A 72,089-nucleotide genomic window follows, 5' to 3' on the forward strand; every position below is an offset into this window, starting at 1 on the left:
ATATGAACAAGATGATTCTCTAATGGTGACATTAAGTTTCATAATGAGTTAAGTCTGATATTGACACCATGATTTATGATTCAAAGGTAAGCCTTGTGGTTTTCTGGTTATTGTACTGGTTTTCTGTACTCCTCACTTTAGTATGATCCTGTTTATTGTATTTATGCTTTACATGCTCAGTACATATTCCGTACTGACCCCCTTTCTTCGGGGGGCTGCGTTCATGCCCGCAGGTACAGATGCTCACGTTGGTAATCCACCAGCTTAGGAGTCCTATTTATCTATCTTGGAGTGCTCCCTTGTCCTGGAGCCTAGCTTTTTGGTACAGATTCTCCTGTTGTATATATGTGTCTATTCAGGGGTACGGCGGGGCCCTGTCCCGTCATATGTTACTGTTGATACTCTTAGAGGTCTGTAGACATGTATGTGGGTTGTATTCCGATGTGGTCAGTTGTGTATATGATCATTATGCGTGTTCTATCGCTGTAGCAGCCTTGCCGGCTTGCATACATTGTCATATTGTTGTAGCAGCTTTGTCGTCTTGCTTGTGCTATTGTTTCGTAGTGGCAGCCTTGTCGGCTTGTGTAATGTTTTGATATGTAATGGCAGCCTTGTCGACTTGCATAGTATAGCAACATGTATAGTGGCAGCCTCATCGGCTTGCATATGTAAATATGATGCGATGTAATTAGTCGATGGCCTATAGCATCGGCCAAATAATGTTGACAGGTACGTATGAGTGTCCAGCTCGGACACTAGTCATGGCCCACGAGGCTGGGTCGTGACAGTCATGGTATTTCTTCAGCATCGAAACATAGAAAATCGGGTGAACTCCCGCCAAGCCTGGCGGCAATGCTAACTCATAAGTTACATCACCGATACAATCCACAATCTCAAATGGGCCAATGTATTTAGGGCTCAACTTGCCCCTCTTACCAAACCTCATAATACCCTTCATGGGTGAAACTTTCAATAGAACCTGATCACCAATAGCAAACTTCAAATCCCGAACCTTCCGGTCCGCATACATCTTCTACCGGCTCTGAGATGCCACGAGTCGGGCCTGAATAACTCTCACTCTATCAAGGGACTCTCTCAATAGATCTGTGCTCCCAGGTCGAGCCTCGAAACCATCGAACCAACCGATCGGAGATCTACACCTCCTGCCATATAAGGCCTCAAAAGGCGCCATACCAATACTCGAATGATAACTGTTGTTGTATGCAAACTCCACCAAGGGCAGGTGCTGATCCCAATGACCACCAAAGTCAATAAAGTTAATACCACACGCTCTCAACATGTCCTGGAGCACCTGAATGGTCCACTCGGACTAGCTATCGGTCTGGGGATAGAAAGTTGTACTAAAGTCCAATCGAGTACCCAACTCATCATGAAATCCTCTCCAGAATCAAAAAGTGAAGATAGTACCCCGATCAGATACAACAGAAATAGGGATCCCATGTAATCTCACAATATCCCGAATATACATTTTGGCTAACTTCTCCGCGGTATAAGAAACCTGTAGTCAATCGATCCACTATCACCCAAATAGAATCAAACTTGCCAAGGGTCTTCGGCAGACCCGTGAAAAAAATCCATGGTAATCCTTTCCCACTTCCAATTGGGAATGGGCCTCCTCTGAAACACCCCACCGGGTCGCTGGTGTTCATACTATACATGTTGACAATTTCCACACTTAGCCACAAAATCAACTATATCCCTTTTCATACGGCGCCACCAATAGTGCTGTCTCAAGTCACGGTACATCTTAGTCACTCCACGAATTCGCTCACAATAGGAATAGACTCAAGGGATGGAGATGCAACAGTCGTATCACGAACATGCGCCAAATACGCTAAACACCCCTTACTTACTAACTTTTTCGCCCGAAGGAAGGAAATAATCTTCTTCGGAGCAGGACTAGGAGTACCTCTCCACTCAAGCTTAGGGATGCCCGGCATGGCTAAAGTAACTGTCTTGGCGTGACAGTCCAAGATCGCATGATAAGGAGAAAGCCAGGACATAGCCAATATAATATCAAAGTGCACTATATCTAGAATCATCAAATCTACCCAGGTGTCATACCCCATAAAAGTAACTAAACAAGACCAGTAGACTCGATTAACAACCACAGAATCTCCGACTGGAGTAGACACATGAACAGGTATATCTATGCTATCACAGGGTAAATCCCAACCAATGGCATGCAATGCAGATACATACGAATAAGTGGAACCAGGATCAAATAACACAGATGCTGCTCTATGACGGACAGAAATGGTACCTGAGATCACATCATCAGAGGCCTCTGCCTCGGGCCTACCAGGAAATAAGTAACAATGGGCTCCACCACGCCCAGTCTGGGATCCTCCTCTCGCACTCGAAGTACCACCTCTAGAACCATGGGAAGTACCACAGCCTGATTGAGCACCGCCTCGATGAGAAGTCCCTCCTCGGCCAACGATGATACAGGAGTCCTCGGCGGCTGATAATCCTGCCTAGGCCGAGGACATCTCCTGGCAACATGCCCAACCTCTCCACAAGAGAAACAAGTAAGAGGAGTCGAATGCTGAAACACGGAAATTGAAGACACGAATGAAGCAGCAAGGTCCACTAGTCTAGAGAACGAACTCTTAAGAGCTCTCTATCTAGGCGGCTCACTGGAGGAAGCCGGTAATGCTGAATGCACGGGATGACCGGAATAGGGCCGAGGTGGCCTCGAAAACTGATCGGCGCCCCTCGCACCAGAACCCCCAAAACTGCCAGTCTGACGTGGCCTCTTGTCATCACCACTAAAAGTACGAGCCTTGGCGCCCTCAACCATAGAAGTATGCTCAATAATGGACTGGAAGGAAGCCCCCGTACACTCCATCTGAAGACAAGGAATCTGTAGAGAGCCCACTAGTCCTCCCACAAAACGTCTAATCCTATTGGCCTCAGTAGGGATCAACGAAGTAGAATATCAGGCCAAGTAGAGGAAACGGGTCACATAAAACTCCAAGGACATGCCCCTCTGCTCAAGGTGTAAAAACTGCTCCCTACGAGCCTCTCTCAAGGACCAGGGCACATACTTCTCAAGGAAGGCCCGGTAGAACTGAGTCCAAGTCAAAGGGGGAGAACCCTCAAGTCTGCACGCCACGAAATACCTCCACCACGTCTTCGCGTCGCCGCGAAACTGGTAGGACACATAATCAACGCTGTGGGTCTCCACTATCCCCATACGGTGCAGCAGCTAATGCATATCCAGAATAAACTCATAGGCATCCTCAGATGAAGTACCATCGAACCTCGGTGACTCTAACTTCCTGAACCTCCCCACCAGGTCCTGATCTGCAACAGTCATAACAGCGCCATCCATGGGCCTAATATCCTCCCCAGGGGCGGGTATAGCATCAATGTGGGGAGCCATAGCTGCGGCGGGATGTGCTACCCGTGTGGGTCGCTGCTCAGGGGTCTGCGCCCCAACCCCAGTCTGTGAACCCCTGCCGGGAGTAGTAACACCAGCGGCCGCCTGCTGGGCATCAAGGTGAAGTAGGATCCTGGCCATAGTGTCATGCACAGCCTAGTCAGAAGTAACCTCAAGCTGTGTCCATGCTGGGGCCATGCCATCCTCTACGGTCTGGTTTCTACCCGACTAATACTCGGGCTCGAGAGATGGAGACCTCTCTCGTCGCTCGCCCACCGTCGGAGCTCTACCCCTGGCTAGGGCAGCTCCGCGGCTTCTCACTCTGCCACACCCTCTAGCTGTCGCTCGCCCTTGGGTGCCAGCCGTAGCTGCGGGCTCTGGCACCTGACCTCGGGCCATAGTAGCTCGAGTCCTCACCATCTGTGAGAGAAGAGATAAGAGGCAGATACCAATTTGGTCTTTCCAGATACCAATTTGAATAAAGTAGCACGATGGAAAGAAATAAGGTGAGATTTCCTAAATGTCCCGTAGCCTCCCGCAGATAAGTACGGAGCTCATCGTACCGATCCACGAGACTCTACTAGATACGCTCTTGTATTAAAGACCGGGTAACCTAGGGCTCTGATACCAACTTGTCACGACTCATTTCAGCCTAGGTCATGCGAGCACCTACCTTTCCCACCTCAATAGGCGAACCCTTAACTCAACATTCACAATAATAGAAAATAGTGGAAGAAAGTAAAATAACGTAAGTCTCACAATATAATATAATGTTAACAAGTGCGGAAGTAAATGAAATCCACCCCAGTATCTAGTTTGGTCATACAAGAGCATCTAAATCTGAATACTAAAGGTCTGAATAATAATACATAAGTAGTCTCAAATCATGTCTCTGAATGGAAAGTCAGACATAAGTAATAGAAGAGTCCCCGAGGTCAGTGGACGCCATGCTCACCCTGGAAAACTCAAGTGGAAGCTGAAGAGTCGATCAGCCACGAGTCAGAGAAGTAGATCCAACCTGATATTCTGCATTCATAAAAGAATGCAGCAAGTGCAGGTCAGTACAAACAACAGTACCAGTAGGCATCATCGGCCGACCAAGCATAGATAACACAATTTAGAAAATAAGTAGATAGCAAGGAATCCAACAAGTATAAGATAATAAGATCACAACCAAGTGTTCGTCATCGCCTACGTAAAGCCTCTAAACCCAAGCACACCAAGTCCGAAATATATATATCCAATCCAATCATCACAATCAATCACTACAAATCAAAATCAAGCCAATGCAATGCAATGCTATAATGGAATGGATGAGATATAATGTCATGCAAATGAGGTGTACACATGTACTCCGGACGAAAATATCGACGTTTCGGTAGCACAACCCAGTACGACTCGCGAAGTCTAAGTGCCGCCCGTCCCGGAGCTTTGCCCAACAGACAAACGGGACCCTGGCTAATTGCTCATAGGGGGAGTCTCACCGGCACCACTCTGGGACCCGCGGAGCCCATGCACTAACAATGATTCCGTAATAACATCTGAATCGGCCATGTAACAACGATGCCGGAATAGATCGTCGGTCATCGACCTCTCACAATCACTCAAGTAAAAGAGTCGCTCAATCAACGATACTGGATAATTACCGGCTATCGGCCATGCATCATGAATATGAGGAATGTATGCAATGCACTTATCAACGATTCCGGAATTGAACCTCAGACATCGGCCTTCTCACAATCACTCAAGTAAAAGAATTTAGCAAACATCAGTTTCATACAATCAACTATTCCGGAATGGATCTTTGGACATCGGCCTTTGCAATTACTCAAATAAGGAGTTTATCAAATATCAATTTACTCAATCAACGATACCGGATCATCACCGGGTATCGGCCATGCATCATGAATGTATGAGAATGAGTGCAATGTGTACATCAAGTATCAACAATCAAGTTCAATATCACAAGTACCACGAAGGGGTACGCCATCTATGTATCATATCACAATACCATCCAGGGTATGCCAAAAATATATCAATATTACTAGTACCAACAACAAGTACGTCAACCATACCTCAGTTAAGATAGTAACACAGATTCTGATATTTACCACTACTCGTAGCATCAACCATTAAAATGGAACAATAAACACACATAACGGGTGGCTAGTCCCAACACATATCAGGGCCCAACCTAAGGAAATATCCAACCCAACTTCATACCCGAAGGTTCGCATGCTGTCTCCGTCATTGTTTCTAAATATGTGATTCGCTATGTATAGTCTCACTAGAGGTAAGCCATAACCTACCTGGACTGCCGAACCGCAACACCAACAAGTCACTCTATCGCCTTGCCCTTCCTCTAAAGCTCAGAACCGAAGTAGTCTAAGCATAATCGAATTCCAAATTAGAAATCATGGAGAATGATACTAATATTGCTATGATATCAATTAGGTCCATTTTAACCCTAGAAATTGGGGAAATAGGCCTACAAGGGCGAAAAGGGAAATTGGTGGGTAAAATACCAAATTAAGTACTAGGGAATCATAACTCAATCATTAATTGTTGATTTAATTCAAGAATTATCCCAAATCTGATTTCAAGTAAAAAAACCCCAAATTGGGTATGAACCCTAATTCTCCAAATCCGAAATTCAATGTTAAAAGTGGAAGATATGGGCTTACTAAGCTCAGATACATCATAATTTAACATTAACATCATCAATTTATCATGTATAATCTTAGGGAAAAATCTCCCAAAACCCTTCAAATTCCATTTCTAAGGGATTGAAAAGGGAAGGGGAAAATCTAAAATGATTGTGATTAAAGAGGAGTAAAGGATTAGACAAAGTTTTACCTCCAAAAATTCCTTCAATTTGTCTCCAAGAACAGCTTTCCCAAGCTCCAATATCAAGATATGAAATAATGAAGGTCTAAGACTCATTTAAGACTCATTTAATGGGTTTAACTGCTCGTCACCGGCTACAGCGGTACTGTAACCGCCCCAGCGGCCACCTGACCGCTTTAGCGGTCAACCCTAAATGCCTCGTACCGTTTTAGCGGCAGGTTCACCACCCCAGCGATGCCTCCGTTGCGGTGCTGGTGCCGCTAAAGCGGGCACCAGACACCAGAAACTTTAGCCTAATATTTTCCTTCGATCCGATTTTTCGACTAACTCCCGAGACCATCTGATCTCATACCAGATACTTATTCCCACATAAAAACGCGCTACAAATGCACCTGTGGCCTCAAAATTTCCAACAGAGTTCTCTTTGACCGAGTCAACCACCGATGCCTTAATTCCTATTTCCCATCCAACGTCCCGAAATGCATCTGAATGCATTGGGAACCGAACCAAACGCACACACAAGTTCTAAATGACTATCCGGACCTCTCGAAATTGACAGAATTTCAAAAAAGGTTCGTTTGTCCAAAAGTCAACTTCGGGTCAACCCTTTTTCACTTCAAGTCTATATTTTTTCCAAAGTTGCCCGAATCCAATCTAGATACCTCGGGAAGCGTGTCAACGGTCCCCTCGGGTCAAAAGGGAGCTAATCAATGCTCGGGAGCGGGCGAAAGTGTCAAAAGAACTATAACGATCAAACAGGTCATTACATAGAGCAAGAAAGGGACGACCTGCATATATCCTCTGGAGAAATGAAGAAACAAATCCATGAGACAAACCAACAAATCATTTTGTTGGAAAGCCAAGTGAAAGAAGGGGTGAAAATGTCGTTCAAGGGAAAAGGTGAAGCAAATGAAACGTGCCTGAAAAGAAGTTAAATATAGCAAAACTAAGCCTCATTGCTGAGATTGAGAAGAATGAGTTACTAGAAAAGGATTTGAATAGGGTCAAGTTTGATCTCGACAAAGCTCTCAATTGGACCTGGTGCTCAGATGTGACTGCCTCCATGTACAGGAGTAAAGGAGATGAAAAAGAAGGGATTGGTTTTAACATAAAGAAAATGACCTATAATCCACACAACAAGTATGTCTCCACAACTAAAAATTGGTTGTGCACTCACTGTGGGAAACTAGGACACTACATGGAGGGATGTAAAGCAGGGATAGAGGTTTTTCAAAGGAACAAAGACTTTGTCAAAAAGGGAGTCAAAATAGGAGGAACTGGTCCTCAGAAAAAATGTTCTAAAAAATGAACGAAAGGAATAGGTCCTCAAAAGAGAGGATCTCGAGAAGGGAGAAAAGAAGTGCTACCCACATGGGCTAAAAGGAGCTTGATTCATCCCTTCTATAACTACAAGGGACCTAAGCTGGTTTGGATTCTCAAATCCAATCACTGACATCGTGTGCAGGCTGAAGAGAGATAGAAGAAAGGAAGCTGTCAATTATGTTGACAAACAGGGACAGGAAAAATCTCATGGGTTAGTCAAAGAGGTCTCTCTTCAAGGCCTTCACAACAAGATGTGTGCCCTTGGTATCTAAAGGAAAGGACACATCTCAATGTCAGATGCTACAGTTCAGAATTCAAAGTTACTCCAGGCAAAAGTAAGAAAGGAAGATGAATAGAATGATGAAGCAGAACATGCAAATACTGGATTAAAAGGTGAATGTGACAGGAGAAGGGGTATATACACGGTACAGGACAGCATGTGAACAAGTTTTCAGAATTGTTGCTCAACACCATCAAAATTGTCCAGACACCCAGTCTCTTTATGACTCAGGTTAGTAGTCCTTTCAGTATTTTTATATGTTCTGAGCTACTTAAGTGCCAAGTCAGTCAAGCGTCTCCTAATTCAAAATTCAAACCTTAAACCTTCCAATTGACGCTTCACTTCTGAACCAATCTGTCCCTCCTATTACACATGTCCTAAAACGCCATCTCAGATACCGTAAAAGGTTGTCTGAACCAACTCAAGTACAAGCATCACAAAACCCTTTTCAAACCAAATCAAAATGGTCTCCAAACCATCATCCTCAGAGCACTCAATCTCCTCTAACCAAAGTACCACTGAACCAATTCCAAAATCCCCCATACTCGTCCCTCCAGAAACTAGTAGACTTAGTTTTGAGAAAATCTACATCCCTATCTAGTTTCCTTGACCAAAGAAAACTTTTCAACCTCATGAGAAGTGATGCAGATGTATACCTGCTATCGCCAGACTCTTCTTCGAGAGAATCAGATGACAGAAGTGAAAAGGTTAAAGTGAAAACAGCCAACATCGACAGCCCTGCAGGACAACAGATCGAAGATCTTAACAGGGAAGAAAAACCTGCTGATGTCTTACCCGTCTCCCACCTTGAGAAGAAAACCTGGTGCCCCATCTGTGCTGAAGCACCAGGTGCCTCAAGATAAAACAAGAAAAGGAAATCAAAGAGAAAGACAGGAGGAGAGAAGGAGATCGGAGGAGAGTCTGCTTCTCAAAAGAAGAGGAGGATAAGTACAAGTAAAGTACCAAGTGCCTCTAAGAGACATGGAAGTGGACTGAGAGAGGGACATCTCCAAACACAAAAGATTCTCTTTGGAATAATGATTGATGTAAACCTAGGAGAGGAGAATGGGATGAAAGAACTGTTGGAGATAGTGGAATTTCAAGATTCGACTCATCTTCTTACTCCGTCGGCTCCATGTATGTTTGAAGCTGAAGTGATTGAACTGTTTACAAATCTACGTCATCTTGATGACAATACTCTGATTCTAACAATGAACATGACAGAGTTTGTTTTGACCGAATTAGTAATATCCGAAATCTTAGGAGTAAAAGCTGAAGGGGCTGAGGGATGTGACTGAAAAGATGTCCACCTCCTTCAAAAATGCGATCATCAAGGATGGAATGTCAGTCTTCCCAGGAAAACTCTCCAAAAAAGAGCTTGCGCCTACCTACCAACTGATTTTTTTAATTTGTGGACAAGGTACTCATACCGAGAGTTGGAGCGAATGGCAGTGTCACTACGAAACATCTGGTGCTCATGGAAGCACTATCAACCTTTGAACCAATCAATCTGCCAGCTATCATGATCAAACATATGATCAATGCAGTGAGCACGGGGGAAGATGAGCCTAGTCTTCCTTATGGCTTTCTCTTGACAAAGGTGTTTGGGCATTTCAATGTAAGAACCAGAAAAGCTACCTTAGGAACCAAAGAGAATTTGCTCTCCAAAGCTACTTTGAAAAACTGTGAATGTGTGGCTGAAGGAGCGGATTCCACCATTCCTATTCTAACTGAAATACTAAAGTCAGCCAATGCAGAAATCCAGCAGCTGAAGGCTGAGAACACTCTTCTGAAGGATCAGTTGAAAGTTAAGGTGGAAGATATTAGGAACCAACTGCTCAAGGATCAGGGGTGCACACATTGAGAAAATTGACAAAATTCTTCACGATCTGGATCATCCCCAGTAATCAGTCCCTAGCATTTCCCTCCAGTCCCTGTCCTCCCCTCCCATGTCTGACTTTTCTCTTTCTGACTAGCACAATACTAGTTTATTTAACATATGTTTGCAGTGTTTGAACTACTATCTATTTTTGGGCTATTACTTTTTTTTTCTCGTGCACTATTGCGCGTACCTCTTATTGGTTGTGGTCTATCCCCTTTTTTTTATTGTTAAAGGGGGAAGATATGTGTTGATGTGTTGCCGTGACTGTGATTCAAAGAGGGAAGAAATGCTAAAATCAAAGGGGAAAGATTGATATGTGATGTTTATATTCACAGAGGAAATGGTATTATGTTGCTAACATATTGCAGGTGCCTTGACAATGATGGCCTGCTTCGCGGGGGGAACAAGTGGGAAGCTGGTCCTCAGGGGGAACATAGTCTATAAGTTTGTCATCATCAAAAAGGAAAAATTGATATGTCCAAGTGCTTTTTGTTTTGATGATTGTCAAACTAATTCAGAACCAGATATAGACCTGGTCTGTGAGCTCTCTGTGCATCTTGCACGGCAAGCAGAGACAACTGTAAAGCCGAGCTACTCACTGCACACAAGTACAGTAGTCGAGCTGGCTAATATTGAATGAGTGGTCTCTATTCACCTCACATGCTCCCACTATATATACAACATGCTGACAACATATTTGATAGACTTGAAAACCTAATCTAAATCGTGCAAAGCTGCCGACACAAGTTCTCAAGATCTCTCATTAACAAAGTCACCAACAAGTTGAAGAACCTGATCCATACACAAGTTTTAGTCTAAGTTCTTTACACTGTTGTGAGTCTCTATTCGTCTGTGCTTAAACTGTAAACCTACTCTTCTTGTTTAGAAGTTATTTTTAGGTGATTTAAATTCTCAAAGTGTGTTTGTTGGAAGTGTCTCCACAAGCTTTTGAGCGGTACACTCGGCTAGATTTAGTCTAGGTGTATTAGCTTCCTTGACTAGAGTTAGTCAAGTGGAGGTGCTTACAATCGGTGTATTGTAAGAGTGGAGGGACTATGAGAGTTAGTTCCTAGGTTGCAACTATTGTAAGGGTTGGGGATTATGAGAGTTAATTCCTAGTTTGCAATAGGTTGTAATTGGAAGTTGATCGTGTAGTAGAGTTAAAATCCTACTGGGTTAGGTTGTGATTTTTAATCCCTTGAGCAAGGAGTTTTCCACAGTAACATCCTCTGTCATTTACATACTACACTGCATAAGGGAACTAGTACACAACCAGGTCCCTCCATATACTCTTTGGTGGACGCACAACCTCTAACAACTATATTTATCAAATTGAATGTGGAAACCTAAGTAATAAAGGAATAAAGTAGGTCTAAATATATGACAGAGAAAAAAGTTATGGTACATTCAAAAGTTTGAACTAAGGGCTATGTATTACCAAAAAAGGTTTGGAAATTTTTTGTTTCATTGGAAACATACTTGGTATATGTTACAATAAATATCAAATATAAGGCTAGTTTTGTAGAAGCAAATCCTCTTGGTTAACAAACTCCACAACCAAATAGTTCAAAGGGAACCAAGGACGACAAAAAATTTTCATTGCCACTTATTACATATAGTAATATCATGATAACTTTATACTTCAATTGAGGACTTGGTTACACGGGATCCTTTGGGATAACTTATACAGAAACTAGGTTCATCAAAGACACCTCTAAAAGACCAAAATAAACTCAATTCATTTCCGCTTTTCTTATTTACCTAAGACGTAAAAATGTAAACAACACTCGATCAAATCTAAAAACCAAACACATGTTCCATACATCTCATTTTTAATGCAATGAACCAAATATCCGGCTAAAAAAGCATATGCACCAAGTAATCCGATGATTATTAATCTCAGTAGCACAATCTTTATATCCTCGCACAACTTCGTGCGAGAACCAAACGACACTAACTGGAATATTTAAGTATAAAGTATGTCGAACAGAAAGAAAGGGGAGAGGGTGGATGAAGACAACAGTTGATAGATCCAATTATATCTCCCTTTTGTTAATGAGTTTTCACTTCAAGGACCTAGGATTGGCCGCAAATATAGATAAACTGGATCAGCTAATCTAATATGAGAGCTAGTGGAGAATATTATAGCAATCTGGCATCATGACATGTAACCTGTATAAAGCCTAGGCTGCTCACAGAGTCAGTTGAATAGCAATGTAATTGAAAATGCAAACCGACACACTCGATGAAGTAACCAGTACAGCAGACAAGAAGGGAAGATCTTCTATCTAATCACACACACAAGATATCAATAAAAGAACTAGAGTACACGGATTTATTGCTGGACTTAAAGTAAATTTCATATTCCTGCTTGTCATAAATGTTAGCTTGACATTGATATAAAAGAATCTAAATAGAAAGCAATCGTTACGAAAAAGGATCTAGTTAACATTACCCTATAGTTTGCCTCCCAGACTTCTAAGTTCCCCCATTGCAGTAATGTACACCATTACTAACTGTGCCGTTGTGTTTCATGTTTACTTGATTCAAGCCCCATATGCGAATAGTATGATCATCACTTGCAGATGCCAACATATGAGGATCTGATGGGTTCCAGCTAACACAGTTGACTGTTCCAGAATGTCCAGCCAACGTCTCAACAAGTTCTCCTGAGCTTTTGTGCCATATATAAACCTGAAAATATGGTAGGGGTATACATGCAAGAGCAAATCTAAATATGATAAATGCATTGCAGCACATTTAGATAGATAGAAGTCAAAAGCAGGAATTATTTAGGGGCCACAAGTCCCTCTGCTGATGACGGAATGGAAAGATACAATGGGAAATAGAGACTTGGATTTTAGAATTGATGCAGAATTTGCGTTTGAAAGTGAGCAATGAAACCTTTTTAGTTTTTTTCTTTTTTGACCTTGGAAGTTGGAACCTTTTTATATTTTATTTTATTTTTAAGTAAGAGTTAGAATAAATGGAACCCTATTGCTAATAGATTGAGCCCAAAATAGCATACCTTCCTCTCATGTATTATTGCCAACTACTTTTTTTTTTTTTTTTTGGGTGATCAGGTAAATCTGTAGTTTTCATTCATTCAGCACACAGGATGCAAATGAATACTATTGACAATTACCACTCTAATGTGCAAACTAGAAATTTGATATTTAGAACATGAGGCATGTCATGGCGAGTAAATTTATAAATATGTCACAAGTATATCACAAGATGTTAGATTATACTGGCAATGATTGTGTTTCTTGATCAACAAGAGGAGTACCTGTGAGTCCTCACTTCCACTGGCAATGAATGCTTGATCCTGTCCGCCAAAGCAAGACCTTACAACGAAGCGTGAACGTTTATGCCCATTATATTTGGATACGAGTTTGACAGTTCCCTCTATATCCCACAGATGGATTTCTTGATTCAAAAGGCTAACCAATAAATACTTATTGTCAGTGGACAATACAAATGAAGTTATTGTTTGATCCTCCTGAATTACTTTCTCTGCTTTTGATTCCCATCCAAATAATAATATCATATTATCTTTACAAACAGATACTATATGCTTCCCATCACTAGTTATCCCCAAGTCCGATATTCTAATAGTCCGACGGCCTTTCCAACACTCCAACTCTTTCCCTTCCAGATCCCACATGCTAATGCTTTTGTCTGTAACACCGCATAATATCCTGTTGCCATCAGGAGCCCATCCACACGAGATCAAACCAAGATCATTTTTCTCATAAACATGTAAACATTCACCTGATTCAACATCCCACCGTCTGACAACTTCCTCTACTCCACAGGTGAGAAGTTGATGGTCATCAGGGCTCCAAGACATATAGGAGACAGGTTTCTGGTGACCAGAAAACCGATGCTTCACGCAGAACAAACCATCCAATTTCACCTACAAAAACAGAAAGCCGAGAGATGAAAAAGATCACTAAACTTATGTTTATCACAATACTCTCCTAATGAGTTCTGATTATAAATAATACTATCACATTTCCAGACAGCTTTGTATTCTCTTATTCCCAGTGCTTCCTGTCTGAACCCAAAAGCAGCTCCCGCACGAAAAATAAAATCAGTTCTTTCAAACTTTTCCCAAATATGAAACAACAAAAGGAGGAGAATGATCCTTGCACATCGTACATGTCAAAAACTAACTCCATTATATCCATAAAAGCACCAACAAGAACGCATGAATGCACCACATGACTAACCAAAAAAAGCCAATACAAGTACCAACTACAAGAGAGCTGGTGGAATGTTGGAATAACACTGCTGGAAAAGTTAGACAGAAAAAATGGTGGCAAACAATACCTGCCCACGTGTGGCAGGCTGTGTGGAAGGAAAGAATCAAAGAAACACAAGATACTTTGAAGAAACCTATAACCCCCTTTTTTTTTTTTTTTGGGAACCTGCAACTCAACAACAACAAGCCCAGTATAATCCCACCATGTGGGTTTAGGAACCTGCAACTCAATAAAGAAAATTAAGATCAACTGTCTGCTCTTCTTTTATTTTTGGTGTGGGAAGAACACTCCTAGATAATGCTGAATCTTTATAGAAATTATAGAATCCTTGTAAGGAGAGCAAGGAGCTCTTTTTTGTGTTCTTTCGGAGTGTAAAATGATCTGCATATCCTTTGTACAACTGATATATAATATATGTCACCTTTCTCAACCAAAAAAAAATAAAAAAAATACCAACTCTTTTTACGAGTACATAGATTAGTACTGATCTCCACGTACAAAGCTGGATATCTTTAAACAGCAACAGTATTATAACTTGACCAATGATGAGATTTTATAACTGTATATCAAAATGGAAAATAGATAAAAATCGAAAATTGATACTACTTAGGTTTCTTCTTTTTTTCTCTTTTTTATTTTTTTGATACAATTAAGTTGCACTAACATTAATCTACGTTTCAAGAAAGAATAAAACACAATGAAATAATCTGTCACTTCACCAGAACAAGATTAAGCCCAGGATACACTTGTAGGTTTCTCTTTTCAAATGATTAAATAGTAGACACCCTTACAATCTGCGGGAGTCTCGGATTGACGAATAATCAAGCACGAGATAATTTACTAGATTATTTCCTCAAGCATAGGATTCTCTTAACTGTGACTTAGATCAGGAAGAAGTTATTCACACTAGTGAGAAGACTGACTGTAAATACGTCCATTTCCATAATTAGGGTATTTGTGAACTATATTTTAATTTTTATCCCCATAGCTTGAGCAAATAAGCAGGTCAAAAATATTTCGTAAAACTTCTACTGCACTTCTATTTCACCATCCACCAATACTAATTCTGCACTTAGAAACGTAAAAGCCTATAGCAAACCAGGATGGTAATAGATACAAAATGAAATTCAGCTGAAACCAATGTGATTAATGATCTAATAATGATATATCAATAGAGGATATGACAAGTAATCTTCAAGAGGACATAAATTTACCTCCCATAGAATCACCAAACAATCAGCAGCTGACGAGGCTAAGTATTTTCCGTCATGGGAAAACTGTAAGAACCATACTTCATTACTGTGATCTTGTAATATCTGGTGCATTACAATCAATGAAGAAACAATTAGGCATCCAAGTGTTAACAGAAATATATCTGCAGAAATTAAACTCAAGTTACTCCACATATCAGTGAAAGTTAAGAAATGATCATAAACATGGAAAACGACGAAACTGTTTTTTAATGGAGAACGAATAAAGTTGGTTATCGGAAAAGCAAATATTGATGCATATAGCTAGTAAATGGGAACAAAGGAAAATCCAGAAGTTCAATGTTAATGAGAACGTAAAATTTTCTTGACTTTGCATCCACCTCCCCCTCTCTCCTAGCAGTTCAATAACCGTGCGGTTGGTCACATTGGCTGGTTTAATACCCACCAATTCGGTTCTTTGCCTGTAGGGCTCTCCTTGGAACCATCTGCTACTTCTATTTACCTTAGAAAAGGATTTAGAGATCACCTTTGGTTGAACTACCACCGTATTAACCAGGCTCTTACTAGTAAATTTTTCAATCTCCGTTGCAACATCCTTCCACCCTGAGTTCGCAAAGATCTGTGGGAGAATAATCACTCTTCCTTGTTCCTCGTGTATTGCCACAATGGTGATGAATCTCCCAAAGTCATTGTATTTTTAAGAACAAAAGTAGTCATAGGAGTGTTCGATTGATTTTCATTTTCTGTACAATTTTCTCTGTATAGATGCAAAGTGTAATAGATTACATATCCTGAAAAGAACTATTCTGTTGATGGTCATTCTCCTTACTAAATGCTTCCTTCTTCCAACCCAGTCATCCCAAACATCATTGTCTGAAATACTTTCTTCTATATCATCTGACTTGTTTCAATTGACCAAATAAATTTTTCTATCCATGGAAGAGGCCAAGTCTTTTATCGAGCACCTCGCGGGTGGTTGAGAAAAACGTCATAAGTTCTAGTTGAAAACGACAGAAAGAAACTTACTAGAATCCTATAGAGAAGTCCAACCTTCTATCTCTTGTGCAATACAGATTTTTCTTTCAAATATTTGGAGACTATTTCAAATAAGCGTGTGTTTATCAAACCAGTTCATTATTTCAACTTCAAACTTGAAATATGGAATTTGGAGCTTGGAAAAATAGTTTTTAGGAGTTTTTTAAAGTTTTCACTCACAAAATTTTAACTGTATTTTCATGTCCAATCACAACTTCAACTTCCAAATGCTCTTTTTCAACTTAACTTCAAATACTACTTGTTTTCAAACGCCTACTAAGCTGCTAAACAAATACCTAGGCACTTAATTAAACAGCTAACACATTACATACACATCACCATGTTCTCATTGTCAAAAAGTGAAGTTCTAACTGCTTGTTATTTAATCAAATGTCATCTTCTTATTTGCAACAAGTGTCCTTGATTTAGCTCTTTACTGAGATCAAAATCAATTTTCCTAGTTCGGTATTCAACATCGATAAAGACAACTTACACCAAAATCTATCAAATGCATTTTTTGTGTACTCTTCCTCGAGAAAATTTTATTTCAGTACATATCAATTTCTTACTTCATGAGAATTGACATGTTCCGAGATTTCTCCATATTTCTCTATAAGTAAACTTGATCAAACTGTCATATCCACCTCTCTTCCTACTCCTACTATTTTTGTTTGGAAGACTACTCCTTTTGCATTTGCTAAAAGGCAACATCTATCAAATCCCCTTTTTGTGATCTCTAGAGCTATTACTACATGTCAAAAAAGAGTCTTTATTTGTACCCAAATCATTATTCCTTTCTATTCATTATTAGAGGTATATCGAAAAGCAGAGAACCTAAATCAAAACATGATTCTCTACGAAAACCACCCAATCATCTATACAAATAGGGACCTTGTGGGTGCACCAAAAGAAACTAAAAACACGAGGTTATACCTCAAGTTTGCAATCTTTACCCCTTCAAACTCTCTCTTATTCCTTCCTTTCAAAATCACCCACACAAGGGCTAAAGGGGCAACACCACATCCCATTCCCTAGGTTTTCTCTTTCTTTTTTTTTTTCTTTTTTTGTGAGACTTGTAACAATTAATCTATATATTCATAGGTGTACTACATCAAAATATGTAGTCCCCCTCCAAAAGGTTACATTTACAGCATTGATCTCTACTGTTTTCTATTCTTACAAGAGATCTAATACATCAAAAATATCTTCTCTCTGACCTAAAATTTCCTGTTTGCACCAAAAATAAAAAAGAGCTAGACAATTCATCCTAAACTTCTGTAAATTGTTCTGCTTGTTCTCAAAACATCTCTGATTCTCAAAATCGAACTCATAGGACTCGGGAAAAAGTCAACGGATGAAAATGAGTCAAAAACACTATAACGACCAAACAGGTCGTTACATCAGATACCAATTAAATAATCGTTCGTCCTCGAATGAAAGAAGAGAGTATGAAAGCGGACGGTAACCAGGGAATTATTACGACAACAACACGGAAGCCCCCACGGCACGAGGTACGCCACAATCACTGCCCTCTCACCTTATCAGTCAAACTTCCTCTAACATAGCTAAATGACCCAATTCCCATACTTCCATACTTAAGTTCCTCTCACAACTGATCCCCAAATAAAAGAGTTGCTTTCACCGAAACTCTCTGATTCGATATAACCATACCCCTGAAGCGACCAATAGATCCCACAAATAATCCTCGAAACAGCACAAACTTTTATCCATATACACTAACATCGCCCACTCTGAACCGATAAAATATCCTGATTTCCGCTAACCTTTCTTTCACCCCTCTAAAGCTGTTCTTCTCACCACGATTTCTTAAAAACACATAAGCACACGCCAGAAACCATGACTTACTCTCGCCAGAAAAGAATTCTTGCTTTATCCGAGAACTAGACGCAATTCATCAAAACTGATCTTACTCATAGCCGACTTTGCTAGTTCCAAGTCTTTCTAAACCTTCCAACCACAAACACGAAGCATACCACTAAATACCTTGCCGAGCAAAGTCCGCAGGAAACTATCTGATCACACTAAAGACCACTCGCAACTATAGTACCTCCTCAAATCATTACCAAGTATCGACGAAACCATTATATCTGTCTGAATTGCTATCCCTGGTAAAATAAAATCAAGTCCACTCACAAACCCTAATAAAGCTCGGTATACCTGTCATACCTCAAATCTGAACTGAAACCTATTGAATCCGTGAAGGTGATTTACTGGGAACCCATAAGTCCTCCTGGAGATATGAACACAGTCCATCAAGTTCTAATCAAACAATACTGACCCGAATGAATGCACATCCCCCGAATACCATCAATAGCCACTTGAACTGACTCCAAATTTCCGTAACCAATCACACTCCCACCACGCATCTGTGGCAACCAATTCTAATATATTCCTCACGCATAATCAATCATGTCTGTCACCCTTGACTCCAAAAGCTAAGTCATATCCAAGCTGTCAACTAAGTACCGAAGAACTCTACCTTATGAATGCAGCCTTCGAGTTTCTCAACCCTTACCCGATAGAAAATCTGATACACTCTGAACTTTTTGACACAAAAACCTGTAGCCTTAATAATAACCCTTTAACCATCGAACCTCCCATTGTAATACCTCGATATGCCCATAACATTTCTGAAAGCATCAAATCTCGCAACCTCTTGTGCCAACCTAGCAAAACTATTTCCGAGTCCTTAATATCCAAAAGTATTCACCCAAGATATCCAGTCAATATTACTCATAACATAAAACACTTACCACGAATATGGTCCCATCTCAAGAATATAACTCTAGCCTTCGGATAATAGGAATTTTCACAAAATCCTTTCTCTTAAAACAACACTAACTTATCCAATGTAGAGTGTTACGAAACTCTCCAACAGTGTACCACTCAAGCCACTTCCTATAAACCTTAACATGTCAGTTACCTGAAATTCTTCTCACTAGTCGCCGATCACGAAACCTCACGAAATTTCACCATATCACTTAGTCCTTTTCTTTAGGCGTACTCACGGTCAGACTTCATCTAAAATATGCAAAACATCTCCACAACCTATACTGACCCAAGTAATCCCGAAGATGTACTTTGTCCTTACCGATTTTCGATCAACTATACCTTTCCTTGACTCTTCAATTCCTCAATTTCAGTCATACCACAATAATCGTCACCGTTTAACCATTTCTCCAACCCACACAATAGAATACCGCATAATCATAAGTCTAGCAAACTAGCCGAGTCAATACTGGAGATAGTAGTGTACCACACACTCTAACCACTAGAGTTCCCTTAATTCACTCAACTCAAAAACTGAATACTCTCTAAATCTAGCTTATCACATGCAGTCCTACTAATGTCCCCACATATCTCTATCAAGGTGCCTTTGCTCAAATTCCCCTATCTCAAATTTCGAAATATTCTCCACAACTCGAATTTATTCAAACTTCATTATTGATTTACCACTTCGAATGCCCCAATTGTCGAACCAGAACACCTCTAACCATTCATGCGATTATCCCTTTCATTCGATCAACTCAAACTAGTACACCAATAGTAGCAGGAACCAGTCGAAACTTACACAATAGGTACAAGGCTCTTAACCCTAATCCAGATGCAACACCCGACAGCTCCTTGAGTACTAAAACTTCACACTCGTCAAACACTAGAGTCATTCTTACTAGTCAACCACTGGCCCACGGCATAACCAAACATACCAACTCAATACTGACCCTTATGTCTATTCTATCACCATAACTATAAAATCAACTAGCTCTTGATTCCACGATATCTTTACCATTCCTCAAACACAAGACCCGGCGAACACACCCATACTGAAATACCAGGACCACAGCTGCCAAATATCTTAAGTCTTCACTCGTCACAAGTAACCTTGCCTTCTGATTTAGAACCGATAACACTTCCCTAGAAGAACCCACGAACCACTACCATATAGACACGTCAAAGCCCAACTCAATTTTTCATGGCCGAATACGGAATCCACCCTCGTACAAATTTTACAACCTTATCCTAACGAGCACATCAGATGCCAATTGTTCCCATCCTAATAGCGGAGAGTGATCTATCCCAATTCTCTTCCTTACTCCTCCGTCGCATAACACAAGGTACTCTTACCAATAAATATTAAGAAATCCTACTTCGCTACTCATTTTTCCATAAAAGTCGTCCTTTATGTCCTTATCCTCAACTTCTCCTTTTTATTACACGCAGTCACTATACCTTCACCAAATCCGATGATCCTTACCGAACTTACACTCGTCCCCGCATATCGACATCTAGTACCCTGCCACTAATGAATCATTGACCTACCATTGGTACACCCGTGCCACGCAAACCATCATAATTCCCTGACGAAGTTGAAACATTTCCAACAACCAATCATATCATTGAATAAATCACTTTTGTTAAGCCATAAATGCATTTTTGCCTCTTCCGAGCAACCCAACACTGAAAACATGGAGACCATTTAACTCTTTGTACCATCTCTCTCATTTCTCAAGAAACCCCCACAATAAACGAGTATTAACCACGATGCCACACAACTAAAACCTCAAGCTATAGCTAGAAACTGAACCTGGTCACGCGTCCGAATCAGGATGACACATCTCGTACCATACCAAGCCACATCATAACAAAACCGCTCGCATAAGAATTTAAGCAAGAGTTTCCACCCTCCGTGGGTGATTAAGATAAAGAGATTCAGATACCAATTGGAATCGACTAAATACCAATTTGAATGAAGTAGCACGAAGGAAAGAAAATATTAAAAGTTTCCTAAATGTCTCATAGCCTCTCGCAGATAAGTACGGAGCTCATCGTACCGATCCGCAAGACTCTACAAGACATGCTCTTGCACTTATAGACCCGGTAACCTAGGGCTCTACTACCAACTTGTCACGACCCAATTTACTAAGTCGTGTGGGCACCTACCATTTTTCACCTCGGTAGGCGAACCCTTGTCCAATCGTTACTCCATATAATAAGGAATAAATAAAAAAAACGGAATCATGTCTTAATCATACAAATATGAGTAACGTGCGGAAACCATAAATACAACCCCCAGATCTAGTCTGAATAATACAAGAGCACTAAATGATATGTCTCGAATATACAAGTCTCAAAATAACAAATCTGTCTCTGAATAGGAAATAAAGGCAGTAAAATAGAAGAGTCTGAGTAGTGGCCATCAGATGCTCACCCTAGAATACTCGCAAGTCTGCCTCGAAAATCAGTCTGGGGAAGTGGAAATGGAATTTGTCTCAAACTCTACACCCCGAAATCCGATAATCACCCGAGGCCTCACAGATGCAAAACAAACATGCACACATACATAAAACACGATACGAACTCACCCGCGACCTCGAAATTCCCAACGGAAGTCTATTTGACCAAGTCAACCCCCAATGACCTAAGACCAACTTTCCAACCAATAGCCCAAAACGCTCCCGTGTGCCTTGGGAACCGAACCGAATACCCTGCCAAGTCACAAACGACCATCCAGACCTCTCGAAATCGACGGAGTTCCGAAAAAAGTTCGTTTACCCAAAAGTCAACTGTAGGTCAAACATTTTTCACTTAAAAGCTCAAATTTTCAAAAGTCACACTAAAACTCACCCGATCATCTCGGGAACCATACCACCTATCCCTGCGGGTCAAAATCGAAATCATAAGACTTTGGAAAAGTCAACAGCTGAAAATTGGTCAAAAACACTATAACAACCAAACAGGTCATTACATCTTTCCCCTGTTAAGTTGGTGATTGTTGCCATTGAATTGAGGAATTCTGCCACCATCTCCATTTCCCAATCATTCAAGTGTTTTCTCAGGTCCAAATCCCACCCTTGTCCAGTCCACATCTCAGCAACAGTAGCATGTTGCTTTTGACTAAGAATGAACAAATCAGGGAATTTCACCTTCAGAGCTATGTCACTCAACCATATACATCCAAAAGGATACTTTTACCCCATTCTTAACTTTGCATCCAGTCCTTGCAAGCATCATTGACCAGTGATTTCTAATTGCCCTCCAAACAGTGCATCCATGTGGAATATTAACCATGTTTGTTATCCACCTGTCCTCCAAACCATATTTAGCATAATGACTTCCTTCCATAGCATGTCTTCCTCTGTAGCAAATTTCCATAGCTACTTCATCATCAAACTTTGGTTTTGCAGTTTCAAATCACTGATACCCAATCCCCTTGTTTTCTTGCTCAAAGCCAGTTCTTCCCGCTTGACTAAGTGGAATTTCTTCTTATCTTCATTCCTCTGCTGTAGAAAGTTCCTTCTAAGGGTGTCAATTCTCTTGATCACATTGACAGGTATTGGAAATATGGACATCATGTAAGATGGTAAGGCATCTAGCACACTGTTGACCATGGTCAATCTTCTCCCAAGGGAAAGATATTGGCTTTTCTAGTTAGTCAGCTTCTTCTCACATTTTTCTAAAATCCCATTCCATATTTCTTTTGACTTGCTCTTGGCTCCCAAAGGCATGCCCAAATATATAGTTGGAAGCTCCCCTACTTTACCTCCTAATTTTTATGCCAAGCTTTCCACCTCTGCAACCTCATTAATTGGATAAATGAAGCTTTTACCCCAATTAATGTGTAATCCTAAAACTGCTTCAAAGATGATAAAGATAGTTCTTAGGATTAAAATGCTCTCTTCCACTGCTTCACCAAAAATAAGAGTATCATATGCTTATTGCAACTGGGTAATCCCCGAGTTTCTTGCACCGACCTGAAATCCCCTAATCTAGCCATTCACCTTAGCTGTCTGAAACATATTACTCATGCCCTCCATTGCCAGGATAAATAAGAAAGGAGACAAAATATCACCGTCTCAATCCCCTTTGATAAGGAACAAAAAAAACCACAAAGAGTTCTATTAACCAAAACTGAGAATTTAACAAATCTAATGCAATGTTTTAACCATTTGATCCATCTAATTTCAAACCCCATTCTCTCCAACATATTGATTAGAAAGCTCCAGTTTCAGGTGATCATATGCTTTTTGAATGTCTAGCTTCATAGAATACCAGGTTTCTTACTCCTCCGTCTCGACTCCACACACTCATTAGCTATAAGAATTGCATCCATGATCTGTCTTCCTTTAATAAAAGTCATATGTTGCCTATCCACTAGTTTATGTATTACCTTTTTCAACCTCTCTGTTTAGCAATGATCTTATAGACTGCCCCAATCAAGCTAATAGGCCTAAAATCATTAAGCTCTATAGCTCCAGCTTTCTTTGGAATCAGAGCCACAAAAGTGGCATTCAAACTTTTTTCAAAATAACCTTCAATGTAAAAGTTTTGTATAGCAGCTACAAGTATTGTCATATGATATTCCAACACTGATTGAAAAAAGCCATAGAGTATCCATAAGGACCAAGAGCTTTGTCCCCTGCACATGCCCTAATGGATTCCAATATCTGTTGAGATTCAAAGGGGCCATAAGAGTAGCATTATCTTTCACATCCAACCTAGGACAATTCCTCATATTAAATTTTAGTCTCCAGTTTTCTGTCTCTGAATACCGCTTCTCATAATATGACACAATTTCTTCTTTCCCTTCTCCAGGATCCTCCAGTACTTCTCCATTTACTCTTAACTTGTCTATAGTGTTTGCCCTTCTATGTGCATTTGTTGTTCAATGAAAGAAACTTGTGTTTCTGTCTCCCTCTCTCAACCAAGTTGCCCTTGATCTCTGTCTCCCAGCAATCTCTTCATGCCTAGCAATGTCTTCAAATTCCATGGTAAGGGCCAGTCTAGAAGCTATCTCCTTCTCATTCAGGATTCTATGATCTTGTATCTCTTCCAGTTCAGCAAGCTGAGCCAATACCACTTGTTTCTGCATTCCCAAGTTACCTCGTGCTTGATTTACTCCATTCTTCAATTTTCCTTTTAAAGCTTTTAACTTTGCTACCAGTATAAAATCCGGTTTTCCACTGTAATTGAAGGATTCCCACCATGTCTTCACTCTCTCATTGAAGCCTTCTGTCTTTATCCACCAATTCTCAAATTTAAGATAAGAATTGGTTTTCTTCCATTCTCCACATTGAAGTAACAAAGGTGAATGGTCAGAGGTCAGCCGATGCAATATGGACTGCCTGATATTCCTAAAGCTCATCTCATTCTTCTGATATCAGGAATCTATCAAGCCTTGCTGCAATATTGTGTTTCTCCTTTCTTTCAAGTAAACTTCCCTCCTGTCAGGGACAAGTCCACCACTTCCATGTCTTCAATGAATTCAGAAAAATCAATCATTGACTTGTTGATTCTTTTGCAGTTCTTCTTTTTAGAGGATATCTAACTGTGTTAAATCACCACAAAGGACCCAGGGCCCTGGAATTAGACTCCTTGCTGCACCTATTCCCCCCCCCCCCCCCCCCCCCCACCAAAGTTTTCTCCCTCTCCATTCTATCATTTGGTGCATAAAACTCCAAGTCAAGTTCCAACTGAAATCTTGATTCTTTCCGGTGAAACTACAAGAAACAGAGTACATGCCCTCACTACTGATTACCCCTTCCCAATCCCTTTTATCCCACATGATGACTATTCCCCCTCTTATCCCACTAGCTTCTAATTGAACATAATTGACTCGAACGCTCCCCCAAACTTCTCTCACTATATCAGTGATATCCCCTTCCACTTTTGTTTCCTGGAAACACACATCTGCTTTCCAGGTAAGTAAATATTTTTTATCATACTTCTTTTTTTAGTACAATTCAGACCCCTAACATTCCAAGACTATATTCAACTTCATTGACATTTTATTGCAAGATATCCCCCATACTTCTAGTACCATTACTCATGAATTTAGTATCTAATTCTAGCCCCTTCAATTCATTCATCCCCTTTCTCTTGAAGATTGATTGTTCCCCCTTATTCTCCTGCTTCTTGTTGTCTATCTTCATGAATAACTCTTTGGCTTTCTTTTAACACCCTCTAAAGTTGATCACAAACTCTGTGCTAAGTCTGGTTATATGCTGTTGAATCCATACTGGAGTTATTTTCACTGGAATGGTTGTTTCTTCTGGTAATTGAATTTTCAGAGGGGTACATTTATCTCCTCCGTATCTTGTTCTTGCAGCTGTATTTGTAGATGTAGACCCCCATTTTCTTTTTCTTCTACTTGGTTCCCCCCTTCTTCAGATGAATTTCCCCTGCTCAATGATTATCTTGAGTCTCCTTTTCTCCATCTATGTTGCCCAATGGTTCCAACATGTTCTGGGCTATAAGTTTTGACAAGTTAGCCTGTATTTCTACACTAACCATGTCCTCTAAATGGGCTTCTGGGATTGATTTATGAATTACTACAACAAATGGGTCAATGACTCGGCCCAAATGCTATATTCTTTTAACTCGGCTCAAATGCTCTGTTCTTTTAATTGAGCCCGCAACTACCTCCATCAGCCCTTTTCCTTTTGTCTCCAACCCACGTGTCCCCCATTCAAATTTTCCCCCTTCACCCAGGGTCCCCACGTAGGTTCCCTTTTTTCTGTTGACTTCTGATATAACCCTTGTCCTTTATTAACCATCGGACAAAAGGTTGCTCCCTCTCTCTTCTCTTCCTTTGCTCTGACTACGACCGAAACTTCACACCATATCGAAATAGTGTAGGTATATCCTTCATTGGACACCTCCACCTCTCTCAGAACCTCCTTTCCATCTCCTGCCACCTTGATTCGAGCCCAGTGTAGATGGTTTTTGAGTGATGTCTCCTCCTCCATTTCTAAAAACCCTCCGCATTGATCTCCGATTTGTTTGAAGATTTCTTGTGACCATAGGCTTAATGGAAACCCTAGAAGTCTGATCCATACCCAGTCTCATTTGATTTCTGTGGCCAGCAACCCCTAGTTGGTTTCCACCATTCGAGCGCCAACTTCATCTTCTTCCAAGTCCATTCTCTGTTCATGACATGCTCTGCTTCTTTCCTTAATGGGAGTTCAAAGAGTAAGTAGCCATCATTCATGGCATGGACATTTATACCAAATACAGTCTTCCAAGTGTTGCATGCCCTTCTTCTTACATCATTTAGAGTGGCTATCTCTTGTGTTGAGCTCTGAAACTTCCCAACTACGCATCTGCTCAGCAAGTCTTTTTCAGAGATTGAAATCCCCCCTGAGATTTTTATATTGTCTTTCATACTCTGAACTTGTGCCTTTTTCATGCCATCCGTCACCCATCTGTTTCTGTTGCAGGCCTCTTTGAAGGGTTTATCCAGCTGTTTAGTTGTAGCTTCCTATAGCTTCTGTGTTTGTTCTGATTCATATGTAAACTTTGCAATTCTGTGAGCTATATTCCCCCATCCTCCATTGAATGTAGTCTCTGGTGTAATAATGACATATTTGCTCTGGCTTTGTAATGCTATGAAACTGATGTATCTACCACTCTCATTGTATTTAAGAGTGCAGAAAAATTCTGAGAAATGATCCTTCAAATTCCATCATCTAACCACCTTCCCCTGTACTTTGGATGCTTCAATAAATATGGCTACTATCCACTTTAAGACTTCAATGCTAACTTTGACTCTTCTCATTCAATTCCTGCTGCGTTCGACCCATTCGTACCAAGATTCTGCACCAGATTTGCATTTAGTAATATCGTAGCACTTAAAACCAGCATTGTAAAATATACTATTTTCCCTTAGAGAAAAAGATCCGGCCATAGTAGCCGGAAAGGACCCCTGAAGAGGAAACTAAACTGAAACTAGACTACTGACTCAGAGACCTCGAAAGTCGTGTCTGGGAGCATTTTTTTAGGATTAGCCTTTTTCCATCCAGGTTCTTAACTTGCATTAGATATTCTGTGCATTCTTACATGAAGCTATGAGCTTTCTTCTTTTCAGAAGGAGATCTTTAAGGTACATCATTTCAAGGAGAATTTTAAATTCAGAGTGAGAATCTAGGATTGAACCATTAGTTCCTCAGAAGTTTCTACTGTGTTTTTTCTCTTTCTTTTTCTAAGAGCCCAATTGTACAACTCCCCCTCTACTATGCTTCGCATTACCACTCCAAACCAATTCGACAGTCTATCACAAAGATGCTACGTCATCACAATGAAAGAAGGATGACTTACATCTTCTCCCACACACCGACACATAAAACACCAACTACTATGTGTCTTCTTTGGGTTATTGGCGTCAAGGATGACTCTGCTAGCCATTAGCCATGCAAAAAAAAACTTGTTAGGAGCCCTTTTATTTTTATTTTTTCGTAGCTGGGGTATCCACATTGACAAATGTCGAAAAATAACCTCCTTCCCAACAACAGTTTCTAGTAGTAAGCTTTAACCGAGAACATCCCATCTCTCTGAGTGCCCCATCTCCATGAATCATGCAACGTGTGCAAGACCCTTCCGCTGGGCTTTGGAATTCCCACATCTCCCAATCATGCAAGTTCATTCTAAAACACAGATCACATACAACTAGCCCTCTTGTATTGATCAACCTATTGCACAGTCATCTTTGTTTGACTCGCAATTCTGCATATATTAGGGAACTTGTTACTCAGCATGTTTTGTCCGCACTACTTGTGGTCCCAAAAGCATATCCTTCTACCATCACCTTTTACTCAGAAGGCTCTTGGCCACTAGAGTCTCTCCAGGCTTTCATGATGTTTATCAATCAACCACATCTGAATGGAAGCATAAGGTCTTTTCCTCTACCCTTCTTCTATTGTGCCTACTTTTTTGCTATCACCCCTTCATAATGATTGCTCCTCCAAACCAAGTCTCCATAATCATTTTCGAAGCAGAGCTTGAAAATCCTGAGATATGCCGCTCCAATTCCTTCCCATATTAGAGTTTCCCAACTCACCAAGTGAAATTCTTGGATACATCCAGAGCATCCCAAAAGAAACTTCTCTGGAGTTTCAAGTTTTTCAGTCACACTCACTGCTCACTGCTCGCTGCAGCCTAATTAGTGACATACATTATGTAGAGATACTTGAAAGTATACTCTTAACAAGTATTTCCTTCCCCCTTTTGAAGTGAACCTCTTTTGCCACCCTGCAAGTCGCTTTTCAACTCTTTCGATCACCGGGCTCCACACTGCTGAAGTGCTCAGCTACAAAGCTACAAGAATAAGTTTTGACCAACCTTGGATCATCAAGCCACTAGGCCAGTTGTACGATGAAGTTAATCTTGCAGGTATCTAGAATGGATAGTTATCCAAGATCTTTTTTCTGTAAATCTTGACTCAGGTTACGATCGTGACATGAACAACGCCAACTATTAAAACTTGGCAATACAAGAACTTGATAAGACAGAATCTCAAAAACCCTCTAGTTCAAAACCAACTGATAAATCATAAAACTATTCCACTAGTAAGACCTTCAACAGTCTAGTAGCACAACCCAACAATTAACTAGGTACACTGTACACTAAAGAGCTACGCATATTTATAACTATCTCCACCCTTATAAAACCCTAATTTCAGATAGCAAATTAGACTATATACTCCTTAGTCATGCTACAATTAAATAATCTTACATTTAAACACAAAACTTGATGATAACTCCCAAGTGTTACAGCAAAAGCTCTCAAACCCTTCATATACAGATTTAAGACATTGTTGGCAAGACATAACTTTGACATATAGAGCATGTTAAAGAATTGTCTTTAACTTAAAAGACACAAGGGTCAAATAAACCAGCGCTTTGACGCTTTCCACTACCAGAGTGAATTCTACATTACTCAAACGGTGATAGAATAAACGAAGTAAAAATCCTTCAAATTAACATAATATCGAACATAAAATATGAGCTAGATGAATACTTGCCATCAATAACTTTTGACATCTGTATAAATAAAATCAAAACACAGATGGATCAAAGTATTAGGGGATTATAAGGAGCACACTACTAACAATAAATACTGAATGATAAAGCTTGAACAGGTTGAAAGTATAAAGAGTAATGTAATCTAACCTGAAAAGTTTGAGATGGAATCTGATCTCTTCCGCACTGATGATCAGTGAGCAAAGACATCTCACCTACCAAAGAGTTGTGAAACCTACAAGCATTTAGTTGCAAGTCAAGCGCCTGTTCGACGAGATGTACCAATCTTTGTTCAGGAATTATGACTGTTGGGGGAAGCAATTTTTGCAATTCCTCCAGTAGCTTTGTTCGTGACTTTGCTCTCACAGCATCTTGACCTGACATCCCAGCAAGAACCCGCTGAGAAGGTGATAAAATGCACAAAGAAAGCTCACGGACTCTATCATTGTTTATGCAAAGAGGTCCAATCTCAGTCCTCAACGTCTTTAAAGCATCCATGACATTTATTCCATCCAACAGTTCAAAAAACTTCTGTTCCAATATCGCAAATGATGCCAATTTAACAATCTTTTCATCCATTAGACCAATTTTATGTAATGTGGTTACACTTTCATCCCATTTACCATCAAGGATTTGCTGCATAAATAACTTTACTACAGCAGATTGCAAAGGTATCCTAGACTCTTCTTCTAGACGTGCCCCAGCTTTGTTATAACCAAGAGAATATAATGCCTCTGCTATGATTCGCACAAATTCAACTTTCTTAACAACCCCTTTTGTACCAACGACCTCATCGTCCCCTTGACAAACCAGGGGGCGAGCCATCAAGTCATTCAGTGAGCAACTTGCAGGATCTCTCAGAAATGTACTTTTTGAAAGGTCTCCTGGTTTTCCAGAGGATACTTTCACACGTTTGGATGGTGGTTCATCACCTCCCATAAATATATACCTCAGCCCATATATAACAATAGGGGGGAACACAGAACTTCAAGTTGAAATTGCAATCTAAGTACTTCAATGACGAAAATCAGCGCCCTACATAATATCACAAAGGGAAATAACCTTTAAATTAAAATTAAAATATTAAAATAAAACAGCTAAAATAGAAGGAATTAAGAAAAAGTCAATAGAGAGACAGATGACTGATAAAACTTATGATTAACCAAGCATAAAGATTAGTACCTATGCCGTATACGAATTATCTTCAATCTATTATGTACTAGTTACTTGGACAGAGTATCAATATAACCACATGTCCTGCCAATTCAGAGAGCTCACCAACCCCTATCACCACATAAAACAGAAGATTCGAATTATGGAGAATTGAAATAAAATTCGAGTAAAAGACGCAATCAAGTTTTCTTGGAAAGTGATACGAGAACCTGGAGTTGCATCTATTAGAAAATGAATTTTCTTGCTAAATACAATCTAAGAAGGTGACCTTTGTTTTTTATTTGAAATGGAAGAAAAATGCAAAACTACAAAAATGGATCCACAAATAAGGTTAAGAGCATGGGACTCTTAATTGAACGAGAGTGTGAGAGTGAGACAAAGGAAGAGGGTGGGGAGGAGCCAGAATATTTTCATGGAAAGAGGAGGGGCCTGATTTAAAACCTGAATCGACAGATAGCCTAAATCAGACAATCAGATTCAGTACAAATTATTTTTCCAAATATGATAATATAAATTCAAATGATGTTTGTTTTCTTTATAGTATCGTTGAGTTACAAGCCATATGATCTCAGAGCATAAAGTATAAAAATAAATGTAAGTATAAACCCTCCAATCCTACCTAAAAGAGACGACATGTAGTGGCATAAACCATATGTTAGCCATGCAGACACATAATCTTACATTAGTCAAGCCGGCTGTTAATATTTCCTCCTCAACTATACCTTCTTAGTATGAGTAATCAATGCTCAAAGGTTATGGTAAATATTAATGCACAATTCCTCCATATGTTAAGCTCTTGATGTTGAAAGTCTAACAAAGCAAGCATGCAAAGTACATTAGTCATTATCAAACTTGATAGCTCCATCTATAATTGCCCGACCACTTACAAGAGTTTAACCCACCAATGCAAATGACTTGACGCTACAAATACCAATAGTGAAGCTGGAGTTATCAACAGAATCCCACACTGTTTGGGGTCGTTTGATAGGGTGTATTAGGTAGAATTGGTACTAAATTTTAGTACAATGTTTGGTTGCAAATTTAAGTCGGGCACAACTAATACCAATATTACTTATACACCTTATTCAGTACTATTCTTATACATAGTAAACCATAACATTAACAATACCAGTAATATTCCTACTCTAATACACCACATTCAGTACTATTTAGAAATAATGTAATGCATGTCATTTAAAACGACAAACCAAACAGTCGATAAAAAATAATGTTTGCATAACAAATTCCAATATACATTACTAATACATCATATTCAGTACTATTCAGATACACCCTGGCAGACCAGACGACCCCTTAGAAGGTAAATCCTTGCAAGAGCTGACTACAAACATTCAGTCTCCTCCAATGCTATATACCTCAAGTGATGTCTACTTCCAGTACAAATCAGCGTCCATTGAAATAGCTTGGAGTAATAAACTTCTTGTAGCAACGTATGACCATGACAGTGATAAGCCGTTTAGCGTAATTGACATTATTCATACTTTTTAAATATCCAATTGCATTATCAAAGAGAATACGATTGAAAAGATGGAATCAATCAACAACACCGTATTTCCAAACTAGTTGGATATGAATCCTCTATATCCATTTTCAGGCCCATCGCGCTACAACACACACTATTTGTTTATTTAAAGGAAAATTTGGGGTTCTCTAAGACTAGATATTTAGGGATCGTTTGGTTGGTTCGATGGAATAGACAAATATATCCCATAGGTGGGGATATTCCATGGGATTAGCTATCCCACCTTCTTTATGGCATAACTAATCCCATCATTTTAGTTCAAATGGTGGGATAAAATAATCCCATGTTTAATTAATACTCATAACCACGTGCAGGATAAAATAATTCCACAACCAGATGCAGGATAAAATAACTCCACAACCAGATGCAGGATAAAATAACTCCACAACCAAATGCATGATAAAATAATTCCACATTTTATCCCGGGATTATTATCCTTATCCCACCAATATCCCATAAACCAAATGCCCCCCAAGTCTCACACTCATCCCACACTGACCTACACGTCTCTAACATGGTAATTCAGTCCAACAACAAAGGTTAAGTTTTTGCTTCATTAAACTTGGTCATCCTACAAATAAAAACCGGCAACATTTGGTGAATTCTATGTTCATCGAGGGATTCACATTTTGTTACCACAATCCTAAAGTTCAACATTTGCATAAAAACAATACAAATTCTTAAAAGTATAATCCTCTTAGTTAACAAGCAGATTGCAGTGATCACCCAACGCCACCCCATCAGAATGAAATAAATTGCACAAACAATCCTTAAATACAATAATAACAACAACTCCAAGAATCCTTAAATACAACAACAACTACTCCAAGAATCCTTAAATACAATCAAATAAATCCAAGAAACAGATAAAGATTCAAAATTCAGGTTTGGCAACTTGCAATCCAACTACTAAAAGCCCCATTTCTGTGAAAAAAGTAAAAGGCAGAAAGAGAACTATAAAATTACCACAAAAAAAAAAAGTATCAATAGATGTGTGAGGTTTCTGATCAAAAGATAATAGTAGCACTTTTTTCTCTTCTTAATGGGTAAGCAATCAGTGGATTGATAAACAAACTGAGGGATAGACACAATTGGGGTCTTGGTTAATGGCGGTTCGGTGTGAAGAGGTGGGAGAAAGGGGTTCGGTTTCTATTTATGTCCTTTGTGAATTGTGGGTATCAAAATGAAATCATATCTTCAACGAAAAGGTTAATCTTAACCCACCCCCCCCCCCCCCGGTTTGGATGGTGATTTTCATATGGTTCATTAATGTATGGTTTTGTATGAAATCATGTTTGTTTTCATTGTTCTTAAAATTATATGGTATGGTATTGTACTCGTGGTTCATCCTGTGATTATATAATCATGAAAAATATCAATTTTTGTAACCATGAATTTGGTGATTTTTCCGTGGTTGGGTATTTCATTTCCCCATTATACCCCCCTCCCCCCCCCCCCCCCCCTTCCCCCAAGCCTTCTTAGTGTGTTTACTTTCTTATATTTTTTAACCTCCTGAATAAAAATTCTGGCTCCAACACTGTAGTTATGCAGGGTTCTATGACCCCTGAACTTATTTTTTCGTATTATTTATCCCCTTCACAAGTAACCTGGTGTTACACCTCGGAAAATTTTCCGTTGATGCACAATGCATAGACTAACGAAGAGCACGACGTATATGGTATTTCAATAAGTAAGGAATGACATTTGATGACCCTAATTGAGATTTGCATAGACATTCGGAGTAAGAGGAGAAAGTTTGCCAAGAAAGGGCAAGGCATACGATGTGTATCGGAAAGGATTTATGAGTAACAAATTAATGATGATTTAATAGTGTCTTGGAGAAGAATTATAGCGTCCCTTAGATCGTTAATGAGGTGTTAAACAAGTATCAAGAAGGTTCCATAAGGATTGGAGATCAAACGAAGTGACGAGAACAAGATTAGAGAAAAGATGGGTTCCACGGCCGATTATACGGTCCGTATAATGTTATACAGTCTGTATAATGGTCCGCAGAATCGTCACAGTGGAGGTCCCTCACTGATGGGATTATACGGTCACTTATACAGACCGTATAAAATTATACGAACCGTATAATGTGCCGTATAATGGTCACAGAAGTGAGATGTTGAAGGGACGATTTCACGGTCACTTATACGGACCGTATAAGTGTCCGTATAATTTCCCGAACAAAGTTCATTATTTCATTTCATTTTCACCCAACACTTCAAGAACTCTCTCAAGAACCCTCTCTACTCTTCATCCATAAGAACTCAAAAGAAATTCATGATCAACTTCATCAAACTAAGAAAACCAAGTGTAAGAAACTCATTAGAGATCATCCAAGTCAAGAAATTTCATTGGAGGTGGACTAGGGTTTTGGCTCAAGTGAAGTATTTCCACCCAAGGCTTATTCCTACAACATCTAAGGTAAGTTTTATGGTATTTCCATGTTGTTTAAGGTATTGAGAAGTTGAAACACTTGGATTGTAGAATGATATAGAAAACGGGTCATGAATGTGGGAATAGTGTCATTTTTTAATAGTAGCTTGGATTGAGTAATGATTCTTGATATATTATGATTATAATCATGTTATAAATGATATTGAGAACATGGGATAAACATTTTATATGACCGAAGGTAATAGTGTGCTATGACCATGGATATGGATGATTGGAAGTGACTTGAGAAGTAAGGATACTGTGGGTAAATAAAGACTATTGTTATGATGTTGTGAATGTATTATTGATGTTTGGGAGTTGATATATGATATAGAGGAAGTCGTATAAATAAAGGAGATGCTGTCCAATTTTCTCTAGCTTTAGTCATGTATGTTAAGCTATCGATTTTCTAATGATAGTATAACTCTAATGAAGGTAGAAACGTGAGCATTGAAGGAGAACGTGCAAGTGATAGAATAGTTGAACGGAAAGGTATGTAAGGCTAACCCTTCTTTCATAAGGCATGGTTCTTTGGCCAAATATCTAATCTTCTATAAGCCTATGATGTCCTCCAAATGATTCTATCTTTAAGAGCTACTAAGCTCATGATTCTCGATATGTTACGATTGTACTAAATTCCTCATATGACGAGTAATCCTCTAAGGATAGATGTAATGAACGACGATATTAATGATGCTAAAGATGCTTATGAGCTTTTATGTATATGTGCTTATGTATGGCTATTATAAAACCCCGAACTTATATGGTCGGGTAGAATATATATATTGCGCGCGCACCACTGCAGTTGGGTACGGATAACCCTGAGCCTTGGTAGAGCCAGGTATGTGTAACCCTGAGCCTTGGTAGGGCTAGGTATGTATAATCACCGAGCCTAGCCATGGTTGGGTACGCAAAACACCGAACTTTCGTGGTCGGGTATGCTATGTAAATGATATGTATATGAGTATGAATAAGTATATGAATATGAATATGTATATGAATACGAAAATGAGTACGGATATGAATACGGATACGGATATGGATATATGTACACAATCACGCATTAGAAAGGGAAAGTCCCTATGAAAAGCAAGTAAGTGTTATGACGATGATACTACTATGTCCCATCCTATGCTATTTCTTATGTTGTCTATTATGCTTTCATAATGATGTTGATCATGCCTTACACACTCAGTACATTCTTCGTACTGACGTTCTTTTGTTTGTGGACGTTGCGTCATGCCCGCAGGTGGCCAGGGAAACAGACTTGATCCTTAGCTTTATTACTCAGGGACTACATAGCGGATCTCCATTTCATTCGGAGTTACAGCTTTTGGTATTTATTCTTTTGTGTACATATTTATGGGCATAGCGGAGTCCTGTCCCGCCTATATGATATGACATACTCTCCTTAGAGGCTCATAGACATGTGTATATGGTTAGATGTGTTTGGCCTTGTCGGCCTATATTTTGGGATGTCATTTTGTTAGCCTCGTCGGCTTATGTACATTGATATGGGCATTGCTATTAATGGTGATATATATATATATGTATTGTTGCCCAATGGAATTAGTATGAATAATGGATGGAAAGTATGTCTCACCTAGATATAAATGTGAAAGTATGATGAGAGGTGCCCGGGTGGGTTAGCACCGGGTGCCTGTCGCGGCCCTCCGTTTGGGTCGTGACACCTGGTAAAGAAAATAAGTTAACACACAGCATGCGCGCACACAAACTTATGCAAGACTAAGAAAAGGGGTCTAAATGTATGTTTATCATTTGAGTCATTTGTCTTTTATTTTTTTCATTAGACTCGTTACTTTATCTCTTTTCTTTAATTTATGTTATCGAATTCTAGAGATTTGTTTGCCACGAGCATGAGTGACTACTTTACTTGTTTTTAGGGTTGTGGGAATTCATGAGTGTCGTAATAGAAATTTGATTTAATGTGATCATCATCTATTGGTTTAATTCATTTGTTTACTCAATGCATCAATTATCTCCGTGAGTAGTTAATATAGAGCGACTATCTACGTATCTTGATATGCGCTCAAAAGAGGGGGTTTAGATAGCATAGGGGATTATGTAGAGTAAGTTTGGTGATCTAGTGATTCGTTCAGTTCTTCTTTCAATAAGCTTGTTCGGATCCTCTTCGAAACTAGAATCATGCCAAGAAAGGGAATAGTCTTTCAATATCTTTGCGAAATAATATGTCCAACGACCACGATAAGCTCAAATCGCTGTACCTTAATCTACAATAGCGAAATGACGCTATCATCACATTACAAGTGGTATAACTAATGTATCGTATTCCAAACGACAAACTTATTCTATAACAAAACGGGCAGCATCTCTCCTATTTCTTTAACTTCCCTCAAGTTCATATCAGACCCAAACGATTAATAACCATATAACAAGCTCCTTAATTTACACAACAGTATGACGAGCGGCAAGCTCGGTTTACGATTAACAAAACTATAACTTTAAACTTCCTTTTCCATCCAGAACTTGTTAACAATAGCAACCACAACCTACTCAGTTCATTTTATGAATTTCCAGCCAAAAAAATACCATAATGGGGTCTTCAAAACAGTTTAACAAACAACGACAAAAAACTACAATTTTCGACCTTTATCTTATGGGTTTGGAATCATATGAGCTAGAAATAACTCCGAAAAGCTTAAATACATGAAGAAGAAGTTAAATATTACCTCAAACAACAAGCATCCATTCAAATATGAGGTTACTTCATAGGAGGAAACCTCCAAATTGTCACGCCCCAAAACCCACCCTAGACGTGACCGGCATCCGACGTCATGAACAACATCGAAAGAACCTAAACGATACAATAATAACACTTGAACCCGCCAGGTTCAACATTCGCCTCCAACAGTTTATAAAATAAAGGTAAACAAATCATGCATATATGAATTAAATAAGCGGAAGTCTTTAATATCATAAAAGTTAATCAAAACGTGACAAACGGCCAAGAGATACACAAAACTCAACAACTACCCACAAGAATGTATACTATGGAGCTTCTAGGATAAAGAGGTAATAGTTTTACTCATCGGGATGCAGCCCAAAAACTAATAATAAATGAACAAAATAATAGGGTGTCCCACAAATGAACGTGTGGGCTCACCAAATCAGCAGCAACAACAAGTCCTTCCTAAGCGCCTGAAGTATCAAGAACCTGCTCTCCTCCGTTACCTAACATACCATCAAAATAATAATAATGGTATGCCTGAGTACTTCGTACTCAGTGAGTGTCTCGGGGAAAATAAGTAATATGAAAATAGATTATAATAATACATAAAAGAATCAGTCCAGAAAAGGTAGTATAAAAATAGTTATTCCACTTTGTGATTCTTAATATCATTTGTTAAACAGTTTACAAGCCATTTAAAAATCCCAGTTTCAATTAAGCTTTTAAATCAATCAGGCATAAATACCAGTCTTTTAATAAAGATTTATATCAAAATCGCCCACATAGGCCCCATTCCTTTCAATTATGCCTTTCAAATTGATCATGATCGTTAACAACAATTCCATGAGAATAAGAATATCACACATGCCAGTATAGGCCCAAGAATCAATCACATCGAAGGGATGACCGTAGAGGTTCCCTAAACACTGCGCAATACACCGGTATATGGATTCACGATGACTACTCTTCCTCTCGAATAGCAAGGCCATTAATACACCCCAGGTAGCGAACCCAGAAGTGGCCACTCTTCCCCCTGAATGGCAAGGAAATTAATACACTAGGATCCATAGTGGCTACTCTTCCTCCCGAATAGCAAGGCAAAACACAACAACCATTTCTCATAGCATAGAAGCCAATTCATAATTCATTTTTAATGTAGTCACATCATCAATTGTCATTAAGGTTCGTTATGCCATATCGAAAGAATAAGTCATTCCAATCAATGTTTTGAAAACGTACAACTTCTTTACAAAGATTTCCATGTCCCAATTCATCAATGAGAATGTCATTACCAACTCTTAACTAGCATTACTAAGCATCTCTCGTAGAGGAAAACATTCATAATATCTTATACATATATAGGGTTTGTTACAATCTAGGTTTAATGTGGGTTTGTCCCCTCACACACATTAACCACCATTTAGACATGAATTAGAGTTCAAGAAACATGAAAAGATTACTTTTCCTCCCATTCATTGAAGAATCTTGAGTAAAATTTATACTTCTAACAATAGTTTCAAAAAGTGATTTTCATCCAAAATAAGTTTTAAAAGAGAGACATACCTTAATTTGTTAAACAAGTTTTAACAATTCACTTTTCTAATGCAGAACACCCAAACCCTAGCTTGAATCACTTTGGAAAGAATTATGTTGCAAACCCTAGGTTTTGGTCACAAGAATCATGTTGAGAAACATGGGTTCGATGTTAGAATGAATTAGTAATGTTAAGGATGTCCTTACCTTTGATTTTAAGACTTGGGGGAATGATTTTCATCCTTAGAGTTGGTTAGAAAGTGGAGGAAGAAGAGGACCATCTTACGACGTGTTTACCATCCATCTATAATCTCAACCATCTTCATAGGAATGGATTCACACGCTTGCATGGAATTTTTACCAGTTTCATGCATTAGGGTTTGATTTGCTGATGAAACAAAAGTCAAGTAAATAAATGCTCTCTTCTCTTTCCTCCCATGCAAACCCTAGTTTGAAACCCTAACAGTGCTATGGCACTCCGGCCACTGGCCAGCCGCCGCATCTGGTGGTTGGTCAGTCTTTCTCTCCTGAAGATTTCCCTCCCCTCTCCCTCTTCCCTCCTCTCTCTTCGTCCAGCAATGCTCAGCAGTCACAAACAGTAATCCCTACGTCCACAACACAGAATTATCATCAAACCCTAATGCATGAAACGGGTAAAAATTCCATGCAAGTGTGTGAATCCATTCCTATGAAGATGGTTGAGATTATAAATGGTAAACACGTCGTAAGATGGTCCTCTTCTGAAGTATTATGAATGGAAAGGATTGAAAACCTACAATATGCCATTGTTGGTAAGTTTTCGTATGGATGGCCTGATCTAGAAGAGTTGTGATCTATTATACCTTATCAGTGTGGAGTAAAGGGTAACTGTCGTGTAGGCTTTTTGAGAGATAGGCATGTCTTGATAAGATGTGATCTAAGGGAAGATTTTATTAATATATCATCAAAAAATTTCTTTTGGTTGAAGTCAAAAGATGGTCATTCTTATCAAATGAGACCATTAATATATGATTCTAAATTCAGTGTGGAAAAGGAAACTTCAATTGCTATGGCTTGGATTTCGTTTCCAAACATTCTTCCTACCTTTTTTGTCAAGGAATCTTTGTTTACATTGGCTTCTGCTGTGGGCAAGCCAATCCAGCTAGATGCTGCTACTATTAATAAGACCAGGACAAACTGTGCTAGAGTGAAAGTGCAGGTAGATTTGCTTGCAGATTTGCCTAAGTCTGTGTGGATGGAGATTGAAGATGATGTTACAAAGGATGTCAGGTCGATTAAAGTTAATATTCAATATGACTACTTACCAAAGTATTGCACAAAGTGCTTTTTACAAAGACATTCCAATGATGAATGTTGGGTGCTACATCCAGAACTATTGGAAAATGAGGTGGCAGATAATGGGGTAGGATCTCAGAACAAAGGAAAGGCTGCAGTTGTAGTAGATGAGCCTGGAACAAGTAAACAAAGACAGATCCAACAAGGAAGATATAGAAGAAATAGGGGGTGGAAAAAACCAATGCAACAATATTTACCAAAGGTATTATCCAGTGGTACTATGGTAACTTACCCTGGAAACAAAGGGCAGTACAACAACAACGTGATTCCAACTGGGAGGGATGATGGAAACAAAGAAGTTAAGGTATCAAACAAATTTGAGGTATTGAACCAAGGAGTAGAGGATGTTGATGTTAGCAGGCTCAATAATAGTCATGAGGAGCATGTCGCTGAAGAAGATGTGTCTATAGAACAAGGGGTTGCAGCTGACTGTATAGATGGCAAGAAGGAGCATAATAAGGTGCATGCTGGTGTGGATGATGCAAACTTGTTTTTGGACAAACATCAGGCTACAAATGGAACCAAGTCTCTGGAAGAGGGTGAAGTTTATGAGAATGAAACTGCTAAGGTGCACAATAGTGAAGATGATAATCATAGTGTAGTAGCTATTGCCAATACACAATAGCCTAATGATGATCCTGTTCAAAAAGAGATTAATAGTCCATAGCTGGATGGCAAAGCAGACTCTCTGGAGGTTAAGGAGCCTTATGGTTCAAAGAAGTCTCATGACTGTCAAGAACATGAGAATACTAAATTATCTGCAGATGATCAAAAGTCTAAAATGGTGCAGGGAAGACTTGATGAAGATGATCAACAACTAGGAGTTGAAAATAGAGGTGGTAGGGATGCAGATGAAGATGCTCATCAAAGGCTTGATAGTAACAGGATTCATGATGGAAATGAAGCCTCTAAAATTTCTTTGGAAAATCAGATGTCTGAATGTACTCAAGTAGGTGATCTGTATTTGAATGATGGTTCTGTTGAGAAGATGCAAGATATGACTGGTTCCATGGATCAGGAGGAGTCTGCTCAAGCATTAATTCTGAAGGATATTTCTGATGAGGAGGTACATAGCTCTAACTGTAACTTGCAGTTGGTTGGCTATTATCCTAAGAAAGTTGTTGATGCAGAACAAAGGAATTTAGCTTTGGCCATTATTCCTAATATTAGAGATATGCAGCCTCTGAATGTTGTTGTAAGGGTATCACCTAACAAAGCTTTACATGATGTAGTCTCTCACAACTTATAGGAGGAACATGATAAATTGATATTGGTCAACAATAAGAAGGAAGATGCTGATGGTGATGTTATTGATATGAAACTACAACAGATGTGTGTAGAGGCAGGATTATCTCTAAAATCACAAAGCAAAGGGCCAAGAAAAGGAAGAAAGCAAAATTCTGAGGTTCCACAAACTGTGAGGTATTCAACAAGGAGTAACAATAAGAAATCTGTTAAATGATTGTTAAAACTTTATTCTGGAACATAAGATCAGTGAAGTCCCAACAAGCATTTCATAGAGTTCAAATGTTAAATAAGCATCACAAGTTATTTTTGGTAGCTCTGATGGAACCTTTTCAGCATCAGAGACAAATTCATAAATATAGAAGGAGACTTGGAATGCCTTATGCTAATTCCAACTGTAATGGAAAAATCTGGTTCTTTGTGGAACACAATGTTGATGTTAAGGTTCTGTTGGATACTGAGCAATCTTTTACTGTAAAGCTGCAGTTTCAAGATTTCAACAAAGATATGGTGGTTACAATGGTGTATGCTAAATGTTCTGAATTGGAGAGAATGCAGTTGTGGGATAGTTTATACCTCTTGGCTAGTAATATGACATCTCCTTGGCTGGTTGGTGGAGATTTCAATGTTATACTGAATGAAGAAGAAAAAATAGGAGGTTTACCAGTTTTACCACAAGAATATGAAGATTTTGCCTTTTGTCTGAATTCCTGTGAGTTGCATGAGATGCCTTTCAAAGGGAGTCCTTTCACCTGGTGTAATTGTAGGGCTGGTAATGACTACATCTTTAAGAGATTGGACAGGATTGTTCATAATGATACATTTTAGAATTGATCTGGACACTTAGAAGTGGAATATTTGTCAAGGACTGGTTCTGATCATGCACCATTACTTGTATCATGTGGAGATCAAGTGGAAAAGTTTATCAAACCATTCAGATTTCTCAAATTCTGGGTGGAACATGATACTTTTCTTGATTTTGTTAAGCAGCAATGGGAAACAGTCTTAACTGATGATGTATTTCTGTCATTTAAGCTCAAGATGAAGAAACTGAAAACTGCTTTAAGTACATGGAGTAAGACTACTTTTAGGGACATTTTTAAACAACTTGTAATCAGAGAGGAAATAGTTAAGATTAAAGAGCAGTTGTTTGAGGGTAATCCATCTGAAGAAAATAGAATGGTCATGCAAAGGGCACAAGCAGAACTTAAGCTGTATCTTCACTATGAAGAGGAATTCTGGAGGCAAAAAGCCAGGATGGACTGTTTTTCTGAAGGTGATAAGAATACAAGATATTTCCATAGTCTGGTAAAAGGAAGAAGAAAAAAAATCCAGATTAGGAGGATTAAAGATGATGCTGGTAAGTGGCTTGAGGATGTTGATAGTGTTGCTGCTGAAGCTGTCAACTTTTTCCATAAGCAATTTACTCATGAGGAGGTTAGTGAAGATTCTCCAATTTTTAATCATATTCCAGAGCTGATCAGAGAGGAGGATAATATACTACTTGCTGATCATCCTACTATGGAGGAAGTACAGAAGGCTTTATTTGAATTAAATGGGGACAGTGCCTGTGACCCTGATGGATTTTCTGGTGTATTTTATCAGAAGTGTTGGGAGGTGATCAAGGCTGATGTATATAGTGTTGGTGAAGCTTTCTTTGAAGGACAGACTCTTCCCAAGTCAATCACTCACACTAATCTGGATTTGCTGCCAAAGAAGAATGTTGTTGAGGCATTTTCTGATATGAGACCTATAAGTCTTAGCAACTTTATCAATAAGGTCATATCAAGAGTAGTTCATGAAAGACTAGACAAGCTACTTACAAGGGTGATTTCTCCAAATCAATCTGGTTTTGTTAAGGGCGGGAATATAATTAAGAATGTGTTGTTGACACAAGAAATTGTAACTGATATAAGGAAGAGAGAAAAACCAGCAAATGTTGTGATTAAGTTGGATATGGCAAAAGCATATGATAGGGTCTCATGGTTGTACCTCTGTAAAGTGATGGGAAAGATGGGATTTTCTCCATTTTTCATTGACCTTATATGGAGGTTGTTGGCAAATAATTGGTATTCTGTTCTCCTAAATGGCCAGGCACATGGTTTCTTTCATTCTACAAGGGGTGTCAAGCAAGGGGATCCACTCTCTCCTGCTCTTTTCATTATAACTGCAGAAGTTCTTTCAAGGGCACTAAATTCTTTGTTTGATCAGCTTGGTTTTGTTGGTTATGGGAAGCCAAAGTGGAGTGCTGAGTTGAATCATCTGGCATATGCAGATGATACAATCATTTTTTCTGCAGCAAATAACCAATCTTTACAGATGATCATGGATACTCTTCAGGAATATGAGAAAATATCTGGATAGCTGATAAACAAGAGGAAAAGTTCTTTTTATATGTTCAGCAAAGTATCACATGAGTTAAGTCAGCAAGTTGCAACAGTAACATGATTTGTGAGAGGACAATTTCCTTTTACATATCTTGGAGTACCAATTACTCATGCCAGGAAAAGGAAAGTGGATTATACTGAATTATTGAAGAAAGTCAAAGACAGGTTACAAACTTGGAAAGGCAAGTTACTGTCTTATGGAGGAAAGCAGTGTTGATTACAAGTATCCTTCAAAGTATCCCAATTTATGTTTTATCTGCTATAAGGCCTCCTAAATGTGTTATAAAGGAATTACACAGGATCTTTGCTAGGTTCTTTTGGAATAATAAGGAGGAAGGAAGATGCAGACACTGGGCAGCTTGGTTTAACATGTGCATTCCCAAACATGAAGGAGGTTTGGGTTTCAAGTCTATCTATGACATATCCAAAGCTTTTTGTGCTAAACTCTGGTGGAAGTTTAGAACCACTAGTTCTCTATGGGCTAATTTCATGTGGAATAAATACTGCGAAAAAAACAAATTCCTCAGGTGGTTCAATGGAAGGGAGGTCATAAGTCTGGAAGATGATGTTGGAAGCAAGGGAAAGTATAGAACAGGAAATCTGGTGGGAGCCAAAGATTGCAAGTTCAAACATTTGGTTTGACAATTGGACTAAGCTAGGTGCTCTTAGCTATGTGGTTCCCCAGTCTTGGCAAATTAATGAGCATGCTGAAGATGCTTCTGAACTTATGACAGATGGAGGATGGAATATCAGCAAACTCATGCAGCTGTTTCCTGAAGATATTGTGCAGCATATAATACAGGAAATTGACATTAAATATGCATCAAATGAATGGGATAGACCTTGGTGGATGATGACAAGTACAGGCAGGTTTACAGTAAGTAGTGCATGGCAGTTACTGAGACAAAAAGCTAATGTAACAGTGCCATTTCAGAATATGTGGATCAAAGGTGTGCCTTTTAAAATTTCATTCTTCATGTGCAGATTGTGGAAATTTAAAGTCCCAATTGATGAAGTGGTGGCAAGTATTGGCATTCCATTAGTTTCAAAGTGTTGCTGCTGTCATAATGCTCAGATGGAGACTATAAACCATTTGTTTCTGTGTGGAGATTTGGCTACAAAGGTATGGAGATACTTCAATAAGGGGGATGGATTAAGCATGAATTGTGTTCAGGTCAAACATGCTATAAGAAGTTGGTGGGAAGAAAAATGCCATTTCAAAATGAAGACCATATACAAAGCAGTGCCTGCTTTTATTGTGTGGCAAATATGGAAGTGGAGAAACAATAGGCTTCATGGTGGTACTATGAATCTGAATAGAGTGCTATATGACATAAATATGAACATTCATATGTTATGTAAAGTTCAGTTTCCTGGGCTGCATATTCCAACTATATGGCATCAGATTGTTCAGGTCTTTGAAGGATATAAGCCTACTGTTATATGCAGAATTATTAAATGGAGGAGACCTGCATCTGGAATATATAAGTGTAATACTAATGGAGCTGCTAAAGGAAATCCAGGACCAAGTTCTGCTGCTTTTTGTATAAGAAATGAAGAGAGAGATTTGGTGTATGCAGCTGCTAAAATTTTGACAGATGGAACAGATATTGTGGCTGAGGCTGAGGCTATTAGAATGGGACTGAGATACTGTGTGGAAAAACAACTTTTTCCATTGATCATAGAGACTGATTCCATGACCATGAAAAAGATATTAAATGCTGAATGGAAGGTCCCTTGGAGCATTTCATTGTTGGTGGATGATATCAAGAGGATGATGGATGATCAAAGAGTATCTGTGGAGCATATACATAGAGAAGGAAATGGGCTTGCAGATTTTTTTAACTAACTTGGTTTTTGTTTTTGCAGGTTCAGTTCAGTTTCATAATTTTCAGGAATTGCCAAGTCAAGCTAAGAAGATTCTGAATATGGAGAAGAGAGGAATTCCAAACTTGAGAATAAGAACCCTTCAAGACAAAGCACCAGACTGACAACAGAACTGTAACTATTACTGAGTACAGTTTGCCAACTGATTGTGAGTATTTACAGCATCTGTATTAGGGTGGTATTAGTGTGCTTGGCATGCTCATTACTTAATATAAATGGTGTGATGCTCATGATCTAAGTAGCAGACTGTTCTAATTATGGATCAAGTATCATAGAGACCTGGCTTCATGCAAAGGATTAAGCTGGACAGTTTGAACACTGAAAGAAAAGTACAACTTTTGAAAGATCACCAGGCTGATAAGCAAGATATGTAGAAAAGTCATATTCAAATGCTGTCTGAACTAGCATGGATAGATACAGTAACTATATTAAGGTGTCATTTCTTGATATGGATGCTACACATGTCCAGGCTAGGTTTCATGCTCTTTTGACAATGGTTCAAAGCCGAGAGTGGTTTTTGCTTCCATACAGATGTTGGTTTGTACAGCAGATCACAACTATATTTAAGTGGCCTGAAGAATGATTCAACTGATTTGAAACATGCCACCTATGAGACTTTTAAGGTGTGATAGATGTTATCAAGTCAAGGCCCTTGGATCAATAGTTGTTAATAGTCTGTTTTAAACTAAAATCTGTATTTCCTTTTTCCACTTGTTGATTTTCCTTTCTGTTGTTTTTATTTATTTGATCAATCACTTTTGGATTGATATGTACATATTTTCTTTATCAATAAATTTCCACCTTTCTGGTGGCTTTGCTTAAAAAAAAAACAAGTGTCTTATTTATATTTTTCTGGTGAAAACGGGCCAAAGGACACCCCCGAAGGACGGACCGTCCTTCGTGTTACAGACCGCTCTTTGGACCGTCCTTTAGTGGAAATTTTCAGAGAGTTCTGGTGATTTTTGAGACGTTACGGTTCCATGTTACGGCCCATAACATGTGTTACGGTCCGTAACGTCTCACCGTAACACATGCCAAATTTCCAGCGAAGATAGGCTTCAGTAAAACGGGCATAACGTTTTATACGCAACTTTGCTAGGGCTGGGAAACCTACTGTTGGAAAGATATTTCAAATATCTACAGCTTTGATCAAGGAAGTTGTTTCAAATTCACAACACATTTTCATGAAAATCGCCCAGAAGACAGACCTACCAAAACTTAGGCGAATTTAAGAGACTTTAAGAACTTCACTAGTTGGTTTGACTTCAAAACGACCATCTTCCACCAGAATTCATCAAGAATGGATTCAAATAGATATAATATCATCTTAATACTAGATTTTTATACATTCACACCTAGTTCAAGTTTACGGGGTGTTACACAAATCAATCACAATAATAGAACTTGTGTTCTACAAGCACCATGGGCTTATCGACATAAGATTTACGTAATCTATCCTTGAATTAACTCAAATACCTATGAGAGATGAGAAATCTTACCTCAACTAGAGAGATTTAGTCTTGATACATCTTACTTCCACTTGAAAGAATCTTCAATTCAACAATAAGAAGAAGAACAAGTAAAGAACTAGTATCATGAGATTCCCATGTTTGATTCCCATTGTTTGCCTTAGTTTTTGCTATTGGGTGATATAGGAAATTTGGGAGAGGGTTTAATAGTGTTTAGGATCTGTAAAATGAGAGAAGTGAAGTTAAAATTTGAAAGCACCGAATATATACATCTTTTAAAAGTTGCACTGCCTCAAGTGGGTCCCAAACTGGCTGCCTGCGCAGTCTCACAAAAACGCGAATATCTCTCTACTTCGACGTCGTATCGATGAACGGTTAATGTGTTGGAAACTAGAATCGTAGACCTTCCTTTTGGTGGGTGAATCTCCCCTTAAATCCAAGTATATTGGGAGAAACGCTTAGTGATATCAGATCCAAATTTCAGTTAATATATGAACGTAACTTGCAACAACTTTTGCCGACATTTGTTTTTACAGCTCGCTTGACTTCAAAACATAACTTATGACTATTAAACACTTAAAAAACCTTAATTTACAACCTTATTAGAATATTAAGCACTCCTAGTTTTACCCCCGAAAGTACGGGTTATAACATCTTCGATTCGCTTAACCTCTAACCTTCACGATGCTTCCTTAACATTTGTTTTAACATATCATTATCTTTTTAAAGGTCCTTAACCTATCTATATCATATTGATTCACTTACGACACATTCTAACATGAAACTACTAGGTGTAATATTTTTATAGATGCGTGATGGCTGATTTCATCAATATGCTAGAGCGATTCATTCTAGTCTTCCTGGATGATTTCTTTGTGTTTGGGCCATCCTTTAATTATTACTTGATTAATTTGGATAGAGTGTTGGCTTGATGTGAAGAGACGAATCTGATCTTGAATTGAGAAAATGTCATTTCATGGTATGAGAAAGTATAGTCCTAAGGCATAGGGTATCCAAGGAGGGATTAATTGTTGATAAATAAAAAGTGGAGGCAATTGAAAATTTTCCACCATCTATATCTGTAAAAGGAGTCCGACGATTCCTAGGACATATAGGTTCTTATAGGTGATTTATCAAACTTTCTTTAAAGATTTCTTCTCCCGAGCAATTGAAAAGCAAGAAAGTGACTATATCCGTTATTGTGACTCCCTATTGAAATGAGTAGTTTAAGCTTATGTGTGATGTAAGAAATGTCACAGTTGACATAATCCTAGACCAAAGGAGGAACAAAGTCTTTTAGTCTATCTACTAATAATCTCGCTCAGATAAACTTTACAGTTTTTGAGAAAGAATTGCTCACAGTAGTGTGGGCGTTCGGCAAGCTTCGAGCGCACCTTGTGGGAACTAAAGTGGTGGCCTATACAGATCACACAGCTATTAGGTATTTATTTGATAAGAAAAATGATAACCCTTGATTTATACGGTATATTCTTTTATTGCAAGAGCTTGACATATAGAATTGAGACTGTAAAGGTACCAAAAATCAAGTTGTTGATCACCTATCCAGATTGGAGAACATGGATCACATGGATGAGGAAGTGGCTATCAACAAAACATTTCCATATGAGCAGTTGTTTGTTATGATTGGACAAGCAGCCTCATAGTATGCTTGTTAGGATTTAAATCCCAAATCCGACCTTTGTAAGCAGGTTCCCAGAAAAGATTGGAGGGTCACAGCTGGACCACTTAAATACCAACCTCCTTAGACAGAACCTACTTACGCCGTGATGTAAGCGAAGAATAAATAGCACACACAGATTTATAGTGGTTCACGCTCAATGTGAGAGCTACATCCACGTTGCTGCTGCAGATCTTATTAAAGAAGAAATATTACAAGTGTTTACAACACTCAACCTCACAACCCCAATTCCAATTACACTCAAGAATTTTACCACAGAAAATTCTCTCAAAGACCTTCTCTTACTTAGGCCTTTCACTAAGAGTATTTCTCTTAGATTTTTTCTCTCTTGGGATGTGTATAGCAAATGATCTTAATGATATCTTACAAATGAACCATAAGCTACCTATTTATAGGAATGAATTTCCTATGATGAGGTAAGCGCTTACATCATGACTATCATGAGGTAAGCGCTTACATCACGACTATGTGAACAAAATAATTGACTTGTTTGGCCAATTCCACACCCAACAAATCTCCCACTTGAATACTAATTTTAATTTGTCTTCACACTTTGATCGATGCAGCAGCTCTTTCCTAGTTTCATACTTCGTGCAGGCCAACTGAAGCTGAGCATAGCTTCAGTTTGTCTATCGTCACTGCCTTTGTCAGCATGTCTGCTGGATTCTGACTCCCTGCGATCTTCTCAAGCACTAGCGCTCCATCTTCCAAAGCTGATCTAATGAAATGGTACCGGAGTTGTATGTGCTTCGTTCGAGCATGGTAGACCGGGTTCTTTGCCAAATGAATGGCACTTTGGCTATCACAATATAGCACACTTCCCTCGTGGTCCTGATCCAATTCCCGCAGAAAATATTGTAGCCACATCATTTCCTTTGTGGCCTCCGTCACAGCAACATACTCAGCCTCACAACTAGAGAGAGCTACTATCTTTTGCAACTTGGAAACCCAAGAGATTGCAGTACCTCCGAATATGTAAACATACCCGGATGTGCTCTTTCTGCTATCAATATCACCACCGTTGTCAGCATCAACATACCCTTGCAATCCTGTTTTTGATTTTCGGAAATACAGAGCTGAACTCGAGCTGCCTTTCAGATATCTGAATATCCACTTCACAGCCTCCCAGTGTTGCTTTCCCGGATTGCTCATAAATCGGCTGACAACTCCCACTGCATGTGCAATGTCAGGCCTTGTACATATCATTGCATACATAAGACTACCGATTGCAGATGCATAAGGTATCTTGTCCATCTGCTTCTTCTCATCCTCGGTTGTCGGCGACTGATCCTTTGACAACCGAAAGTGTCCAGCCAAGGGAGTGCTGACTGGCTTGGCATCATGCATGTTGAACCTTTTGATAACTTTCCTCACATATTCTTCTTGTGAGAGTTTAATGCCCTCCTTTCTTCGGTCGATTCTCATCCCAAGGATTTGCTTTGCAGCTCCCAAATCCTTCATTGCAAACTCTTCCGATAACCCTTTTTTCAACCGATCAATCTCCTGTAGGTTTGCTCCTACGATTAGCATGTCGTCGACATAGAGTAGCAGTATCATGTACGAGTCTTCAAATCTTTTGAAGTAACAGCAGTGATCTGCCTCGCACCTTGAAAAATCAGCTTTCTTCATAAAGCTGTCAAACTTTAAATACCACTGTCTTGGATCCTGTTTTAGTCCGTACAGACTCTTTTGAAGTTTGCACACCAGGTTCTCCTTTCCTTTGACTTTGAATCCCTCCGGCTGTCGCATGTAGATTTCCTCGTCTAGATCACCGTGAAGAAATGCAGTTTTCACGTCCATCTGTTGCAGATGTAGATTTTCCTTTGCTACAGTCCAAGAACAGTTTTGATAGTCACCATCTTGACTACGGGAGAGAAGATCTCTGTATAGTCGATGCCTTCTTTCTGTTGAAATCCTTTTGCAACCAGCCTTGCTTTATAACGCTTGTTTCCATTGGGTTCTTCCTTTATCCGATAAACCCATTTGTTTTGCAATGCCTTCTTATCCTTTGGCAACTCGGCTAACTCCCATGTATGATTTGCCGATAGTGAATCCATCTCATCTTTCATTGCCAGCTCCCACTTAGTCGATTCATCGACTTGCATTGCTTCTTCATAACATTCCGGCTCCCCTCTATCAGTGAGTAGAATGTAGTTGAGGGATGGAGAGTACCTGTGAATCGGCTTCCTGATTCTGGATGATCTACGCAGTTCTGTGATTGGCGTCTGTTGATTTGTTTCAGAATCAGCACTTTCATCAGCACCTTCTCGGATTGTTTGTTCCTCTGCCTCGGCTGTACCTGGTTGCGGCTCAGGTGTCGGAAAGTCCCTCAAATCGACTATTTCCGATTCCTTGTCCTGACATTCTGAATTTTTTTGCAACTTATCTTTGTACAACACCTCTTCGTTGAAGACAACATTCCTGCTTCGGATGATCTTCCGATTTTGTTCTTCCCAAAATCGGTAACCAAGCTCGGTGTCACCATAGCCAATAAAGTAACACTTCTTTGATTTTGGATCAAGCTTGCTTCTAGCTGTATCATCATTATGAACATATGATAAGCAGTCGAACACTTTCAGAAATGAAAGATTTACCTTCTTGCCACTCCAGACTTCTTCTGGAATTCTGAAATCCAAGGGAACTGACGGTCCTCGGTTAATTAAGAAGGTCGCGGTATTGACTGCATCTGCCCAGAATGTCTTGGGCAGTCCAGAGTGTATTCTCATACTCCGAGCACGCTCGTTCAACGTTCGGTTCATTCTTTCGGCTATTCCATTTTGTTGCGGCGTTCCAGGAATAGTCTTCATCATCTTGATCCCATTATCGGCACAGTACCGTTTGAAATCACCATCGGTGTATTCTCCGCCGTTGTCGGACCTCAAACACTTCAACTTGAGATTTGTTTCATTCTCAACCATGGCTTTCCATCTTTTGAATACACTAAACACATCGGATTTATTTTTCATAAAATAAACCCATACCTTCCTGGTTGAATCATCAATGAAGGTCACGTAGTAGTGTGATCCTCCAAGAGAGGAGGTCCCCACACGTCTGTGTGCACCAATTCCAACTTCTCGACCTTCAACTCCCTGCCTGCATTTGAGAAGCTTACTCGCTTTTGTTTTCCGAGAATGCAGCTCTCACACGTATGAAGGTCCACCGTCTTCAGCTCTGGAATTAAGCCATTTGTCACCAACAGCTTCATCCCCTTCTGGCTGATATGCCCCAGCCGACAATGCCACAAATCTGTCTTCTTTGTGTTGTCAACCACAACAACAGTATCACGACAGCTAGTCGTCATGTAGAGAGTGCCAATCTTCTTTCCTCGGCCAACTACCATAGCACCTTTCGCCACCTTCCAAGACCCATTACCAAAATTGAGATCATATCCCTCATCATCAAGCTTACCTACTGAGATCAGGTTTCGCATCAGCTTTGGAACATGTCTAACTTTTGTAATCTTCCACGAGGATCCATTTGACATCTTCAAATTAATGTCTCCCGTGCCAACAACATCTAGCGGCTCTCCATCGGCTAAATAAACTTTGCCGAGATTCCCAGCCACGTAGTTTGTCATTATATCATGATGTGGGGTGGTATGAAAGGACGCTCCTGAGTCAAGCACCCAAGAGTCTATCGGGCTGTCAACCGATAGCAACAACGCATCGCCAATGTCTTCCGTAGCAGCGTTGATTCCAGCCCCCTTGTTGTCCTCCTTCTTTGGCGCCCTGCAGTTCTTCTTGAAGTGACCTGGTTTTCCACAGTTCAAACACTCAAATGTTCGTCCTGGTCTGGATTGACCCCTGCCATTCCTTGACTTCGATCTGCCCCTATTTCGGTTGTAGTTTCTGTCATAATTTCTGCTTCTGTTTTCAACATTAAAAGCAGAACTCGTCGATGCCTCTCCAGAATCTGTCCTGCGCACTTCCTCAGCAAGGATACGATCCCTAACATCGTTGAACTTTAGTTTTTCACTACCGACAGAATTACTAACCGCTGCTCTCATTGGCTCCCAGCTATTTGGTAGGGATGCCAACAAAATTAGAGCTTGCACTTCATCATCGAAGTCAATTTTTACCGATGACAATTGATTTACAATGGTATTGAATTCATTTACGTGTGTAGCAACATGAGCATTTTCCATCATCTTTAGATGAAATAGTTTCTTCATGAGAAATACCTTATTATTTGCTGAAGGTTTCTCATACATGTCAGACAATACCTTCATCATATCAGCGGTGGTCTTCTCCTTTGCCACGTTGTGAGCAACGTTCTTCGACAGCGTCAGCCGAATGACTCCCAGAACTTGTCTGTCGAGGAGATTCCAATCTGCTTGCTTCATCTCCTCTGGTTTCGGACTCAGAGGTTCATGAAGCTTTCTGCCATATAAATAATCTTCAATTTGCATTCTCCAGAACGCAAAGTCCGTACCATCGAATTTACCGATGCCGTGCGTCGTACCATCTTCGCCTCCCATCGTTTCTAAATCACAACACAACCTGTTGCTCTGATACCAGTTGTTAGGATTTAAATCCCAAATCCGACCTTTGTAAGCAGGTTCCCAGGAAAGATTGGAGGGTCACAGCTGGACCACTTAAATACCAACCTCCTTAGACAGAATCTACTTACGCCGTGATGTAAGCGAAGAATAAATAGCACACACAGATTTATAGTGGTTCACGCTCAATGTGAGAGCTACATCCACGTTGCTGCTGCAGATCTTATTAAAGAAGAAATATTACAAGTGTTTACAACACTCAACCTCACAACCCCAATTCCAATTACACTCAAGAAGTTTACCACAGAAAATTCTCTCAAAGACCTTCTCTTACTTAGGCCTTTCACTAAGAGTATTTCTCTTAGATTTTTTCTCTCTTGGGATGTGTATAGCAAATGATCTTAATGATATCTTACAAATGAACCATAAGCTACCTATTTATAGGAATGAATTTCCTATGATGAGGTAAGCGCTTACATCACGACTATGATGAGGTAAGCGCTTACATCACGACTATGTGAACAAAAGAATTGACTTGTTTGGCCAATTCTACACCCAATAATGCTGGCTATGAGAATTTTATTATGAGTGGGGTACCGCTTGAGACTTGTCCTACAATGCAAAGCGCAAGTTCTATCATAACATGCATTTTTACTAATAGAATGAGCCTTTCCTGTACAAACAATGTGTATATCAGCTAATAAGATGGTGCATTCCAGATGATCAGACTAGGGCAGTTCTCTATGTATGACATGCGTCACCTATGGTAGTCACCATGGAGGTGGCAAGACTGCTGCTATAGTACTCCAATAGGGGTTTTTCTGTAAGAGGTTGTGACAAATATCAGAGAACATGGTCCATCACATGGAAGCAAGATATGCCACAAAAAAGCTTTCTACGGGCAGAAATCTTTTGATATGTGGGAGATGATTTTATGGATCCATTCCTTCACTCATTAAAGTAGAGGTACATTCTAGTTGTTGTTGAAAACATGTCTAAGTGGATGGAGGTAGTGGTTGTTCCCAATAATGATGCGAAAGTGGTGATCAAACTCATAAAGAAAAATATCTTCACCCATTTCGAAACTCCGAGAGCCTTGATTAGTGATAGAGGTATGCATTTTTGATGGCTAATTACTTTCCAAATATAGTGTCAGACACAAGATGTCCATGACATATCATCCACAGTCTAGTATTCACGCGGAGGTGTTGAAAAGTGGAATAAAGTAGATTTTGGAGAAGACAATCAATGCAACAAGAAAGATTGGGCTGTGAGGTTAGATGATGCCTTGTGGGCATATAGAACTGCATACAAAATGTCCATAGGTGCCTTTCCTTGCTAATTGATTTATGGGAAGACATGTCACTTGCATGTATATCTAGAGCATAGAGCATACTAGGCGTGAAGAAACTGAATGTTGACATGGAAGCTACTGGAGAAAAGAGGCAGTTGCAGTTGAATGAGATAGATGAGTTCAAGCTGCACGTGTATGTGAATGCCAAATTGTACAAAGAGAAAATGAAAAGATGTCATGATAAGCGACTAAGCGTATACAAAAGCACCACATCAATCCAGGCTAATTGATGCTCCTGTTTAACTCAAAATGAAGCTTTTCCCTAAAAAGCTAAAATCTAAATGGTCTGCCTTTTTATATTGGTTAGTGTTACTCCATCTGGAGCGGTAGAGCTAAAGGCCCAATATGGAGTACATACATTTTTAGTGAATGCGCAAAGAAGGAAGCAATACCTAGGTGGTAATTTTTGAACCACAAGATACCTCCATGTAAGTCAATAATATAATTCAACACTTACTTAAGAAATGGTTGAAATTTCGGGTAATTCAGCAACACATGTGTCAGAACTGACTTTTTCTCCATATCATTCAGGCATTTTTATGTGTTTTCTAGAACCTCAACATGATTTATTAAAGATATAAATTAGTGGGGTCAAAGGACCACTCTCACCTTCGTAATCTGTTGATTGGGTCTATTTCTCAAACATGGCGCAAGATTCTCTGAGTAATAAGAATATAATTAAGTGATTTACTTAGCTAGATAGGCTTCACATATAGATTCTTCGTCAATCTTAGCCCTCTGCTTAGCAAACAATTTACATTTTTCAACAGTCTTGAATAATCATGTTAGACATGAATTTTAACAAAAAAATAATTTAAGAATTAAATAATGATTTAGGGTCATTAACTCGCGAAAGGATCCATCCACCTATATTGAACCGGGCCTCCAAATCGTGCATCGTATACGAGGTGAATTGGAGATATTCTGCACATCTAAATGTTGGGATCGAAATAATCAGGGCATCATGCGGAAACTAATAATTGCAAACCTCGAACGACGATAAATCGGACAACAAAGAAAAACATACTAAAAGAGATATAATAATCTAATATGGTTTGATCAATTGATTTACATATGAAAAATTAATATAAAAGCTTAAAAACTGTTGAGAGAAAAATCTCTCCAAAACAAAACTCTTTAAACGACTACATTGTGGATACTAATGTGTCATTGAATGAGAAGAACAAATCTTCAATTAATAGAAGTCTAAAACTTCTCCTGCAAGAAAAGGAATAAATATGGTAGAATCCTTTTCCACAAAGAAAACCTTTTCCACCAAGAAATCTTAAGTAAAACACAATTATGGTAACATTCAAATAAGGTAGGAAATTCAGGGAAAACCCTAACAAATCTCCCCTTGGCCTGAATTTTCTAGCAAAATAATCTTGATTTTCCATCTTCACATAATATTCTTCACTACTGCTTGCCATGGTTAAAAATATTATGGTTTAAGAATTGCTTTAAACATATTTTGCTTTACTTTTAAAGATCCAGCAGCAGAGATGCTGAGATTGAAAATTCATCTCCACATGTAGTACTCTGAACAAAATCTTCATTATCGTGAAATTGATAGCAGCTTGATTTAAACACTCCTTGAATCTGTCTTCAACCCACTAAATCATTGGTTGAACCATCGGCTCAGATTACCACTTGTTGGGATCGAAATAATCAGGGCTTCACGCGGAAGCTAATAATTGCAAACCTCGAACGACGATAAATCGGACAACAAAGAAAAACATACTACAAGAGATAATAATCTAATATGTTTGATCAATTGATCTACATATGAAAAACTAATATAAAAGCTTAACAACTGTTGAAAGAAAAATCTCTCCCTACAAAACTCTCTAAACGATTACATTGTGGATACTACTGTGTTATTGAGTGAGAAGAACAAATCTTCTATTTATAAAAGTCTAAAACGTCTCTTGCAAGAAAATGAATAACTATGGTAGAATCCTTTTCCACAAAAGAAAACTTTTTCCACCAAAAAACCTTTTAAAGTAAAACATAATTATGGTAAAATTCAAATAAGGTAGGAAATTCAGGATAAACCCTAATACTAAAAACGAGCATGATTTTTTTTTTCTTCAGGTAATTAGTGATAATAGGAATATTGTGATTCATCTGAACTAGATTCTCTTCTCTCGATGTGTTAGAACACAAATCTTTAAAGAACGCACTTAATTTTCTCTACCATGGTTTTCATATTGTTTCATGCAAGTCGCAAAACTCAATAAAAATTAAAGTTTCCATGAAAATGTGACAATCATTGATTTTCATACTCTAACTTTCCTTGTACCTTCAATCAATGACGAATTCTAATTTTTAAATGTGTGTTTTTTTATCTATTCACAAATGAAATTTTACAAATCTAAGAATTGTTAGTCGTCGAGAAACATGGCTATCATGTGTCATATCCAGCTGGGACACTTTTGATAGTTTAAGAAATTTTAAATTTAATAACTGTCTTAGGAACCTTAATTTCATGTCTGCGTTCTTTTGTTTTTAGAAGAAATCGAAGAAAGCTGTACTGATCAGTGTGGTAGATATAGTATAGAAGATCCAATATGTAATTGTTAAGGGTCTTATTGTAAAAGGAAAAACTGCTTGCAACATCAAATATAACTAATTTTACTCCATGTACAAAATACGTTATGAAAAATTGGAGTATTGTATAACTTGTGGATCATGAATTATAACTTGGTAGGTCTATCACTTATGAAAAGATCCCCTAACCTCATGAAGAATTAACAATCTAAATTAAATCCAGGACCCACTTTAATTAGTTCTTCTTTTTCTTTTATTCCTTTTTTTCTTTTTTTCTTTTTAACCTTTTAACTACTATAATCTTTAGTACTGTTTTGTCCAAGGTGGAAACTCATTTGAAGTTCTGCACAAGACAATTCGATAAAAGAGCGTGCTGCAATGAGAAAACCACGTGTAGTATGTGTAAAGTAGCAAGTTTCCATGAGTTCTCCTGATGCTTATATTTGCATAAGGCTTTTCTCAAGAATGAATGGCTCATTAGCTCTTCTGTCTCCCATGCACTATCTTTTTCCCTTTTCACTTTCATCCTGTCACACATCAAGATAATCTGTATATGTTGTATTACAATTAGTGGCGTATGTCGGATTTTACTTAAACAATGTCGATCTATAATTGTACAATTTGACTGTGCATTGTAAGTGATGAGTTTGAGTCTGAAATTGTGATTGTTTTAAGTGTTTATTTTTTCTCTCAAATTGACATTTCATTTGTATTATTTTCAACCGTGTTAACTTAATTGTATATATACATACCAATTTAAGTTTTGAGAAAAATGTTATTTACGCATACATGTGTATATATATAAGACATTATTTTGTAAAGCGGATTCGGATGACACCCCTTACAAAAGCCTCTCTTCCACTTGTTGTTGCAACCAAATTCCAAAAAGAAACCAAATCTTTAACGATTCGAAAATCAAGTCAGAGACCGCGACACGTCTCGATAAAAGCACATGTACAAGAAATGCCACTAACAAGCTAGTGGTGGAATTGGAAGAGATTTTTATGCAAATCCCATTCGGGTTCCAAGCTATAAATAGGTGAAGTTAACCATATCTTGAAACAACTTGACTTTGCTTAAACGCGTATAGACTCATCTCTTGAAGCTAGGGTAATAAGTTCAAGAAACTCCTTCACTACCAATATGGTTGTTATCATGAGTGCCAGCAATAAGAAGGTATCACTTGGTTGCGCCAAGTTCTGGGCTACCGAAGCTAAGTTCGGATCCACTATATGTATCTGTAGAGGATATGAAGGCGATGATGATGACGATGATGATGATGCATCAAAAATAGCACCAGCAGCATGATGTTGTAATGTTAGTTTCTACAATATATGTATACTAATATATATACCTAGGTTTTTGCTCATGCTGCTCTAGCGGGAACAAGGTTAACATCATATCTAAGAGAGAGACATATGGTGAAGTGAATTACGTGTATAGATTATAGAAGGGGTGTCAATGTACTTGCTGGAGTAATATAATAAGTTTTATATATATGGTCTAAACTTTTGAATAAAGAATTGGAGTGAAGAAGGAAGAGAGTTGTGCATGAGGGATAGCTTCATGTTTTCTACTTAATGTAATATGTACTTGTGTGTCACACTTTGTACATGTCATTAATAAATGATGGAGTACTATTTACTCGCTAAACTGAAAGTACAAGAGGTGGGGTTGGGGTGGGGAGAATGAATTGTAAGCCTGTTAAAATTTAGTTGACTACTCTATGGACTTGGTCAATTGATAACGAGACAACCTGCACATAATTTGTTTAGTCCTTCAATTTGATAATTATAAGCCACAATAAATAGTAAGGGTTCAGAACATAATATGAGAGCAGTAAAATAAATGACACTGTGAATTTTTATACTGGTTCGAAACAAATGTGATATCCTAATCTAGTCTCCTTGGATTGTAAGGAGGTTTTATCTCTCTAAGCTCTTTGTAATTTGAGTATAGCCTTTATGGTTTCCGCGTTCACCACCAACATTTACAAGATTGGTTTTCACTCGCTCACCAACAATAAACAAGCTAAGGGGGTTTTGACACGCTCATAAACAACGTACAAGGTTGGTTTTCATTTGCTCACTAACAACGAATAAGACCGGGTTTTCACTCGCTCAGCAACAACTCCTTAGTTTTCACTCACTCACAAATTAACGAACAACTACACAGCCTTTCAATTCAATGACTTACTAAAATTTTTTTCTCTCCTCTCTTTTGATTATACAGTAAATTACTATTGAGATACAATGATTATGAAGAGTGTAACAAAGAAACTTAAGAGTAGTTAAGATGAATGTATGGCTGCGTAAGTCTTCACTGATAGTTAAATGCTTCCTTTATAGTATTCCGGAAACTAGGACCATTGCATCATCAAGAGAGTTTGAATATCTCTTTTCTATTTTTTCCGACTTGTCCATTGCTCCATTTATGGCATGTTATAATTTGAGTCTTCTGTCGTTCCACCCTTTGTGTAGTAGTATGAAAATCCTTTCTAAATTCTTTCCTTTGCTCATTAGTATTCCCCTTTAGAACTTTTCCGTTGTAGTTCTTTCCTTATATCCATACACTAATTAATTATTCTCCTTGCTGGCAATGCATAGTTAATGTGAAATCTTCTAGGACGTGCCTTTCACGGTAGAGGGATTAAAATTCCTTGATGTCTTTCTTGTCATATTTCTTTGCTTTCAAGGTTCATAGATATTTCCGTGGTTAGTTTCTTGAATTGTGACTAACCATGCTTCCTGATCTCTTTTATTGGGCAGTAGATAGAATCATCATTGTTTAATCAATTAAAGCTTTCTGTTTGTACATTGATCTTGGAAATATAATTTATTTCCATAACAAAATTTTTTGTAACTCAGCAAATCTTTCGGATGACCTTTCCTTAATATTGTACCCTCTGGTCCACTTTACTTATTATCCTTACTAAAAATAGTTGGTTTCCACCTTTACTCTTACTCAATAAATTTGGAGAGAGATTAATGTGGTGAAAAAAAGAATAGTACTAAATTGATATCAAAGAATAAATAAGAATAATTTAGTCAAATTACCTTTTTAATTAATATTTTCTCAAGGGGTGTGAAAAAAAAAAGATAAATAAAATGGACCGGAGGAAGTAGTAAAATATATTACGTTTCTTTCAAACTTGTAGCAAATATATCAAATTTGAAACTCTAATCCAGACATCTCTTTCCTTCCATATGGTATCTTCTTTCCGGAATAATTAATATTCTCCCCAATAATTTCTCTAAACTCTTCTTCTGGCTTGGACAACTATGAGCTCTTATTTAATTAACCCAAGAGAATTTCAAGATCATCTTCATTTCAACTTGGATCTTGATTTATATTAATTTAAATGTAATTACATTCGTCTTCTTGAATTTGGATTTGATCACTCTGAATGTAGATTTTTTTGTGAATTTGAGACTCCAGCCAGATCTTGATTCTCCATAAGTTTTGGAGCTTCCTTAATTAACAAATCGATCTTGATCCTTTCTTTTGTAAAGTATTTTCTTCTTTCTGGAATAGTTAATATTTTCCCCAATAGTTTCTCTGAACTCTTCTTTTGGCTTGTACAACTATGAACATCATTTCAAAAGATCCTGTTCATATCAGATTGGATCTTAATTTATACTCCATTCGTTTCAATTTATGTGAACCTATTTGATTGGGCACAGAGTGTAAGAAAAAAGAAAAGACTTTTGAACTTGTGGTGTAAAATGAGTCACATTTATTTTTTGTGCCTATAAATCATTGCATAAAGGTAGATGTTTCCAAATACGGAAATGGTCATTCTTTTTGACACAGACTAAAAAGAAAATAGGTGAAACTTTGGACCTAACAATCTCCCTATTTTTGAAGATGACAAATGTAACACCTCGTAAAATCCATCCTAAACCATATCCATGACTCAGGAGGTTAGAAACCCAAGAAGGAGAATGTTGGAATCGAAAATATGTTTCAGTTCAGAAAATCATGTGTTACGCTCCAAGGGACGGCTCGTAACATGTGTTACAACCCGTCTCTTATACCGTAACAGGCACGCTTGGAAAATCACCGTCTCGTAACTTTTGGACCAAAGGACGGTTCATCGTTATGGACCGTAACACGTGTTATGGCCCGTAACGTGGCAGCGTATCATAACCTCAGAAAATCAGACATCACTGGAATTTCGGCCCATGTTACGGTCCAGTGTTATGGACCATAACACGGTCTATAACGGTGCCGCGACTGAAACGTTAAAAGAACGGGAATTCAGTTTTCTTTCATTATTTCCATTCCTCTCAAGCCCTAACACGAAAACCCTCTCCTCTCAACTTCTCCAAGCATCAAGGTAAGCCTCGTAACACTATCCTAAGCGAATTCCATTAATTTCCCTTGAATCCTAAGTAGAATCTCATGCTCTTAACATAGGGGTTTTCAAGAAAATCCAATTATAGGAATTCAAGACCAAGGGTTAGGATTCTTCTCCTAAGATCAGATTTTTATTGCAAATTAGAACATTACCAGGTATGTAGACTCTATCCACGTGTGGGAACATCCTTGTTCTTCCCCATGTTTTAGTATTCCATGTTTACACACACTAGGTTTAGGATTCTAGGTATACTTATGATAAACCATAGACACTTGAACCATAATATATATTATATTGTCAGTTATAATTCCGTTGATTAGTCTTAAATTACTGTTTTGGTGATTGAGACTCAGTCCGTAATCTATGAAAAACCCATAATTTGCATCCCATGGGTTCTATAACATAAGATATGAGATATTATGCTTATTTCCATGAAAAGCGTGTATATATCTATTTGTTGTCATGTCTTCATGTATCCGTGTTCATGTTAAGAATCAGAAATCATGTCTTCAGTTACCTTTCATGTTCGGGAGTTGTATTAATACCGAGAGCCGAAACTACGTATACCAACGTAGGATAAGGATCGCTCTGCCCAGTTAGGACGATTCCTTCATGTTTTCCCTATTGAGGGATTTTGGATCCTTTCATGTCATGTTCACGTCTTATACCCTGACAAGGTACAAGATGGCTTAGCTGATCGGGCAGAGATCAAACTCCACGCTTCTCTCCGTGGTGGTTCATGTCGGTATTACAGTTATTATCATGTTTTTTTCTCAGTTACAGATTATTTCATGTTTTTAGTATTCATGTTCATGTTCAATTTCAGTATTCATGTTCCGTTTCGGTTTCATGTCTATATATTATGTGCCTGATTATTTCTCTCATGTGTTTACATACCAGTGCATTTAAAGTACTGACGTCCCCTTTTATTGCCTTGGGGGCCTACATTTCACGATGCAGGTACTGATTTACAGGACGATGCCTCTGCTCATTAGGATCTACACGTAGCAACTCATTGGTGAGCCTTATCTCATCCGGGGTTTAGATATTGTCCTTCTTTATTTGATTTTGCATCTAACGGTATGCTGGGGGCCTTGTCCCAGCAAGTATGTTTTCAAGTTCAGACTCATGTTAGAGGTTTCATAGACTAGACAAGCTAGTATGTCATGTCAGACTTTTAGAGTCGGTTAGCCATTTTGACTCAATATGATATTATCCGCGTTTACGTTTTAAACTAATATTTTACAGATTATTATGACTTCATGTATTTTCTTCAAGCCCACCATGTATGTATGCCTCATGATGATTCAGCAAGCCATGTTGTTCGCTCGGTCACATGCAGTTAGGCACCGAGTGTCGTGTTACGCCCAGGCCATGGTTCGGGGCGTGACAAAACTTGGTATCAGAGCCTAGGTTCAGTTGTGTCACGACCCGACTAGGGCCGCGACGAGCACCCGGCGCTACCCCACGCGGGCACCCCTTTAACAAACTTTCACATAACGTCTAGGTGAGCCATAAATCAAATCATGCGTTCTAGCCATCAATCATACTAGTCCCAATTGGACAACAACATTTCTTATATCATCATCGGCATCTATGCCACATCAATGTAGATGGGCCAACAAGGCCAACAAAATGACATACAAAAAAATATAGGCCGACAAGGCCAACCACATCTAACCACATACACATTTCTACGAGCTTCTAAGAAGGTTATAACATATCACATGAGCGGGACAGGACCCCGCTATGCCTATAATTATGTACACAAAAGAATGAGTACCCAAAAGCTATAGCTCCGGATGAAATGGAGCTCCGCTATGTAGTCCCTGAAAATATAGCTATGGATCAAGCCTGTCTCCCTGTGCACCTGCGGGCATGACGTAGCGTCCACAAACAAAAGGACGTCAGTACGAATAATGTACTGAGTATGTAAAGCATGATCAATATCAATATGAAAGCTTAAGAGTCAACATATGAAATAGCATAACATGGGAGATAATAATATCGTCGTCATAGCACTCACTTGCTTTCCACAAGGACATTCCATTTCTATTGCGTATCCATGTACATACATCCATATCCGTATTTATTTACCTTCACATTCATTTTTTTTTTATAACATATTCGTACTCATATTGATGTCATATACACACACATATATAAACATACATAGCTATAGCGTGCCTGACCATAAAGGTTCGGTGTTTCATACATACTTGGCCAACCAAGGCTCAAGGTCATACATACTTGGCCCTACCAAGGCATCAGGGTTATCCGTACCATCTGCAGACGTGCGCGCGCGTTACGTAATCATATACATGCATATACATATATATACATATATTCTACCCGGGATTATAAGCTCGGGGTCTCACTATAGCCCTTCATAGGCATACGTACACATAATAGCTCATGAGCATTTCTAGCATCATTTTACTCTCGTCATCATTATTATCATCATCATTACTATCATCATCATTATCGTTACGTCTGCATTATAGGCTTACTCATCGTGTGAGGAACGTAGTACACATCAAGGATCGCAAGCTCAGTAGCTTTTGAGAATAGAATCATATGGAGCACATCATGAGCTCATAGAAGGATAAATGATTGGCCAAAGAACCATGCCTTATGAAAGAAGGGTTAGCCTTACATACCTTTTCGTTGAACTATTCTACACTTGCACGTACTCCTCTGATGCTTACGTTTCTACCTTCATTAAGGTAATGCTATCATTAGAATCGATAACTAGCACACATGGCTAAAGCTAGAGAAAATCGGACAACATCTCCTTTATTCATACAACGTTTGTCCATATCGTGATTCAACTCCCAAACGTCAACAATACATTCACAATATCATAACAATGGCTATTAGTCATTCACATTATCCACATTTCTCAATTTACTTTCATTTGCCCATATCTATGGCTATAACACATGATTTCGTCCATTCACATACAATATCTATTTCATGTTCTTTCAACGTCATTTATAAACCATTCATGTCACAATATAACAACAATCATGATTCGATTCCAACTAATTCTCTAAATGGTACTATTCAACATTCATGACCCATTTTACCATATTTTCCTACAATCCATGTATTTTAACTCTCCAATATCTTAAACAACGTATAAATATCATGAATCTTACCTTAGATCTTGTAGGACCGAGCCTTAGTTGATAATACTCCACTTGAGCAAAAACCCTAGTTTTCCTCCAGTTGGATTTCTTGACTTGGATGATCTTTAATGGGTTTTTCTTACACTTGATTCACTTGATTAATGTTGTTGATGACTAATAATCCTTGAAAACTTGTATAATAAATGTAGAGAGATGTTTTAGAGAGAAGGGGTGTGATGTAGAAGTGAAGTGAAATAAGTCTTGGTCCCCTTATTTAATGACTTAAAAATCTGAATTGAAGTGCACAGTGGTCGTAAACTTGGTTTACGGCACGTATTCCAGTTTACGGACCGTCCTTCGTGGTCGTGTTTAACCATAACAGAATCAGAAACTCAGGATACAACATGGTGATTTACGACCATGGTTTACGGGCCGTAAATCACTTTACGGTCCGTATTCCAGGTCGTATTTAACCATTGATCATTTGACAGAAAGTTGAAGTCTCGAATGCCAAAATACGACAGGCCAGTTTACGGACTGTATACCATTTTACGGTCCGTATTTCACTTTACGACCAACTGGCCAGATTGCAAACCTGCAACTTTTCACATTTCTTGACTCTTCATTCTAATCATCCATATCCATTTGCCTACCTTGCTCATCTCATACCTTGCCTTATCTTAGCCAACTTTCTCGTCTTGCATTGGATGCCTTTGAAATCTCGCCTAAGGTCGTCGAACGTCATTTCTTACTCATGGAACGTCATACACTCGTACTCATCACTAGTTCATTCACTTTCGTACCAACGGAAGATTTTCCGAGGTGTAACAAGTTGTCCCTAGGAAGTCTATGAAACCATGTCCAGCGGGGTCGCTTTTATAGGTGTGAGGGCCCCACACATATAAACAGTTGACCACCAAGACATTTAGGATTGTCTCACTTCTTTCATACTCTAGATCATGCAGTTGGAGCAGTCCTCTCAGGATGTCTTTCTAATTCGTGCGTGTACGTATTTTCAGAAAATGCCTGCGAAAAGGAAATACACCAGAAAGGCCACAGCTACCAGCCAAAGGGCTACCACGGAAGTAGCTCACGAAGAGACCATTCCGATTCAGACAACAGCTCCAACTGCCCCTACAGTTACACCTCCTAGCGCTTCAAATGGGGATGTTACGAGTGCTATCAACATGCTCGTACAGCTGGTAGCAGGTCAGGCCCAACGTCAGGAATCTGGGTCTAGTTCAGGGAATAATGGAGAGTCTTCTAAGACCAAAGATTTTCTCAGAATGAATCCCTCAGTCTTCACGGGGACAAAGAAGGATGAAAACCCTCAAGACTACATTGATGCCCTTCAGAAAAATTTTCAGGATTATGTCAGTTACGGAAACTGAAGCAGCTACTTTTGAAGCTCATCAGCTGCAGAGCATTGCTAACACTTGGTATGAATCTTGGGAATTATCCCGAGGTGAGGATGCACCTGATGCTACATGGGATGAATTTAAAAGCGCATTTATGGATCACTTTATGCCAATAGAAGTCAGAGAGGCCAAGGCTGAGCAGTTCTTGAAGCTTAAGTAGAATGGCAGGTCAGCTCAGGACTACTAGTTAGAGTTCGTTAGTCTGGCTAAACATGCTCCGCATATGCTACCCAACATTAGGGCAAGGGTGAGAAGGTTTGTTGGAGGTCTTGATTCCCATTTATATGATGGGGCCAATATTGTTGCACAGAACGGGGGGATTACTATCTCCAAGATGGTTGCTTTCGTACAAGGGAATGAGACAAGGCTGACGGAGGAGGAAACCTTGCAGAAAGAGAAAGACAAGGAGTTCAACAAGAGGGCCAAGTCTACCGGGCAGTTCAGCAGTAATGGAAACAGAAAGTTCTTTAAGAATAGGTCAGCAGGACCTATCCCATCCACAGCAAGTGCCCTAGTTCCCAAGTTCCGTAATGACAAGAAGCAGAATTTCAGGCCATCAAGTTCTTACTCTCAGGCAAGTGTGGGTTAGTCGAATTATACCAACCTGCTATGCAGCAAGTTTAATAAGAGACGCCCAGGTGAGTGTTGTATGGGTTTGGATATATGCTATAGTTATGGCCAAAGAGGTTATTTTTCAGAGAGATTGTCTGTTAGCTAGGCAAGGTACCGGAGGTAACGTGGCACAGTCCACGAATTCAGTAGTCCCTCGAAATAATCAGGCCCAGCAGGGGAACAATGCAGCTAAGTCCGAAAACGCAAGCGGTGGGCAAAACCGTTTGTATGCGTTGACAGGTCATCAGGATACAGAAGCTCGTGCAGATGTTGTTACAGGTACACTTACGGTCTTCACTTTTGACGTATATGCCCTTATTGACCCAGGATCCACCTTATCATATGTAACCCCTTTTGTTGCTAAGACATTTGGGTTTGAACCAGAAAAGTTGCATGAACCCTTTGAGGTGTCCACCCCAGTGGGTGAATCAGTCATAGCTAGGCGTATTTATAGGGGTTGCACAGTGTTAGTCATCACCATAGGACCACAACTGACTTAGCAGAGTTAGAGATGGTAGATTTTGATGTGATAATGGGTATGGACTGGTTAGCTTCATGTTATGCCATAGTATGTTTTAAAACCAAGGTTGTAAGATCTAAGTTTCCTAATGAGCCAGTCATAGAATGGGAGGAAAATTCAGTAGAACCCAAGGGTAGATTTATCTCCTATCTTAAAGCCAGAAAAATAATTTCTAAGGGTTATATCTACCACTTAGTTCGAGTTAGGGATTCAGATGCCCAGACTCCAACTCTTCAGTGCGTCCTAGTTGTAAATGAATTTCCCAAGGTCTTTCCCGAAGATTTTTTAGGAATCCCTCCTGACAGGGAGATTGAATTTGAAATTGATCTACTTCCCGACACTCAGCCGATATCTATTCCGCCATACAGAATGGCTCCAGTAGAGTTAAAAGAGTTAAAAGCCCAGTTAAAAGACCTTCTTGACAAGGGATTTATTAGGCCTAGTGTTTCACTTTGGGGTGCACCAGTCTTGTTTGTCCGAAAGAAGAATGGTACCTTACGCATGTGTATCGACTACCGCCAGTTGAACAAAGTTACCATTAAGAACAGGTATCCTCTTCCTAGAATAGATGAATTATTTGATCAACTTTAGGGTGCCCAATGTTATTCCAAGATTGACCTCAGATCAGGGTACTATCAGTTAAAGGTTAAAGAAGTCAATATTCTGAAGACCACTTTTAGAACCCGTTATGGTCACTTTGAATTTCTTGTTTTGTCATTTGGGTTGACAAATGCGCCAGCTGCTTTCATGGATCTTATGAACAGAGTCTTCAAGCCTTATCTCAATCTATTCGTCATTGTCTTCAGTGATGACATTTTGGTGTATTCCCGTAGTGAGGCTGAACATGCAGAGCATCTCAGAATAGTGTTGTAGACTCTTCAGGATCGCGAACTTTTTGCAAAATTCTCAAAGTGTGAGTTTTTGCTTAAGTCAGTGGAATTGTTAGGCCATGTGATCTCAGGTGAAGGCATTAAGGTTGATTCTCAGAAGATTGATGCCGTAAGGAGTTAGCCCAGACCCACTTCAGTTTCTGATATAAGAAGTTTATTGGGTCTAGCAGGCTATTATGGGCGTTTCGTAGAAGGATTTTCTTCTATTTCTGCTCCGTTGACTAAGTTGACTCAGAAAAAGGTTAAGTTCCAATGGTTGGATGCTTTTGAGTGAAGCTTTGAAGAGTTGAAAAAGAGACTAACTTCTGCTCCAGTTTTGACGCTACTCGAAGGAACCGAAGGGTTCGTGGTTTATTGTGATGCTTCGGGAGTTGGTCTCGGATGTGTCTTAATGCAGCATAGTAAGGTTGTAGCTTATGCATTTCGTCAGCTCAAGGTTCACGAAAATAATTACATGACTCATGATTTAGAGTTGGTAGTCGTGATTTTTACACTTAAGATATGGCGTCATTATTTGTATGGAGTGCATGTTGAGATTTTCACAGACCACAAAAGCCTGCAGTATATCTTCAAGCAAAGGGAGCTGAATCTTAGGTAAAGGAGACGGCTCGAATTGCTTAAGGATTATGATGTGGATATCCTTTACCATCCGGGGAAAGCAAATGTCGTGGCTGATGCCCTTAGTCGGCGTTCCATAGGGAGTTTGGCCCACGTTGACGAAGATAAGAAAGTTATGACAAGGGAAGTTCACCGTTTGGCCAGTCTTGGAGTTCAACTTTTGGACTCCGAGGATGGTGGTGTGGTTGTTCAGAATAGAGCTCTTTCCTCTTTAGTTGTTGAAGTCAAGGAGAAACAGTTTAGTGATCCCTATTTGTTGCAGCTAAGGAGGGGATTCACAAGTATAAGACGATAGTTTTTGAACAAGGGGGAGACGATGGTACCTTGAGGTACCAAGGCAGGTTATGTGCTCCTGATGTGGATGGACTCAGAGAGCGAATCATGTCAGAAGCTCACAACTCCAGGCATTCCATTCACCCAGATTCTACTAAGATGTACCGTGATCTTAAGGAGATTTATTGGTGGAATGATATGAAGAAGAATGTGGCAGATTTTGTAGCTAAGTGTCCAAATTGAGCAAGTGAAAGCCGAACACCAGAGGCCTGGTGGATTGGCTCAGAATGTTGATGTTCCTATATGGAAATGGGAAATGATCAACATGAACTTTGTATCAGGTCTACCTTATTCAGCTAGGTGGCATGGCTCTATATGGGTAATCGTTGACCAGCTTACTAAGTCGGCGCACTTTCTGCCAGTCAAGACCACAGATTCAACAGAGGATTACGCCAAGTTATATGTTAAGGAAATTATCAGATTGCATGGGATCCCAGTGTCTATTATTTCAGATCGTGGTGCTAAGTTCACAGCGAACTTCTGAAAATCCTTTAAAAAAGGATTGGGTACCAAGGTGAATCTCAGCACAGCTTTTCATCCGCAAGCAGATGGCAGGGCAGAGCATACTATTCAGACTCTTGAGGACATGTTGAGAGCATGTGTCCTAGATTTCAAATGTAATTGGGACGATTACTTGCCTCTCATTGAGTTCTCCTATAATAACAGTTATCATGCTAGCATTGGGATGGCACCATTCGAAGCTCTGTATGGGCGAAGGTGTAGGTCACCAATTGGTTGGTTTGAAGTTGGTGAACCAGAATTGTTAGGACCAAATTTGGTTTATCAGGCTATGGAAAAAAGTCAAGTTGATTCAAGAGCGTTTGAAAACAGCTTAAAGTCGCCAGAAGTCTTACACAGATGTGAGGTGAAGGGATTTGAAATTTCAAGTTAATGATTGGGTGTTTCTTAAAGTTTCACCTATGAAGGGTGTCATGAGATTTGGCAAGAACGAGAAGCTCAGCCCCAGATATATTGGACCTTATAGAATCCTGCGAAAGGTCGGTCTGGTAGCTTATGAACTTGAGTTGCCACAAGAGTTGGTTGCTGTACATTCAGTGTTTCATGTGTCCATGTTGAGGAAGTGTGTAGGAGACCCGTCGTTGGTTATTCCTGCTGATACTGTAACGGTTAAGGATGGTCTGACCTACGAGGAGATCCTCATAGCCATTCTAGATCGTTAGGTTCGCAAGTTGAGAACAAATGAGGTAGCCTCAGTGAAAGTCATGTGGAGGAACCAGAAAGTTGAAGAGGCTACATAGGAAGTAGAAGAGGATATGAAATCCAGATACACTCATTTGTTCGAAGAGCGAGCATAGAACGCCCAAGGTAAACTTCCATTGTCATTGTCACGTCATGTCTCATGTTTCACGCTTATGTCATGCATCTCAGCACTCATGAATCATATCTCATGCTTCGGTATTCATGTTTCCATGTAATCACATCATTTCATGTCCCATGTTTCATGCCCTAGCACGAAAACCCTCTCCTCTCAACTTCTCCAAGCATCAAGGTAAGCCTCTTAACACTATCCTAAGCGAATTCCATTAATTTCCCTTGAATCCTAAGTAGAATCTCATGCTCTTAACCTATGGTTTTTCAAGAAAATCTAATTATAGGAATTCAAGACCAAGGGTTAGGATTCTTCTCCCAAGATCAGATTTTTGTTGCAAATTGGAACATTACCAGGTATGTAGACGCTATCCACATGTGGGAACATCCTTGTTGTTCCCCATGTTTACACACACTAGGTTTAGGATTCTAGGTACACTCATGATAAACCCTAGACACTTGAATCATGATATATCATATTGTCAGTTATAATTCCGTTGATTAGTCTTAAATTACTGTTTTGGTGATTGAGACTCAGTCCGTAATCTATGAAAAACCCATAATTTGCATCCCATGGGTTCTATAATACAATATATGAGATATTATGCTTATTTCCATGAAAAGCTTGTATATATGTATTTGTTGTCATGTCTTCATGTATCCGTGTTCATGTTAAGAATCAGAAATCATGTCTTCAGTTACCTTTCATGTTCAGGAGTTGTATTAATACCGAGAGCCGATACTACGTATGACAACGTAGGATAAGAATCGCTCCGCCCAGGTAGGATCATTTTTTCATGTTTTCCCCATTGAGGGATTTTGGATCCTTTCATCTCATGTTGACGTCTTGTACCCCGACAAGATACAAAATGGCTTACCTGATCGGGCAGAGATCTGACTCCACGTTTCTCCCCGTGGTGGTTCATGTCGGTATTACAGTTATTATCATGTTTTCTTCTCAGTTACAGATTATTTCATGTTTTCAGTATTCATGTTCATGTTCAGTTTCAGCATTCATGTTCAGTTTCGGTTTCATGTCTATATATTATGTGGCTGCTTATTTCTCTCATGTGTTTACATACCAGTGCATTTAAAGTACTGACGTCCCCTTTTATTGCCTTGGGGGCCTGCATTTCACGATGCAGGTACTGATTTACAGGACGATGCCTCTGCTCATTAGGATCTACACGTAGCAACTCATTGGTGAGCCTTATCTCATCCGGGGTTTAGATATTGTCCTTCTTTATTTGATTTTGCATCTAAAGGTATGTTGGGGGCCTTGTCCCAGCAAGTATGTTTTCAAGTACAAACTCATATTAGAGGTTTCATAGACTAGACAAGCCAATATGTCATGTCAGACTTTCAAAGTTGGTTAGCCATTTTGACTCAGTATGATATTATCCGCATTTATGTTTTAAACTAGTATTTTACAGATTATTATGGCTTCATGTATTTTCTTCAAGCCCATCATGTTTCATGTTATATTTCCGCTCATGTATGCCTCATGGTGATTCAGCAAGCCATGTGGTTCGCTCGGTCACATGCAGTCAGGCACCGAGTGTCGTGTTATGCTCAGGCTATGGTTCGGTGCGTGACAGAAACCATTAAGTACAAATATTTCAATTTAATAGAAGATTGAATCATTGATGATAAGAAGGATGTGGACTTCCCTAAATAAGTAAAATCCCCTGAATGTATGTTTCTTGATTTCGTAAGCATGATAGGAAGGAGAGCCCCCCCTCCCCTTCCCCCGTCCATCACTTCATTTTGTTTCTCTTCCTTGTGTATTTTCTGTTTGAAGATACTAGCAAAGCAAATATTTTGTTCAGGAAACTTCTCTCCCTTTTTGCATCATCAAAAAGGGTGAAATATAAGATATAGTCAACTACTAATAGTGAAAGTATCAACTAATCAAATCTTAACATATTCCATTGGATGTATCATTTAACGCATAATAAATATACCTTATCAGATGATCAAAATTAGTCA

General features: G+C 39.1%; 2 protein-coding genes across 4 annotated transcripts; one reads left to right on the forward strand and one right to left on the reverse strand.

Annotated features, from left to right (window-relative positions):
* Positions 1-4,145: 4,145 nt before the first annotated feature.
* On the reverse strand, positions 4,146-32,970 carry LOC132640864 (WD repeat-containing protein 26 homolog). Of its 3 annotated transcripts, XM_060357661.1 has the most exons (7): positions 32,750-32,970; positions 30,250-30,351; positions 29,218-30,102; positions 15,221-15,322; positions 13,028-13,657; positions 12,194-12,432; positions 4,146-4,432 (listed from the first exon to the last, which is right to left on the reverse strand). In XM_060357661.1, the coding sequence occupies exons 3-6, from the start codon at positions 30,004-30,006 to the stop codon at positions 12,217-12,219; spliced, it is 1,737 nt and encodes a 578-aa protein (XP_060213644.1). In that variant the 5' UTR covers positions 30,007-30,102; positions 30,250-30,351; positions 32,750-32,970; the 3' UTR covers positions 4,146-4,432; positions 12,194-12,216. The 3 variants fall into 3 exon arrangements, with proteins under 3 accessions (XP_060213644.1, XP_060213647.1, XP_060213646.1); XM_060357664.1 differs by lacking the exon at positions 30,250-30,351; XM_060357663.1 differs by lacking the exon at positions 4,146-4,432 and having other exon boundaries at positions 12,047-12,432.
* Positions 32,971-41,366: 8,396 nt separating this feature from the next.
* Positions 41,367-43,409, forward strand: LOC132639414 (uncharacterized). Its single transcript, XM_060355860.1, has 3 exons — positions 41,367-41,817; positions 42,049-42,872; positions 43,257-43,409. The coding sequence occupies exons 1-3, from the start codon at positions 41,367-41,369 to the stop codon at positions 43,407-43,409; spliced, it is 1,428 nt and encodes a 475-aa protein (XP_060211843.1).
* The last annotated feature ends 28,680 nt before the right edge of the window (positions 43,410-72,089 follow it).

This window comes from Lycium barbarum, chromosome 5 (genome assembly GCF_019175385.1).
Source record: "Lycium barbarum isolate Lr01 chromosome 5, ASM1917538v2, whole genome shotgun sequence".
In the NCBI taxonomy this organism is placed as follows: Eukaryota; Viridiplantae; Streptophyta; class Magnoliopsida; order Solanales; family Solanaceae; genus Lycium; species Lycium barbarum.

What these genes read in the sequence shown, in the direction of transcription:
- LOC132640864 (XM_060357664.1), bottom strand. Translation starts at nt 30,006, where the DNA reads ATGGGAGGTGATGAACCACCATCCAAACGTGTGAAAGTATCCTCTGGA. An exon ending in TTCCATCTCAAACTTTTCAG is followed by an intron (nt 15,323 to 29,217) that starts GTTAGATTACAT and finishes GTAATGCACCAG; the next exon opens with ATATTACAAGATCACAGTAA. An exon ending in GTGGAAGTGAGGACTCACAG is followed by an intron (nt 12,433 to 13,027) that starts GTACTCCTCTTG and finishes CCATATTTTCAG; the next exon opens with GTTTATATATGGCACAAAAG.
- LOC132639414 (XM_060355860.1), top strand. Translation starts at nt 41,367, where the DNA reads ATGGAACCTTTTCAGCATCAGAGACAAATTCATAAATATAGAAGGAGA. An exon ending in CTGGTGTAATTGTAGGGCTG is followed by an intron (nt 41,818 to 42,048) that starts GTAATGACTACA and finishes AATGGGAAACAG; the next exon opens with TCTTAACTGATGATGTATTT. An exon ending in TAGACAAGCTACTTACAAGG is followed by an intron (nt 42,873 to 43,256) that starts GTGATTTCTCCA and finishes TTGTTTGATCAG; the next exon opens with CTTGGTTTTGTTGGTTATGG.